Source organism: Schistocerca cancellata, unplaced genomic scaffold (assembly GCF_023864275.1).
Source record: "Schistocerca cancellata isolate TAMUIC-IGC-003103 unplaced genomic scaffold, iqSchCanc2.1 HiC_scaffold_1092, whole genome shotgun sequence".
NCBI lineage: Eukaryota > Metazoa > Arthropoda > Insecta > Orthoptera > Acrididae > Schistocerca > Schistocerca cancellata.
Genome location: NW_026047091.1, coordinates 290,406 through 362,494, shown reverse-complemented (window position 1 = coordinate 362,494; position 72,089 = coordinate 290,406).

Genomic DNA, 72,089 nt, shown 5'->3' with positions numbered 1-72,089 from the left:
CTGAGCACTATGGGACTTTACTGCTGAGGTCATCAGTCCCCTAGTACTTAGAACTACTTAAACCTATCTAACCTAAGGGCGTCACACACATCCATGCCCGAGGCAGGATTCTAACATGCGACAGTAGCAGCAGCGCGGTTCCATACTGTAGCGCCTAGAATCGCTCGGCCGCTCCGGCCGGCGATACAATAAAAGCAGTAGATGGGTTCTGTTATTTGGTTATGTCTGAAGTAGAGCGGATATAAAATATAGACCCAATGACAAGAAAAGCCTTTCTGGAGAAATTTTTTAACTTATAATGTAGATTTAAGTGTCAGGAAGCTCTTCTGGAAGGTATTTGTCTAGAGTGTAGCCTCGTGTGGAGGTGGAACGTGGACGTTAAACAGTTCAGAGGAGAAGAGAATAGAAACTCGTGAAATGTGACACTGCAGAGGAACGCTGAAGATTAGAAGGGTAGAAACCATAACTACATCTACATCTACATCCATACTCCGCAAGCCACCTGACGGTGTGAGGCGGAGGGTACCTTGAGTACCTCTATCGGTTCTCCCTTCTATTCCAGTCTCGTATTGTTAGTGGAAACAAGGATTGTCGGTATGCCTCTGTGTGGTCTCTAATCTCTTCGATTTTATCCTCATGGTCTCTTCGCGAGACATAGGTAGGAGGGAGCAATATACTGCTCGGTGAAGGTATGTTCTCGAAACTTGAACAAAAGGCCGTACCGAGCTATTGAGCGTCTCTCTTGAAGAGTCTTCCACTGAGTTTATCTATCTTCTCCGTAACGCTTTCGCGATTACTAAATGATCCTGTAACGAAGCGCGCTGCTCTCCGTTGGATCTTCTCTATCTCTTCTATCAACCCTATCTGGTACGGATCCCACACTGGTGAGCAGTATTCAAGCAGTGGGCGAACAAGCGTACTGTAACCTACTTCCTTTGTTTTCGGATGGCATTTCCTTGGGATTCTTCCAATGAATCTCAGTCTGGCATCTGATTTACCAACTTTCTATGATCATTCCATTTTAAATCACTCCTAATGCCTACTCGCAGATAATTTATGGAATTAAATGCTTCCAGTTGCTGACCTGCTATATTGTAGCTAAATGATAAGGGCTATTTCTTTCTATGTATTCGCAGCATATTACACTTGTCTACATTGAGATTCAGTTGCCATTCCCAGTACCACGCGTCAAATCGCTGCAGATCCTCCTGCATTTCAGTACAATTTTCCATTGTTACAACTGTAAGCAGGCTGTTTAGATTTTTATATTGGTAATGCCACGTAGCGCTCTGTATGAAAATCACTGGCTGTGCTGTGTGCAGTCTGTGGCTAGTTTGCATTGTTGTCTGCCATTGTAGTGTTGGGCAGCGGCAGCTGGATGTGAACAGCGCGTAGCGTTGCACAGTTGGAGGTGAGCCGCCAGCAGTGGTGGATGTGGGGAGAGAGATGGCGGAGTTTTGTAATTTGTCATGCTATATATATTATGACTGTTAAGGTAAATACATTGTTTGTTCTCTATTAACATCTTTCATTTGCTAACTATCCCTATCAGTAGTTAGTGCCTTCCGTAGTTTGAATCTTTTATTTAGCTGGCAGTAGTGGCGCTCGCTGTATTGCAGTAGTTCCAGTAACGAAGATTTTTGTGAGGTAAGTGATTTGTGAAAGGTATAGGTTAATGTTAGTCAGGGCCATTCTTTTGTAGGGATTTTTGAAAGTCAGATTGCGTTGCGCTAAATAATATTGTGTGGCAGGTTAAGCACAGTCTTGTATAATTGTTCAAAGGGGACGTTTCATATGGCGACCATGTTCACAACCTGTTTCACTGTCTGCACCATTATTTGCCGCCCGCACCTGACGGTGTGTGGCGGAGGGTACTTTGAGTACCTCTATCGGTTCTCCCTTCTATTCCAGTTTCGTATTGTTCGTGGAAAGAAGGATTGTCGGTATGCCTCTGTGTGGGCTCTAATCTCTCTGATTTTATCCTCGTGGTCTCTTCGCCAGATATACGTAGGAGGGAGCAATATACTGCTTGACTCTTCGGTGAAGGTATGTTCTCGAAGCTTCAACAAAAGCCCGTACCGAGCTACTGAGCGTCTCTCCTGCAGAGTCTTCCACTGCAGTTTATCTATCATCTCCGTAAAACTTTCGCGATTACTAAATGATTCTGTAACGAAGCACGCTGCTCTCCGTTGGATCTTCTTTATCTCTTCTATCAATCCAATCTGGTACGGATCCCACACTGGTGAGCAATATTCAAGCAGTGGGCGAACAAGCGTACTGTAACCTACTTCCTTTGTTTTCGGATTTCATTTCCTTAGGATTCTTCCAGTGAATCTCAGTCTGGCATCTGCTTTACCGACGATCAACTTTAAATGATCATTCCATTTTAAATCACTCCTAATGCGTACTCCCAGATAATTTATGGATTAACTGCTTCCAGTTGCTGACCTGCTATAATGATGAACGTCGCTCTTGACGGTACATGATTCACAATATTATCTGTTCAGAATACATTCTTGAAGTAATTATAGTAACTGAATATGGCGCCTTGCTAGGTCGTAGCAAATGACGTAGCTGAAGGCTATGCTAAACTGTCGTCTCTGCAAATGAGAGCGTATGTAGACAGTGAACCATCGCTAGCAAAGTCGGCTGTACAACTGGGGCGAGTGCTAGGAAGTCTCTCTAGACCTGCCGTGTGGCGGCGCTCGGTCTGCAGTCACCGATAGTGGTGACACGCGGGTCCGACGTATACTAACGGACCGCGACCGATTTAAAGGCTACCACCTAGCAAGTGTGGTGTCTGGCGGTGAGACCACACCGAGAATGTTGTCAGCTTCTACTTAACCCTACCATATTTTCCCCGTGAAAATGCCGGGACCCCTGAAAAGCTGTGCTAAACTAATCAGCAGTTTCTTAAATACTGTAACATTTGTGGGCCTCAGTACGTGAAACCCTACTCTACTTAAATATCTTGTAGACATTACGGGAAAGTATCAAATCAACCCTCCATCACTGTAATTAATGTAAAAGCTCTGTGGTCTTCAATGTCTGAGCTTTGATGTAATGACATCCGTTTAAAAAACATGTTTTACATTTTTAAACACATGTGTATGTGAAAAGAACACAAGCAGAATATCTAATAATGTGTGAAATATACTTCACAACAGTTTAACAATTTTATTTATTTGTTTGCTTAGTTACTTCTTTTGGCGAAAAAAGAAGAAGAAACCAACTTTCGTTTGTCTCATTTATTGTGCTGCAGCCTGCACGATATCAGTGTTCCCACTCTGTGCAATGGAATAGTACGTGGTAGTGCAAACTTTGTATTAAACTTCATAACTAAGCCTTTTTTTCTTCGAGGAGTGGTTATTTTTTTCTTATGTTGGAACAAGAGGTGCATTTGCGTGTAGACGTAACAGCGGTGTTCACACAAGTGACAGCACACCACATCAACTGCCAACAACAAGACTACTTAAACTTTGTAGTCTGTTTACTCCGCCCACAGAAACCGCTAAAATGTTATAAGAGTAAGTGAGATAAGAGTCGAGCCAGCACACCTCACTACAAGAAACTCCAAAAATTACTTGGTTGTTAAATTAGAAAGACTGTGTCGAGAATACTCAGAACATATTTGCGTCCCAGCTAAAATTCCGGCGACGTGGGAAACAGAAGTCGGGTAGAAGCCAATAAAGGTACTGTCCCGTTTTCTTTACGAGAGGAATTCCACCCAGCAGGTGTGCTTCTGCTGTTCACTGATTACAGAGGAACAGGCGACAACGAAATTAAATTATTCTGCATTGTCGTTCTTTCATAGCACAGTTACGTCGAGTAATCCGAGGGTCACTTCATCGCACCGCGTTTAAGGGAAAAATCTTTGTGCTCGTGTGACGTGTTTAAAGTAAAAAACTTTGTGCTCATGTGCGGTGTAGTACGATTGAAATTGGATACAGTCTTTCTTTCTTATCTTTTACAATTTTTTTCTTTCGTTTTGACTGTTGGTTGACAATTTTGTAAGTACCTTAACATGAATAAGAGTGAAAAATCAAACGTGCAGAAATAAGTGGGGTGGCATTTCGGAAATTATCGAAAGAAAGGCGAGAACGAGAAGCCACTGTTCTAAAGACGCCTGACAGAGTAGATAAATTTCTCGCAAAAAATTTTGTTGGTTTGATGTCGAGTTCAAGTAGTACGGATGATATTTCTGGCTTTGCAGCTGTTGGAGAAGAAGTAGATACAGACGAAACAAAAGTCAAAGATGAAGAAAAGCAAATTGTTCCTGATTTCGAGTTTCACGAAAAACTAATTATAATATCTTACAGAACAGCAGCCCAGATTTATGTTTTGGTTTTCGTTTCCCTAGGAAACAGCACTCGGGCTTTGCACCATTGTCGCAGCTCGTTCCTGTGTACGGGGCGGCTGTTTCCTCAGGCAAGCTACGTGCGCCTGTCCACCGACGCGACTTTGCACGGAAGTATCTCGGCCTTGCCCCTGTCAGCTATTGTCTGAAGCCTTTGTAACGCCGGAAATGCATATCCTCCTATTTCCATCTATTGCACTATAAATTTGTTTTCCTTATTTTTGTTACCTGAATATATGACATTTCTGTGTCATTGTATATTGTAATTGTTTTGCTATTTGTATATATATGCATTTATGTCGATGTATAATTGGTTTTTTTTTGTGAATATTATTTGTATTTATACGCTGGGTCTGGCCTAGGGAAAACTATACTATCGAACGAATACATCGATAGGTCGTGTGGAGAACGAAAGTGTTTAGGATCTTTGGTAGTTCATTGACAAGGAGTGGCACAAGTCTCCTCTCTTTGCCGGTGATCATCTTTTACTATCACTGGCCTTACGCCGTGTTTTGATAGTGGTAGGCAGTTTGCTGCAAACACTTTCGATACTCCTCGTTGATGCACCAACAAATTGGGTAACTGCATTTACAGTTTAGTCATGGGCACGTCCAAACATGATATCTCCTATCGTCAATTTGTAACACCGGAAATGCACATCCTCCTATTTCCATCTATTGTACTATAAATTTGGTTTCCTTATTTTTGTTACCTGAATATATGACATTTCTGTGTCTTTACATATTGTAATTGTTTTACTATTTGTACATATATATATTTATGCATTTATGTCGATGTATAATTGGTTGTTTTGTAAATATTATTTGTATTTTTACGCTGGGTCTTGCCTAGGGAAAACTGCTATCGAACGATTACATCGATAGGTCGTGTGAAGAATCAAAGTTTGTAGGATCTTTGGTAGTGTTAACTCTGCCGCGTGGAGCGCGGGCAGAGAGAGTCTGGCTGGGGTGGTGCAGTGGAGCAGGTGTGTTGTGTGAAGCTCCCGCGAGTTGTCGCGCTTTCGGGGTTGGGCACCATGTAATTGCGCTCGACTTGCTGTGATAGTTTCTGACACGGTGTCGCGGATGGGAAGCATTAGCTGGCGCACATCAAGAGCCCGTTTCGCCTGGTGACCGAGTCGAGAAGAAGGCGCGCCAACATCCAGCTTCTGCAACAGCGACGGCCTACAATGAGTGACTGTCGCCACCTCCTCGATCGACGGGTTCAAACCTTCAATCAACCAACAAGGAAGACTGAAAGCACGTAAAGTTTTAGAACTGTATGGCAGACCTCAGCTTTTCAAACTGTTCAAATCACAAAATTACAGCAACGTAGCATGAACCTTTGTTGCTCATTGTCCCAATTGGATTACCAAGCAGGGTCCCTTCCTTTTCCGGAATGAACTCGAGTGTCGTTGAAATTCAAACGGCAGCATCATTCGATTTCACTGCTTTAATTTCAAAGTTCAGTTAAGGTATTCATAGCTGGCTACAATATTTAGATTACACAAGCACAAATTAAGAGTGCGAGTTTTGCTTGCATATTTTAGCTTACCTGTGACTCCAGCTGAGCTTGGTACATACTAAATTTTACTATTGTTCATTGTTCAGAATCATTTAATTCAAGTTCGAAGTTAAATCTCTTATTTTTAAATTGCGTAGATTCAAGTAGCTTTTGAAATGATTGTTGAGGTAGTCCAAGACTAACCGTTTTTTACTGAATTTCAATGTGCTTCAGAAAGAAAGCTCACTATTGACTTCAGTCACTAAATTAACTTTCGATTTTCCTGTTTCATTAATTCTTTTGCTAAATTAAGTCAGAGTGTAGCGAAATTTATTACTTCTGACAAACTTTCAGTTTTCACACTGCACGTGTCAACCTTCAGTTGCCACACTTCTAGTGCTAATTATATTTGTAATAACCTTTCTTTTTCAGTTACTATAGTAATTGTCCTTAGGACTGGCGACCGTAATTTCCTCCAAATCTTAAATATCTAATTACCGATAGTTAATTGTTAACGTAACGGCCGCACATTTACTTTCTTTATTAACTTTACCCCTATTCAAAATTAATTTCCACCTGTTTCATTAGCATTTTTCCTTTCATTTAGATGTAACCCTTTCCTCCCTCTTTACCGACAGATTAACTTCGGTGACGATTGCTTTTCCCAAATTTCCATTAGGTACACGCCGTTTAATTTTTCACTGTCATTAAGGTCGATAAGTGAGGGGGAGGTTACACCTTCGACACACATCAGTGACAATACATTGACTGTCCTCTATTGGGTTACATCTTTCGATTCGGGTCGCTCCCTGGAATGTTTGTGCACACTTGTGACGACTTCCACTAAGCTCTGACTTTGCTTCTATCTAGTCGTCCACTTTGTGAACCCTGCTATCATCATCCACGGCAAGCGCCTGTATCTTCCACCGGTCCCTGTGGCACTGCCAGTGAGTCTTCTATGCTGAACAGGACAGAAATAAGTAGTGCAATAGTAAGTGCACGGCGTATCGTGGCTGCCCGCAGCTTGTTCTCCGCGACTTAACAGACACCGGCACAGTATTGTAGGCACGGTTGCATTTCCTAATATTTAGAAGTAGCCAAAGAAAATAGTTGGGGGAAAATGTTGGCATTCAGTAAATAATGCGACACATGCAACAAATTTGTTTTTCAACAGTTTCCTTTGAAGGAACTCGGAATTGTTATGGGACGTTGTGGAATATTCGCGCCTCAGCCCCTATAGTTTCATGGAGTTCCAGGAGGTGCCGGCACTGTATGTAGCCTTCAAAATGGCGTCTGTAACGGAGGAGTGCTCCAAGCAGAGAGCTCCGATTGAGATTCTTTTGGTGGAAAACCGGAGCATCGCGGATATTCGTGGGCGCTTGCAGAATGTCTCCGAGACCTGGCAGTGAACAAAAGCACGGTGAGTCGTTGGGCTAAGTGTCTGTCATCATCGCAACAAGGTCGCACGAACCTGTCCAGTGTGCCGTGCAGTTGTGACACCTGCAATGTTGGAACGTTTCTGTTAGTAGTGCTGACACACCCATTCACCAATTGGGGTACTCGAAGGTGTTTGCAGGCTAGTCACAGGCGATGAAAGATGGGTTCATAATTTCGAACCAGGAACAAAACGGCAATCCACGGAGTGGTCTTACACCACCTACTCTCCTAAGTAAAAGTTCAAGTCGCCCCGTCAACCGGTAAAGTCATGGCGGCTGACTTCTGCGACTCTGAACAGATTATTCTGTTTGATGTCCTCCCTCATAGTGCAACGACTAACTCTGAAGTAAAATGTGCTACCCCCAGGAAATTGAAGAAATGACTTCAGCGTGTTCCTTGTCCCGAAAAAGTAAACGAACTTCCTCTCCGTGCCAACGCACATAGGTCTAGGGACCCAAGACGAGCTCACGAAGTTCGATGGACTGTTCTTGTTCATCCACCCTAGAGTCCGGCTCTCACACCTTCCAAATCGCTTGTGTTTGGCCCAATGAAGGATACACTCAGCTGGAAACAGTATGTGAATGATAGGGAGGTTACTGATGCATCAAGACATTGGCTACAACCTCGACCTGTAGAGTGCTACCATATGAGCGTACAGGCCGGTAAGCTACAAGGTGTACAACTTTGCTTCCGCCATTTCCCGATAGGTGGTGAAAACGGTAAGTAGCGGTCGAAAGAAACAGACGTCAGACAGTTAGCTTGGACCTCGGTCAGCATAACCTCATTCAAACATTAGTCGATTTGTGTCTGCATTATAAAGTTGTTCTCGATTGAAAATGTCAGTTTACAAGCCTAATTCTCGTCATTTGCGGGACGTGTTACTGTTTTGTTTCAGTATGATGAAAACAGCAACTGAGTCTCATCGAATACTCCCAAGTACGCATGGTAATGACGCTATTAGTGAAAGAATGTGTTGTGAGTGGTTTCAATGCTTCAAGAACGGTGATTTCAACGTCGTAGACCGACACAGTGGTGCAAGAGATAATTTTTTCGGAGATGCAGAACTGGAGGCATTGCTGAGTGAAGACTCGCGTCAACCTCATTGGCACGATTAGTGGGAGTGACACAGCAAGCCATTTCAAAACGTCTCAAGGCTATGAGCACGATTCAGAGAGAAGGAACTTGGGTCCCGTGTGAGCTGAAACCAAGAGACGTGGAACGGCGTTTGTGTCTTTCTGAAAAGTTGCTTCAGAGGCCAAAACGGAAGGGATTTCAGCATCGCATTGTGACCGGGGACGAAAAATGGATTCATTACGATAACCCTAAACGTAAAAAAATCATGGGGATATCCCGGCCATGCTTGCACGTCGACGACCACACCCAATACTCGCGGCTCCAAGATCATGTTCTGCATTTGGTGGGACCAGCTCGGCGTCGTGTACTATGAGGTGTTAAAACCAAGTGAAACAATCACAGGTGCTCGTTATCGAACACAATTAATGCGTTTGAGCAGAGCATTAAAGGACAAACGGCCGCAATACAGCTAGAGGCACGATAAAGGGATGTAGCAGCACGACAAAGCTCGACCCCATGTTGCAAAAGCGATCAAAACGTACTCGGGAACGAAATGGGAAATCGTACCCCACCCGCCGTATTCTCCAGACATTGCTCCCTCTATCACCTGTTTAGATCAATGGTGCATAGCCTGGCTGACCAACACTTCCGATCTCTTGAAGAAGTCACGCCGGCCGTTGTGACCGAGCGGTTCTAGGCGCTATAGTCTGGAACCACGCGACGGCTACGGTCGCAGATTCGAATCCTGCCTCGGGCATGGATGTGAGTGATGTCCTTAGGTTAATTAGGTTTAAATAGCTCTAAGTTTTAGGGGACTGATGAGCTCAGAAGTTAAGTCCCATAGTGCTCAGAACCGTTCGAAGAAGTCACAAATTGGATCGATTCGTGCATCGCTTCAAAAGATGAACAGTTTTTTCGCCATGGGATTCGTACACCGCCCGAAACATGGGACAAAGTAGTGGCCAGCGATGCAAAATACTTTGAATGATACATGTGCAACTAATTTGTTTCATTGAAGCCTCAAATGTTGAGGAGAAAAACGGCGGAAGCAAAGTTGTACAGCTTGTAGGTGGCACAATATCGTCACATTGAACGGATATTAGGTTGATAAATACGGTATTGAAGCCAAAAAAGTGAGGAGCAATATAGTGTACTGGAATGATAAATAAACCAACATGCTTTCATAGCAAAATGTGTTACCGTACATATTTAACGCTCCTCGTATTATGTAACTTTCATTTCATTTGATACCATAAAACAGATTTTCCTTAAATGTGGGGTTACAATGTCGTGTAGCCCTCTACATGAGGCGCCTTATTGGAAACCACTGCAGTAAGCTGTCGATTGTCAAGAGCTGCTACAAGGATTACCGACACCACAACCATTAGAAAATACCGAATTTCTTTTAATGAACTGCTGGTCCGTCGACTTAGTTGATTTCCTCAGTAAACACTGTGCACCACCTACAGACGCAGAGTCAAAACTATTCTCGGCTGTCAAGATATTACAGAATGCTTGATCGGAAATCAAAACGAGCATGAAGGCAGTTTCTCACCCATTAGTCCGTAACTGTGCCAGGCGACAGATGTCCTCTGTGCTCCTCCCGTTTCTGAGCGCGGCGCCTTCGACGGCGGACAGCGGAACCGTCACGCCGGCGACCCATTCCGCCACCGCTCAGTTTCGCTGTGTCCTTTTGTCTCCCGGAACGGGGGTTCATATGGCCTCCCTGACTCTTTGTTACGTTGTGACTGAATGTGAGAGGGCGTGTTCTCAGCACTGGAGGCTGAGTTCCATCAGTGGTGGACCTGGGTCGATGACCTCTACAATAGAAGCGACGGCCGTTTGTACCAGGATGTGGAATGCTTCCATCTTTGTAACGGTACTGTACCGAAGGTGAACTTTACAGCATCCGAGCGCGGTCGTCGGCAGTTCGTGGTCGTGCGGTAGCGTTCTCGCTTCCCGCGCTCGGGTTCCCGGATTCGATTCCCGGCGGGGTCAGGGGTTTTCTCTGCCTCGTGATGACTGGGTGTTGTGTGATGTCCTTAGGTTAGTTAGGTTTAAGTAGTTCTACGTTCTAGGGGACTGATGACCGTAGATGTTAAGTCCCATAGTGCTCAGAGCCATTTTTTTTTTTCGAGCGAGGTCAGCTAGGATGGAACACGAGAGATGCCATTAACCTCTGCTGCCTATCTCTGGGTACGAAACAACGGCCCTGAATGAACTCTGAAGCGGCAAAGAAACTGGTACAGACATGCGTATTCAAATACAGAGACGAGTAGGCAGGCAGAATACGGCACTGCGGTCGGCAGCGCCTATATAAAAAAAAACAAGGGTCTGACGCAGTTGTTAGATGGGTTACTGCTGCTGCTATGGCAGGTTATGATCATTTAAGTGAGTTTGAACGAGCGATGGGACGCAGCATCTCCGAGGTAGCGATGAAGTGGGGATTTTGGCGTAAGACCATTTCACGAGTGTACCGTTAATATCAGGGATGCGGTAATACGTCAAATTTCCGACATCGCTGCGGCCGGAAAAAGATCCTGCAAGAACGGGACCAACGACGACTGAAGAGAATCGTTCAACGTGACAGTAGTGCAACCTTTCCGCAAATTCCTGTAGATTTCAGTGCTGGGCCATCAACAAGTTTCAGCGTGCGAACCATTCAACGAAACATAATCAATATGGACTTTCGCAGCCGAAGGCCCAATTATGTATCATTGATGACTGCACGACACAAAGCTTGACGTATCGCTTGGGCCCGACAAGACCGACATTGGACTTTTGATTATTGGAAACATGCCTGGTGGGACGACTCTCTTTTCAAATTGTATCGAGCCGATGGAAGTGTACAGGTATGGAGACAACCTCATGAATCCATTGACTGTGCACGTCAGCAGGGGACTGTCAAGCTGGTGGATGCTCTGTAATGGTGTGGGGGGGGGGGGGGGCGTGCAGTTGGAGTGATATCAGACCCCTGATACGTCTAGATACGACTCTGGCAGGTGACAAGTACCTAAGCATCCTGCCTGATCACGCACGGAGTTGGGCACTACCAACAGGACAATGTGACACCCTACACGTCCAGAATTCCTACAGAGTAACTCCAGAAACATTCTTCTGAGTTTAAACACTTCCGCTGGTCACCAAACTAGCAAGACATGAGCATTATTGAGCATATCTGAAATGCCTTACAACGCGCTGTGCAGAAACGATCTTCACCCCATCGTACTCTTAAGGATTTATGGGCAACTCTGAAGGATTTCTGGTGTCATTTCCCTCCAGCACTTCTTCAAACATATGGCGAGTCCATGCCACGTCGTGTTGCGGCTCTTCTGGGTGCTCGCGGGGGCCCTACACGATATCAGGCAGGTGTACCAGTTTCTGTGGCTCTCCAGTAAAATTTAATCGTTAATAAATAGAAGAAACTCTGAAGTTACTGGTCGTACGTCAGTTTAACAATGAAAATAGCAAACATTAAGAAAGTAGCAGTAGATAGCTTGCTGTGGAAAAAGAAGGCACCTGATCGGCCATTTACATCAGTTTTTTTGGGAGACGAAAGAAGATCCCTTTCGAACGGCAGAACCATGACCTGGCTTGCAGATATGGATAGAGAAGGACGACTTCACACTGACGACAAATGCTAAAGTATAGGCTCTGGCTTAGCCACTCTGGCAGTCAAAGCGTACTGTCAATAAGCCCCTTACTACACCCATAACTGTCACCTTTAGGCTGTTTAGTAGATCGAGTTGTCTGTCTAAGAGCGTCTTAACTCAGTTTATTCAATGAGCATCTCAATAAATGCATATTTTGCAAACACAGTTTTCATTCTGGGACGCATCTCAAAGGCGATGCTTGGTATGAGTCTAATGTGGTGGATGAAATTGATTCACAGCTTTTTCCCACAGCAACCTACCTGCCCTCTGGAACAAAAGTTTCACAGCCCAAGACGTTATGACGTTCTCATTCTTTTCTATTTCGTCATTTCGAATATGTAATAGCTGATTAAGGCTTCCACTAGTGGGGGTGACCTTTAGCATCCAAAGCAATATGTAGTTTTCTGTATCTAAAATGTCGTGATTAAGCGAAATAGATGACACTGTTTCGGGGCACTTATCTACAGCGCTCTGGATCTTACGAGCGAACAAAGCGAGCTAAGGTTCGCAAAATCTTCATTTGCGGAATTCATGTAGTTTTATAGAGAAGATTTTCGTTCTCCAAAAATTACACAATTCGTGAGCACAAAATGTGTTACATGATTTTACAACATCTTTACGTCAACGATATAAGCTTATAATTACGTGCATCTGTCCTACGGCCCTACCCATCTTAAAAACAGGAATGACCTCGCGTTCTTTCCCATGCTAGATACATTTCAACGCTCAAGCGACCACGATAGACTAGAATAGGGGCAGCTTCTTTTGCGTAATCTCTGTAGAATCTTACTGTTATCTCATCCGGTCCAGATACGTTTCGACTATTGATTATTACTACCCAACATTCCAGTCTCCAGTGACTTTCACTGTCTTCAGTACAACTGGAGTCTGCTAGCTAGATGTGTGTAATTCAACTTCGTACTAGAGAAACTTTGTCCTTGCCATTGCCGATGGGTGGACAGGCTGGTGGAACAGCGGCAGTGTTTGAGGTTTAGGTGCTGGCACTGACTGCGAGGTAATGTAATAGTTTACTGAAGGGTATGGTAATGGTTCCACCTTGGCTGTCGCTTTATTAACAAGTAACTCACCGGATGAAAAGTTAGTCAATCCAGTGCGCACGAACAGATGGCGCAGCGATCGAGTCACGTGTTCAACCACGCGCGCACTGCCTTTACTTGAGTATAAGGCAGTAGCGATCAGTGAGACGTTTATGTTTCTAGCGAAAACATGTGCATAAACATGGGTAAGTTGAAACATCCCCTTTGAAAAACTAATGAACTACTGTGCTGACAAACCTCTTACGTTATTTGATTTTCAAACAGCTGAGCAGAACTGAACCTACTCAAGCATTTCTCTCCTTAGTTATTCTGATCAACACTAAACTCACACACAATATTTTTTGCGCAACGCAGTCTGACTTTCAATAATCGCTACAAAAGAATGGCCCTGACTAACAGTAACCTATACCTTTCATTAATCACTTACCTCACAAAAATCTTCGTTACTCGAACTACTGCAATACAGCGAGCGCCAATACTGCCAGCTAAAGAAAAGATTCTGACTAATGAAGGCACTAACTACTGGTAGGCATAGTTAGCAAATGAATGATTTTGATAAAGGACAAACAACGTATTTACCTTAATACTGTTCAAAAGTCATTACATATACTTTGTCACTCTGTCATGTTCATACATTTTGTAAGTAGCCTTTTAGGTTTTTATGTTGGTAACGTCATGTAGCACTCTGTATGAAAATCACTGACTGTGCTGTGTAAAGTCTGTGGCTGGATTGCATTGTTGGAACATTTGCTATTGTAGTGTTGGACAGTTGGATGTGAACAGCACGTAGCGTTGCGGAGTTGGAGGTGAGTCGCCAGCAGTGGTGGATGTGGGGAGAGAGATGGCAGAATTTTGAGAGCGGACGATCTGGACTGTGTCCATCAGAAAAATTGGTAGTACTTGATATCATGAACTGATACACACACACACACACATATGGAAATTGAAATAAGAACACCGTGAATTCAAGGTCCCAGGAAGGGGAAACTTTATTGACACATTCCTGGGGTCAGATACATCACATGATCACGCTGACAGAACCACAGGCACATAGACACAGGCAACAGAGCATGCACAATGTCGGCACTAGTACAGTGTATATCCACCTCTCGCACCAATGCAGGCTGCTATTCTCCCATGGAGATGATCGTAGAGATGCTGGATGTAGTCCTGTGGAACGGCTTGCCATGCCATTTCCACCTGGCGCCTCAGTTGGACCAGCGTTCGTGCTGGACGTGCAGACCGCGTGAGACGACGCATCATCCAGTCCCAAACATGCTCAATGGGGGACAGATCCGGAGATCTTGCTGGCCAGGGTAGTTGACTTACACCTTCTAGACCACGTTGGGTGGCACGGGATACATGCGGACGTGCATTGTCCTGTTGGAACAGCAAGTTCCCTTGCCGGTCTAGGAATGGTAGAACGATGGGTTCGATGACGGTTTGGATGTACCGTGCACTATTCAGTGTCCCCTCGACGATCACCAGTGGTGTACGGCCAGTGTAGGAGATCGCTCCCCACACCATGATGCCGGGTGTTGGCCCTGTGTGCCTCGGTCGTATGCAGTCCTGATTGTGGCGCTCACCTGCACGGCGCCAAACACGCATACGACCATCATTGGCACCAAGGCAGAAGCGACTCTCATCGCTGAAGACGACACGTCTCCATTCGTCCCTCCATTGACGCCTGTCGCGACACCACTGGAGGCGGGCTGCACGATGTTGGGGCGTGAGCGGAAGACGGCCTAACGGTGTGCGGGACCGTAGCCCAGCTTCATGGAGACGGTTGCGAATGGTCCTCGCCGATACCCCAGGAGCAACAGTGTCCCTAATTTGCTGAGAAGTGGCGGTGCGGTCCCCTACGGCACTGCGTAGGATCCTACGGTCTTGGCGTGCATCCGTGCGTCGCTGCGGTCCGGTCCCAGGTCGACGGGCACGTGCACCTTCCGCCGACCACTGGCGACGACATCGATGTACTGTGGAGACCTCACGCCCCACGTGTTGAGCAATTCGGCGGTACGTCCACCCGGCCTCCCGCATGCCCACTATACGCCCTCGCTCAAAGTCCGTCAACTGCACATACGGTTCACGTCCACGCTGTCGCGGCATGCTACCAGTGTTAAAGACTGCGATGGAGCTCCGTATGCCACGGCAAACTGGCTGACACTGACGGTGGCGGTGCACAAATGCTGCGCAGCTAGCGCCATTCGACGGCCAACACCGCGGTTCCTGGTGTGTCCGCTGTGCCGTGCGTGTGATCATTGCTTGTACAGCCCTCTCGCAGTGTCCGGAGCAAGTATGGTGGGACTGACACACCGGTGTCAATGTGTTCTTTTTTCCATTTCCAGGAGTGTATATACACTCCTGGAAATTGAAATAAGAACACCGTGAATTCATTGTCCCAGGAAGGGGAAACTTTATTGACACATTCATGGGGTCAGATACATCACATGATCACACTGACAGAACCACAGGCACATAGACACAGGCAACAGAGCATGCACAATGTCGGCACTAGTACAGTGTATATCCACCTTTCGCAGCAATGCAGGCTGCTATTCTCCCATGGAGACGATCGTAGAGATGCTGGATGTAGTCCTGTGGAACGGCTTGCCATGCCATTTCCACCTGGCGCCTCAGTTGGACCAGCGTTCGTACTGGACGTGCAGACCGCGTGAGACGACGCTTCATCCAGTCCCAAACATGCTCAATGGGGGACAGATCCGGAGATCTTGCTGGCCAGGGTAGTTGACTTACACCTTCTAGAGCACGTTGGGTGGCACGGGATACATGCGGACGTGCATTGTCCTGTTGGAACAGCAAGTTCCCTTGCCGGTCTAGGGATGGTAGAACGATGGGTTCGATGACGGTTTGGATGTACCGTGCACTATTCAGTGTCCCCTCGACGATCACCAGTGGTGTACGGCCAGTGTAGGAGATCGCTCCCCACACCATGATGCCGGGTGTTGGCCCTGTGTGCCTCGGTCGTATGCAGTCCTGATTGTGGCGCTCACCTGCACGGCGCCAAACACGCATACGACCATCATTGGCACCAAGGCAGAAGCGACTCTCATCGCTGAAGACGACACGTCTCCATTCGTCCCTCCATTCACGCCTGTCGCGACACCACTGGAGGCGGGCTGCACGATGTTGGGGCGTGAGCGGAAGACGGCCTAACGGTGTGCGGGACCGTAGCCCAGCTTCATGGAGACGGTTGCGAATGGTCCTCGCCGATACCCCAGGAGGAACAGTGTCCCTAATTTGCTGGGAAGTGGCGGTGCGGTCCCCTACGGCACTGCGTAGGATCCTACGGTCTTGGCGTGCATCCGTGCGTCGCTGCGGTCCGGTCCCAGGTCGACGGGCACGTGCACCTTCCGCCGACCACTGGCGACAACATCGATGTACTGTGGAGACCTCACGCCCCACGTGTTGAGCAATTCGGCGGTACGTCCACCTGGCCTCCCGCATGCCCACTATACGCCCTCGCTCAAAGTCCGTCAACTGCACATACGGTTCACGTCCACGCTGTCGCGGCATGCTACCAGTGTTAAAGACTGCGATGGAGCTCCGTATGCCACGGCAAACTGACTGACACTGACGGCGGCGGTGCACAAATGCTGCGCAGCTAGCGCCATTCGACGGCCAACACCGCGGTTCCAGGTGTGTCCGCTGTGCCGTGTGTGTGATCATTGCTTGTACAGCCCTCTCGCAGTGTCCGGAGCAAGTATGGTGGGTCTGACACACCGGTGTCAATGTGTTCTTTTTTCCATTTCCAGGAGTGTATATATATATATATCGACTCACCTCCAACTCCGCAACGCTACGTGCTGTTCACATCCAACTGCCCAACACTACAATAGCAAATATTCCAACAATGCAATCCAGCCACAGACTTTACACAGCACAGTCAGTGATTTTCATACAGAGTGCTACATGACGTTACCAACATAAAAACCTAAAAGGCTACTTACAAAATGTATGAACATGACAGAGTGACAAAAAAAGGAGAAATCGTGTTTGGCTGTGTCCATGACCGTACGGCGTGTAAGGTTCCTGGACTTGCTGGTGCTTCGCAGCAGACTACTCAACGTGTCTACAAGCAGACGTAGCCACGAATCACGTCAGACTTGTGATCAGAAAAAGGTCCTTGCTGAGTAATACCAGAGAAGTATTTCACGGCTTGTGAAATCTAAATCGCTTCCAAGCCCGACAGAAATTACTGTAGGCAGTGAATGAAGATCTGTCCCTCGTGTTAGCAAGAGATCATTGCGACCGGAACTGCATACAGCGAACGTTTGGAGTGGGTCACCTCGCAAGAGAGCATTGCTCACAATTGATTGGCGACTCCATGGAGTGCTGTGCACACAACAACCATATATATGAGAAATTAAAAGGAAGGTCAGCGTTGGACGTAATATTGATGGTTTATTGATAGCAAAATAGATTTTCAATCACATAGTGATCATCTTCAGTGCTGTGGTGTACAAATTAAACTCGTAGGCACTGGTATCATGTTATTATCAGTAACCAAAGCTGAGAAACAATCACAATGGCACATTAAGCTACGCATCTTCAGTGGGCTAGAAACCATCGGACATGGACAGCATCCGACTAGTGGAACGTAATGTGATTTGACGAATCACGTTTTAGCCAATACTGAAAAGACGCGCGCAGTGAAGTGCACTGACGACCAAATGAATCACTGCATCCAGAACTTGTGCAGTGTCAGGTTCAAGCCACAGGTGGGTATGTCATGTTTTGGGGGTGTTTTTCTCATCAAGAACCGCGCACGCTCACTCAGTTGACCACTAACGTGGACCACATTGTTTATTTCAACATTCTGAATCATGAGTATGCTACTGCTACCCTTGTTTTTCAACGTGATATCGGCAGAGTTCATTGCGCTGGAAGAACATGTGATTGGTTTTCTGTACACTCTTCCACCCTACTACATCTCGACTGAGCTGCAAAATCACCCTACTCGAACCCAATAGAAAATCTGTGGAGTATGTAGGAACTGCAGGTGAATGTCGACATCAAAAATCCCCGCAGTTTGGTGGAACTGCGTAACGAAACCCTCAGCGTGTGACTTAACCTGGATGCGACGAACGCGCATAATGTTGTAGACTCACTGCCTAACCGAATCCAGGCGATTATCACGTCCAGGGGCCGAATTACGCGGAATTAAATGATCCTTGTAATGACTTTGTAAGTAGGCTGTTTATGTTTTCTTATTGGCAACGTTACGTAGCCCTCTGTATGAAAATCACTGGCTGTGCTGTGTGCAGTCTGTGGCTAGTTTGCATTGTTGTCTGCCATTGTAGTGTTGGGCAGCGGCAGCTAGATGTAAACAGCGCGTAGCGTTGCGCAGTTGGAGGTGAGCCGCCAGCAGTGGTGGATGTGCGGAGAGAGATGGCGGAGTTTTGCTAATTTGTAATACTGCATATTATGAACTATTATATATATTATGACTGTTAAGGTAAATACATTGTTCTCTATTATCATCTTTCAATTGCTAACTATGCCTATCAGTAGTTAGTGCGTTCTGTAGTTTGAATCTTTCATTTAGCTGGCAGTAGTGGCGCTCGCTGTACTGCAGTAGTTCGAGTAACGGAGATTTTTGGTGAGGTAAGTGATTTGTGAAAGGTACAGGTTAATGTTAGTCAGGGCCATTCCTTTGTAGGGATTTCTGAAAGTCAGATTGCGTTGCGCTAAAAAATATTGTGTGTCAGTTTAAGCACAGTCGTGTATAAATTGTTCTAAGGGGACGTTTCAACTTCTCTACGGGTGGCTAATTTTTGTCCGCTAAGGTATATCAACAGCCACTTAATTTTGTTCTTGTAGGCTACCACAGCCTTAAATTGGTTGAACATTGTAATGGTTTCACCTCAGCTATTTCTTAATTAATGAGATGAAGCCATTACAACGTCCATCAACAAATTTTTCGTTGGTGTATCCTAAAAGAACAAAATTAAGGGGTTTCGATTTTCCTGCTAGGATGTAATGACGTAACATCCGACATGTCTAATTCAGAAGTACTCTATCACTGCGCTTGCGGAGTGAGATGGTACCAGCTGTCAGGCAAGCAAGACGTCTGGCCCTTTGGAATCAACGGCTGGACTCGCATCTCCAGGGAGAGACTGTGTCTCGTTCATGCTTAGCGATACGCAGCATGTATAATCAAATGAAAATAGTAAAACATCAATATGTCCCCCAATGAAGGTAGAAAAAATGTATGTATGTCCAGTACTGGATAATACAGATACACACAGAGATGACAAAATTCTTGGCACACCTCCTAAAATCGTGTCGGACCTCCTTTTCCCACGCTTAGTGTAGCAACTCGACATACCATGGACTCAACAAGAGGTTGGAAGTTCCCTGCAGATACACTAAGTCATCAAAAGTATCCGAACACCCCCCAAAAACATACTTTTTCATATTACATGTATTGTGCTGACACCTACTACCAGATACTCCACATCAGCGACCTCAGTAGTCATTAGACATCGTGAGAGAGCGAACGTGGTCAGGTGATTGGGTGTCACTTGAGTCATACGTCTGTACGTGAGATTTCCACACTCCTAAACATCCCTACGTCCACTGTTTCCGATGTGATAGTGAAGTGGAAACATGAAGGGACAGGTACACCACAAAGTCGTACAGGCCGACCTCGTCTATTGACTGACAGAGACCGCCGACTGTTAAAAAGGGTCATAAAGTGTAATAGGTAGACATCTGTCCAGACCATCACAAAGGAATTCGAAACTGCATCAGCATCCACTGCAAGTACTATGACAGTTAGGCAGGAGGTGAGAAAACTTGGATTTCATGGTCGAGCGGCTGCTCATAAGCCACACATAACGCCGGTAAATGCCAAAAGACGCCTCGCTTGGTGTAACGAGCGTAAACATTGGACGATTGAACAGTGGAAAAACGTTGTGTTGAGTGAAGAATCACGGTACACAACGTGGAGATCCGATGGCAGAGTGTGGCGAATTCCCGGTCAACGTCATCTGTCAGCATGTGTAGTGTCCAACAGTAAAATTCCGAGGCGGTGGTGTTGTGGTGTGATCGTGCTTTAGGTGGAGCGGCCTTGCACCCCTTATTGTTTTGCGTTACACTATCACAACACAGGCCAACTTTCATGTTTTAAGCACCTTCTTGCTTCCCACTGTTGAAGAGCAATTCGGGCATGGCGATTGCGTCTTTCAACACGATCGAGCACTTGTTCATAACGCATTGCCTGTGGCGCAGTGGTTACAAGACAGTAACGTCCCTGTAAAGGACTGGCCTGCACAGAGTCCTGACCTGAATCCTATAGAACACCTTTGGATTGTTTTGGAATGCCGAATTCGTGCCGGGCCTCACCGACGGACATCGATACCACTCCTCAGTCCAGCACTCCGTGAAGAATGGGCTGCCGTTCCCCAAGAAACCTTCCAGCACCTGACTGAACGTATGCCTCTGAGATTGGAAGCTGTCATCAAGGCTAAGGTTGGGCCAACACCACACTGAATTCCAGCATTACCGATGGAGGCCGCCACGTACCTGTAAGTCATTTTCAGTCAGGTGTCCGGATACGTTTGAATGCATAGTGTATATTGAGCCTTGCTGGCTCTACAGCCCTACATAACTGCGGAAGCGTTGCCAGTGCACGAACTGACCTGTCGATTATGTCCCATAAATGTTCGATGGGATTCACGTCGGGCCATCCGGGTGGCCAAATCATACCCTCCAACTGTCCAGAATATCCTTCAAACCAGTCGCGAACAGTTGTGTCCTGGTGCCATGGCGTGTTGCCACCCATAAAAATTCCAACGTTCTTTGGGAACATGAAGTCCATGTTGTTGTTGTTGTTGTTGTTGTAGTCTTCAGTCCTGAGACTGGTTTGATGCAGCTCTCCATGCTACTCTATCCTGTGCAAGCTTCTTCATCTCCCAGTACCTACTGCAACCTACATCCTTCTGAATCTGCTTAGTGTATTCATCTCTTGGTCTTCCTCTACGATTTTTACCCTCCACGCTGCCCTCCAATACTAAATTGGTGATCCCTTGATGCCTCAGAACATGTCCTACCAACCGATCCCTTCTTCTGGTCAAGTTGTGCCACAAACTTCTCTTCTCCCCAATCCTATTCAATACTTCCTCATTAGTTATGTGATCTACCCATCTAATCTTCAGCATTATTCTGTAGCACCACTTTTCGAAAGCTTCTATTCTCTTCTTGTCCAAACTATTTATCGTCCACGTTTCACTTCCATACATGGCTACACTCCATACAAATACTTTCAGAAATGACTTCCTGACACTTAAATCTAGGCTCGATGTTAACAAATTTCTCTTCTTCAGAAACGCTTTCCTTGGCATTGCCAGTCTACATTTTATATCCTCTCTACTTCGACCATCATCGGTTATTTTGCTCCCCAGATAGCAAAACTCCTTTACTACTTTAAGTGTCTCATTTCCTAATCTAATACCCTCAACATCACCCGACTTAATTCGACTACATTCCATTATCCTCGTTTTGCTTTTGTTGATGTTCATCTTATATCCTCCCTTCAAGACACCATCCATTCCGTTCAACTGCTCTTCCAAGTCCTTTGCTGTCTCTGACAGAATTACAATGTCATCGGCGAACCTCAAAGTTTTTATTTCTTCTCCATGGATTTTAATACCTACTCCGAATTTTTCTTTTGCTTCCTTTACTGGTTGCTCAATATACACATTGAATAACATGGGGGAGAGGCTACAACCCTGTCTTACTCCCTTCCCAACCACTGCTTCCCTTTCATGTCCCTCGACTCTTATAACTGCCATCTGGTTTCTGTACAAATTGTAAAGAGCCTTTCGCTCCCTGTATTTTACCCCTGCCACCTTTAGTCCATGATTGGCTGAAAATGGTCACCAAGTATCCGAATATAACCATTTCCAGTCAGTGACAGTTTCAGTTCCATGTAAACACAGCGCACACCTTTGTGGAGTCACCACCAGCTCGCACAGTGTCTTGTTGACAACTTGAGTCCACGGCTTCATGGGGTTGCGTCACACTCGAACCCTACCTTCGGCTCTTACCATCTGAAATTGGGACTGAGCTGAAGTGGCACGGTTGTCCAGTCATCTAGGGTCCAGCCAAGGTGCTCACAAGGCCAAGAGGGGCGCTGCAGGCGATGTGATGCTGTTAGCAAAGGCACTCACATCGGTCGTATGCTCCCATACGACATCAACGCCACATGACGCGATATTGCCCTAACGGATATGTTCGTCGTATGGTTTTCTGTGGTTATATCAGGCAGTATTGCTGGTCTGTTAGCACTAATAACACTCCGCAAACGTCGCTGCTCTGGCTCGTTAAATGAAGCCCGTCGTTGGTGGTGATGGTGAGGGATGATGCCTGAAATTTTATATTCTCGGCTCACTCTTGACACTGTGGATCGAATACTGAATGCTCTAACGATTTCCGAAATGTAATGTCCCATTCGTCTACCTCCAACTAACACTCCGCGTTCAAAGTTTCTTAATTCACATCTTGCAGCCACAATCTTGTCGGAAACTTTTCACATGGACCACTTGAGCAGGAATAACACCCTTGCCAATCCACTGCTGTTTCACGGCTTGTGTATGCGTTACTGCCGCCCTCTGTATATACACTCCTGGAAATGGAAAAAAGAACACATTGACACCGGTGTGTCAGACCCACGATACTTGCTCCGGACACTGCGAGAGGGCTGTACAAGCAATGATCACACGCACGGCACAGCAGACACACCAGGAACCGCGGTGTTGGCCGTCGAATGGCGCTAGCTGCGCAGCATTTGTGCACCGCCGCCGTCAGTGTCAGGCAGTTTGCCGTGGCATACGGAGCTCCATCGCAGTCTTTAACACTGGTAGCATGCCGCGACAGCGTGGACGTGAACCGTATGTGCAGTTGACGGACTTTGAGCGAGGGCGTATAGTGGGCATGCGGGAGGCCGGGTGGACGTACCGCCGAATTGCTCAACACGTGGGGCGTGAGGTCTCCACAGTACATCGATGTTGTCGCTAGTGGTCGGCGGAAGGTGCACGTGCCCGTCGACCTGGGACCGGACCGCAGCGACGCACGGATGCACGCCAAGACTGTAGGATCCTACACAGTGCCGTAGGGGACTGCACCGCCACTTCCCAGCAAATTAGGGACACTGTTGCTCCTGGGGTATCGGCGAGGACCATTCGCAACCGTCTCCATGAAGCTGGGCTACGGTCCCGCACACCGTTAGGCCGTCTTCCGCTCACGCCCCAACATCGTGCAGCCCGCCTCCAGTGGTGTCGCGACATGCGTCAATGGAGGGACGAATGGAGACGTGTCGTCTTCAGCGATGAGAGTCGCTTCTGCCTTGGTGCCAATGATGGTCGTATGCGTGTTTGGCGCCGTGCAGGTGAGCGCCACAATCAGGACTGCATACGACCGAGGCACACAGGGCCAACACCCGGCATCATGGTGTGGGGAGCGATCTCCTACACTGGCCGTACACCACTGGTGATCGTCGAGGGGACACTGAATAGTGCACGGTACATCCAAACCGTCATCGAACCCATCGTTCTACCATTCCTAGACCGGCAAGGGAACTTGCTGTTCCAACAGGACAATGCACGTCCGCATGTATCCCGTGTCACCCAAAGTGCTCTAGAAGGTGTAAGTCAACTACCCTGGCCAGCAAGATCTCCGGATCTGTCCCCCATTGAGCATGTTTGGGACTGGATGAAGCGTCGTCTCACGCGGTCTGCACGTCCAGCACGAACGCTGGTCCAACTGAGGCGCCAGTTGGAAATGGCATGGCAAGCCGTTCCACAGGACTACATCCAGCATCTCTACGATCGTCTCCATGGGAGAATAGCAGCCTGCATTGGTGCGAAAGGTGGATATACACTGTACTAGTGCCGACATTGTGCATGTTCTGTTGCCTGTGTCTATGTGCCTGTGGTTCTGTCAGTGTGATCATGTGATGTATCTGACCCCAGGAATGTGTCAATAAAGTTTCCACTTCCTGGGACAATGAATTCACGGTGTTCTTATTTCAATTTCCAGGAGTGTATGTATCGCTTCCCCATGGCTTTGTAACCGCACTATAATACGTAAGAATCCCTCGGGAAAGAACATGCAGTGACCCGGTTGCTCACTCGTTTTCAGCTGCTTCAGTTATTTTTCGCCACCAGAGATGCTTCTTCCAGCGTTGTCAATTTGTGCCTTTGTAAGTAAGCTGTTTATGTTTTCTTATTGGCAACGTTACGTAGCACTCTGTATGAAAATCACTGGCTGTGCTGTGTGCAGTCTGTGGATAGTTTGCATTGTTGTCTGCCATTGTAGCATTGGGCAGTTGGCTGTTAACAGCGCGTAGCGTTGCGCTGTTGGAGGTGAGCCGCCAGCAGTGGTGGATGTGGGGAGACCATATGAAACGCCCCTTTTGAAAAATTATATACGACTGTGCTTAAACTGACACACAATATTTTTAGCGCAACGCAATCTGACTTTCAAAAATCCCTACAAAAGAATGGCCCTGACTAACATTAACCTATACGTTTCACAAATCACTTACCTCACAAAAAGCTTGGTTACTCGAACTACTGCAATACAGCGAGCGCCACTACTGCCAGCTAAATAAAAGATTCAAACTACGTAAGGCACTAACTACTGATAGGGATAGTTAGCAAATGAAAGATTTTAATAGAGAACAAACAATGTATTTACCTTAATAGTGTTGAAAAATCATAATATACATAGCAGTTCGTGACATCCACTCTTACAAATTTCAAAACTCCGCCATTTCTCTCCCCACATCCACCATTGCTGGCGGCTCACCTCCAACTGCGCAACGCTACGCGCTGTTCACATCCAGCTGCCGCTGCCAAACACTACAATGGCAGACAACAATGCAAACTATCCACAGACTGCACACAGCACAGCCAGTGATTTTCATACAGAGTGCTACGTAACGTTGCCGATAAGAAAACATAAACAGCTTACTGGCACCTTGTGACGTTAGTGCTTGAACGTAGTTGATATGGAGCTTAAGATTTAAGCCTTTGTTTTTTTTTCTTTGTCAGTCTAATTCACTGGCTACTTTTTCAGATACCTATGATCTCCTAAGCGCTTCTACTTGGGAGAGTGGCGGCATAGCCGGCACGGTAGCTCAGCGTGTTCGGTCAGAGCGCCGGTTGGCCTCTCTAATAAAAAACTGAGTGCAAGGATCAACCACCGAACTTGAAGAGTGTGTCTTGCGACGTCCTCAACGACCAAACACAACGATCAATAACGAACAAAAAAAGTGGCGGCATTTCTTGTAATTAGAGGGGAGTTACGAGGATGCCGTCGGAAACTGTGCCATTTACAGCCATGTCAGCGCCGTATCCATGTGTCATCCTCGACTGTATCGAAATCTTATCGACTAGCAACGCGCTAAGCGTCATCATGAACGATACGTGAAGGACAACACTATCAATCACTACACAGCGCGTACAGGACCTGACAAAGTAACGTGCCCGCAATCGTTGCTTTGCATAGTGGGTACTTGAAATGGAATCGGCTACGGATCAGACAACGGAGGTTCACTCTCTATATATCACCGTTTTCTGCAGGAGACACATATTATAGGCATAACAGCTGCATGAAACACGGTGTTGTAGTCAGCTAATCACAACATATATAGTGTGTGAAGTTACACACAACGCTCATCAAAGCTCGCGTTCCGGCGTGAAAGGTTATTCGGGCATCAGGAAACTTCTGACCAAACTACCTGGCTTCTACCGCTACTTTGGTAAAATTGCTCTTTCACTAGTTGAAAGCACAGATCATCGATCTCTCAGGATATCTTGGCGTGACTCATTAATTGTACGCTTTCAGGTGTTAAGCCGAGCGTTTATTCCACTTTTACGCAGAACTTTTCGTATGCAGATACCCAGGTGACGTAACACTCAGTGGTATCCCAGAACGAATTTTCACTCTGGAGAGAAATGTGCGCTGATTTGGAACTTTCTGGCACATTAAAAGTGTGTGTCGGACCGAGAATCGAATGTGGGACCTTTGTCTCTCGCAGGCAAGTGCTCTGCCAACTGAACTACCCAAGCACCACTCTGGACCCGTCCTCACAACTTCCGCCAGTATCTCATCTCCTACCTCCCAAACTTCACGGAAGCTCTCCTGGGAAGCTTACCGGTCTAGCACTCCTGGAAGAAAGTATACTACGGACTTACAGCTTAACCACAGATGGCCGTGAGTCGTCGCACAGTCAGTAGAGCAGTGCTCGCGAAAGGTAAAGGTCACAGGTTCGAGTCTCGGCCTGGCAACATTCATTATTATTATTATTTCTATTTTGCTCAGACCTTAGGTCTGGTTAAAAATGGAAAGCGACGCGGACCTTCATCAAGCGTGACTTCCTTTTAACTGTACGGTATATGTTACATTGTATTTAGGAACTTTCGGGTTATTGAACATGTATCAATAATTACAGATTTCTGTAATTGTATATATATGTTTGGCTGTAGCTGTATTGCGTTGATGTACTGGTGGATATTGTGTGGTATGACTCCTGTAGTTGATAGTATAATCGGTATAATGTCAACTTTATCCTGATGCCACATGTCCTTGACTTCCTCAGTCAGTTGGATGTACTCGTATTTTTCAATTTTTTCTCCTGTTTTCTTCTGTATGTTTGTTGTATTGGGTATGGATATTTCTATTAGTTGTGTTAATTTCTTCTTTTTATTGGTGAGTATGATGTCAGGTTTGTTATGTGGTGTTGTTTTATCTGTTATAATGGTTCTGCTCCAGTATAATTTGTATTCATCATTCTCCAGTACATTTTGTGGTGCATACTTGTATGTGGGAACGTGTTGTTTTATTAGTTTATGTTTTATGGCAAGTTGTTGGTGTATTATTTTTGCTCCATTGTCATGTCTTCTGGGGTACTCTGTATTTGCTAGTATTGTACATCCACTTGTGATGTGATCTACTGTTTCTATTTGTTGTTTGCAAAGTCTGCATTTATCTGTTGTAGTATTGGGATCTTTAATAATATGCTTGCTGTAATATCTGGTGTTTATTGTTTGATCCTGTATTGCAATCACGAATCCTTCCGTCTCACTGTATATATTGCCTTTTCTTAGCCATGTGTTGGATGCGTCTTGATCGATGTGTGGCTGTGTTAGATGATACGGGTGCTTGCCATCTAGTGCCTTCCCCTTCCAATTTACTTTCTTCGTATCTCTTGATGTTATGTGATCTAAAGGGTTGTAGAAGTGGTTATGAAATTACAGTGGTGTAGCTGATGTATTTATATGAGTGATTGCTTTTTGTATTTTGCTAGTTTCTGCTCGTTCTAGAAAGAATTTTCTTAAATTGTCTACCTGTCCATAATGTAGGTTTTTTATGTCGATAAATCCCCTTCCTCCTTCCTTTCTGTTTAATGTGAATCTTTCTGTTGCTGAATGTATGTGATGTATTCTATATTTGTGGCATTGTGAATGTGTAAGTGTATTGAGTGCTTCTAGGTCTGTGTTACTCCATTTCACTACTCCAAATGAGTAGGTCAATATTGGTATAGCATAAGTATTTATAGCTTTTGTCTTGTTTCTTGCTGTCAATTCTGTTTTCAGCATTTTTGTTAGTCTTTGTCTATATTTTCTTTTAGTTCTTCTTTAATATTTGTATTATCTATTCCTATTTTTTGTCTGTATCCTAGATATTTATAGACATCTGTTTTTTCCATCGCTTCTATGGAGTCACTGTGGTTATTCAATATGTAATCTTCTTGTTTCGTGTGTTTTCCCTTGACTATGCTATTTTTCTTACATTTGTCTGTTCCAAAAGCCATATTTATATCATTGCTGAATACTTCTGTTATCTTTAGTAACTGGTTGAGTTGTTGATTGGTTGCTGCTAGTAGTTTTAGATCATCCATGTATATCAACTGTGTGATTTTGTGTGGGTATGATCCAGTAATATTATATCCATAATTTGTATTATTTAGCATGTTGGATAGTGGGTTCAGAGCAAGACAGAACCAGAAAGGACTTAATGAGTCTCCTTGGTATATTCCACGCTTAATCTGTATTGGCTGTGATGTGATATTATCTGAATTTGTTTGGATATTAAGTGTGGTTTTCCAGTTTTTCATTAATATGTTTAGGAACTGTATCAATTTAGGATCTACTTTGTATGTTTCCAAACTCTGTAGTCACCATGAGTGGGGTACACTATCAAAGGCTTTTTGGTAATCAATGTATGCGTAGTGTAGCGATCTTTGTTTAGTTTTAGCTTGATATGTCACCTCTGTATCTATTATCAGTTGCTCTTTACATCCTCATGCTCCTTTGCAGAAGCCTTTTTGTTCTTCATTTATAATTTTGTTCTGTGTTGTACATGTCATTAATTTCTGTGTAATGACTGAAGTTAATATTTTGTAGATTGTTGGTAGGCATGTTATGGGGCGATATTTAGCTGGGTTTGCTGTGTCTGCTTGATCTTTAGGTTTCAGATAGGTTATGCCATGTGTAAGTGTATCATGGAATGTGTATGTCTCTGCAATGTAACTGTTAAATAATTTAGTTAGATGTGAATGTGTTGAGGTGAACTTCTTTAGCCAGAAATTTGCTATTTTATCATTTCCAGGGGCTTTCCAATTGTGCGTAGAATTAATTGCTCGGGTGACTTCATGTTGCAAAATTATCACTTGAAGCATTTGTGGTATCTTCTTGTATGTGTCTGTTTCTGCTTGTATCCACCGTGCATGCCTGTTATGTTGTACGGGGTTTGACCATATGTTGCTCCAGAAGTGTTCCATGTCTGTTATGTTTGGTGGATTGTCTATTTTTATGTGTGTGTTATCTATTGTTTGGTAAAACTTCTTTTGGTTTGTGTTGAATTTTTGGTTTTGTTTCCTTCTATTTTCACTTTTTTTGTATCTTCTAAGTCGTTTGGCCAATGCTTGTAATTTCTGCTTCTTTTCATCTAATTGCTCTATTGCTTCTTGTTGTGAGATTTTACCTAACCTTTTTCGTTTTCTGTCTGATATTTCATTTCTTATAAATGTTAGCTGTCCGATGTCTTTTCTCAGTTTTTCTATTCTGATCTGTAGCCTGTGTTCCCATGCTGCTTTTGTGGGTTTCTTCTGTGTGTTGGTTGGTTCTGATCTCTGCCTAGTGTGTATATTTAGTGTAGTGAGTGCTCCTGCATAAACCAGTAGTTGTAAGTCTTCCATAGTTGTATTTTCATTTATTTTGTTGTGTATGATTGTATTGATAGTTGTTATTGTTGTTTCGACTTGTGGTTTATTTGGTGGTCTATGCAAGAATGGTCTAATATCTGTATTTGTGTCTTTGTATTCTATATATGTCAACTGAAATTTTTCTTCTATATCTAACATGTGTGTCACTTCATGTTCTATTTGTGCTTGTGCTGGTGGCTGTCTTAAGATTTCGTTTTCCTCTGACTGTTTAATTGACGCTCTTTTTCTTTGTTTGTTTTCTCTGGGATATTTGAGTCCATTACTGTATTTTCTTCTTCTTCTAATTGCACATTATTTTGTTCCAGTATTTGTTGTACTTGTTGTTTGATGTTTTCTAATTCTGACTGGGGTATCCTGTTATTTTTTATTGTTACACGGATCTGATCAGCTAGTTGTTGTTCTGTAAAAAATTTTAATTCCGGGTATCTGGTAATAAATGTAGTGTATACTTGTGATCTGTATCCAGTTGTGTTAGTTCCTAGGTTTGTTGCTTGGTAATAACAGAACGTGAGGTGTCGATTAACTTCATCTGACCATCTCATACTCTGTCTTTGTTTTCCTTCTAGGGTGGTTGCAGGAAGCATATCCTGCAAAACACCTCTATTTGGATTTAAATCATTTTTCAGTTGGCTAGCAGTGTCGTTACCATTGTGGGCGGGCATAGGGTTCAAGCGTCGTCCCCGACCATGACGGCGTTTGTCCGAGGCTTCTTTAGTTCTGTCCTGAACCAAGTAATCACACTAAAAGGGGGGTTAGCCCTATTAGTGGTTTGTTCTTTTCGTCGCCTTTTACGGCTGGCGGAACATACCGGAGGCCTATTCTTTTCCCGGGCCTCCACGGGGACTTATTATTATTATTATTGTTGTTGTTTTGCTGTAATGCAGTATTAATCAGTGTTATCCCTTTCACAAGACTGACGATGATAATGTATCTAAACGGTTAAAGCAATCGGTCTCTAAAATTCGTGTACTGACATAGCATCGTATTAAGAACAGAGGATAGAAAAGCAAATGTGATTCGAAACTAGAGTCCACAAGCAATAGTGGCAGTGACCTAATAAACAATAACGGCCGCCAGTCCAAATCGGACAAGTTTAAGGGGTAGTCAAATGAAAACGAGTCAGATGGGAAAAAAGTAAATAAACTGTTTATTATTCCAAAAATAGTCACCCACTATGGGAAAATGACAGTCAAAACCTTCATGGATAATATTAGCGGTTGCCTGTGGAACAATGACCACCCAGGCAAGCACATCTTCGTCTGAAACAAATCTACGGCCAGGCGTCCATACTTCCCCATGTCATTTCCATATTTTTGGAGCCCTGAAGAAAGACTTCGTGGCCGTCGATTTGCTTCGGACGAAGAGGCGCACGCCTCGGTACAATCATGTTCCGTAGACAAGCGCAAACATTTGTCCATGAAGGCAATGGACGGCTTGTATCGCAGTGGGATAAATGTATTAACAATTTTGGGGATTCATTTTGAAATAGTAATCAGTTTACATACTTTGTTCCATCTGTCTCGTTTTTATGTAACTCCCACTTACATACTGGAGTGACAACCAGCAAAGGTAACGAACATTCCAATTAAAAACGTTAACTCATGCATATTACATAGCCGACAGTTGAAAACTCATAAATGCGTGACCACATTTTGCTGGGGCACAGTCTGCCTAAAGTTATTCATCCATTGCAATTACTACAACCGCCAATAAAAAAAACTAAGAGAAAATATGAAGACATTGTGAGAAACACTAATGTCAGTAAACCGTTTACCTAGTTACATGACAAGCACAGCATCCACGATCACCACCTGATCACAGGAACCCATAGCCATAATTCAACCAAGCCGGACGGTGTGGCCGAGCGGTTCTAGGCGCTACATTCTGGACCCGCACGACCGGTACGGTCGCAGGTTCCATTCCTGCCTCGGGCATGGATGTGTGTGATGTCCTTAGGTTAGCTAGGTTTAAGTAGTTCTAAGTCTAGGGGACTGATGACCTCAGCAGTTAAGCCCCATAGTGTTCAGAGCCGTAATTCAACCAAACTGTGACTTGGTTTCTCTCAATAATTATCAAGAACAGTAAGGGTAGCTGTGATTGATACTGGACCCTTGAACATCGACGTCCTAGCTCTACAACATGGCCCTACGTGATTACTGTTAAGCGGCTAGAATAAATATTTAGTGTTCATATCACGTAAGGGAATGCAACTGGATGACATCGTCGACGAGCGTCGATATTTCGACAGGTACAAACCCTATCATTTTCAAGGCTGAACTGCGGCAATTAAGGGCGGCGAAAGATAATGTAAAACCTTGGTTTGCGGAGAAATTCCAAAGATAACAGGCACACATTGTAAACGCTAGCGTCATCACGTAACCAAAGATGCCAGACGTCGGAAGCTATCGATAGAGAAAATTAATAACCAACGGCTATGCTACCATTAACTTTGTTCCTTTTATTTTTGACAAAGTCGAGCGCAAGATCCCACGCAGAATTTAAACAAAAACCTCTCTCTCTATTTATAAGGTTATTTGCTAATTTAATTTCAGTTGCTTCCTTATGCAAAACAAGATCATCCTTTACGGAATCTAAACGACCTAGTCTCAGATGGTGGTCAAAAACTACATTTGACGTCATATTTCCGCAAAATACGACCAATCCTATAGGAAATGTTCGCTGAGTAGGGCAAAAAGGCCGTAGACTTTGGTTCCACCTCGGTGTTGTCCTCATTCGCCCGGTGCGCGGTTGGTCGATAGCGCAAACTACGTTTGATCTGTCTTTTCTAAACTGACGAAAGGTGACATCAAGATGGGCTAACTCAGGTGACAAACACTCAGGGGCCAAAATGATGTGAGCCCTGTGAACCAAGGTACTAAGTACCCCTTCACGATGTACTGGGTAGTGACAACTATCAGCCAATAGATACTAGTCAGTGTGAATGTGCATCCTATAAAAGGCATGCCTCAACGTGATGTCAACCTTTCTTCACCCTGTAACAAATATTCGGGTGAATGAATTCAGCTGTTCTAAAAAACCTTACAATTCTTATTGCCATGAGGCTAGACAAGGGTGGGCTCTGCTGTATTCCTTGTGGTTGTGTCATATCATTTATCGGTCAAGCTATCAGGACCGTGAAGGACCGGTTTACTGAGCATAAGAGTCACACGCTTACAAAAGCCGAGCAAATCTTCTGTTGCAGAGTATTGTATTGGCACCGGTCATCCTACTGAATGTAACAACATGAAGGTCCTGGCATACATTGTAACCTCCCCCTCACTTATCGACCTTAATGACAGTGAAAAATTAAACCGTGTGTACCTAATGGAAATTTGGGAAAAGCTATCGTCACCGAAGTTAATTTGTCGGTAAAGAGGGAGGAAAGGATTACATCTAACTGAAAGGAAAAATGCAAATGAAACTGGTGGAAATTAATATTGAAAAGGGGTAAAGTTAACAAAGAAAGTAAATGTGCGGTCAATACGTTAACAATTAATTAGCAGTAATTAAATATTTGAGATTTGGGGAAATTACGGTCCCCAGTCCTAAGGACAATTACTATAGCAACTGAAAAAGAAAGGTTATTACACATATAATTAGCACTAGAAGCGTGGCAACTGAAGGTTGACACATCTAGTGTGGAAACTGAAAGTTTGTCAGAAGTAATAAATTTCGCTACACTCTGACTTAATTTAGCAAAAGAATTAATAAAACCGGAAAATTGAAAGTTAATTTAGTGACTGAAATTAATAGTGAGCTTTGTTTCTGAAGCACATCGAAATTCAGTAAAATACGGCTAGTCTTGGGCTACCTCAACAATCATTTCACAAGCTACTTGAATCTACGCAATTTAGAAATAAGAGATTTAACTTTGAACTTGAATTAAATGATTCTGAACAATTAACAATAGCAAAATTTAGTACATACCAAGCTGAGCTGCAGTCACAGGTAAGCTAAAATATGGTAACAAAACTCGCACTCTTAATTTGTGCTTGTATAATCTAAATATTGTAGCCAGTTATGAATACTTTAACTGAACTTTGAAATTATAGCAGTGAAATCGAATGATACTGGCGTTTGAATTTCAACGACACTCGGTTTCATTCCGGAAAAGTAAGGGACCCTGCTTGGTAATGCAATTGGGACAATGAGGAACAAAGGTTCATGCTACGTTGCTGTAATTTAGTTATGAAAATGGAACAGTTTGAAAAGCTGAGGTCTGCCATACAGCTCTAAAACTTGGCGTGCTTCCAGTCTTCCTTCTTGGTTCAGTGAAGGTTTGAAGCCGTCGATCGAGGAGGTGGCGACAGTCACTCATTGTCAGCCGTCGCTGTTGCAGGAGCTGGATGTTGGCGCGCCTTCTTCTCGACACGATCACCAGACGAAACGGGCACATGATGTGCGCCAGCTGATGCTTCCCGTCCGCGACACCGTGTCAGAAACTATCATACCAAGTCGAGGGCAATTACATGCTGCCCAACCCCGAAAGCGCGGCAACTCATGGGAGCGTCACACAACACCCTGCTCCACTGCACTACCCCAGCCAGACTCCGTCATCTCAGCCCGCGCTCCATGCGACAGAGTTCACACTACCAAAGATCCTAAACACTTTGGTTCTCCACACGACCTACCGATGTATTCGTTCGATAGCATAGTTTTGCCTGGGCCAGACCCAGTGTATAAATACAAATAATATTCAAGAAACAAACCAATTATACATCGACATAAATGCATATATATACAAATAGTAAAACAATTACAATATACAAAGACACAGAAATGTTATATCTTCAGGTAACAAAATAAGGAAACATTCATAGTACAATAGATGGAAATAGGATGATATGCATTTCCGGCATTACACGTGCCCCACATTGTCTAAGGATGTTCGTGTAACCTAAACAGACTCAGAAAATGTCCCAAAAAAGAAACAGCGGAAATGCATATGCTCAAAACATCAACAAAATTTAGCATTCGTCTAATTAAACATAAATCAATTTTTAGACCATAATAATTGAGTGGAGACACTACTAATCTTATTCCACTCTGTCATCTTACACAAAAGAAAACATGTTGACAACATATTAAAATCCATAGAAAACATAAAAAATGGTTTAGCTATTAAAAAAATCAAAATTCTTAACAGTATCAAGAAATGTACTACTATTTACAAAATTAATGAGAATACATGGTCATAAAAAACAGGTATATCAAAATACGCAAATTAATAATTAATTACATAGAATACAGATTTTATATAACCTTTTCATAATTAATATTCTCGTCATGAAAGTTCACTTAACGCTAAACAAGAAAATCATATACAGCAGATCGACAAAAACATAAATATTGACAGTAGAATTCTTTCAGCTGTTCAGGAAGAAAAACAATTCCGCCTTCCGTACCCGCAAGTACAAAGAATGCCGACAGCGGCACCAGAGCCGACAGCGGCTCCGCCTCGCCTGTATTGTTGCGCCCGCCCGTGCGGCGCGATTGATCTCACTCGCCTGTGTAACGGCATTTCCAGAACGTCCGTTTCACTGAATTCTTTAGGAAAGACTCACTCCCGAGTAATCTCAAGGAGTCCATTAACACTATCACAGTGGATAACTCAACACTGTCCATCATCATACGCATGTACTAGCCTGAAACTTAAAACAGCGTCTAAGTACATCGGCAATGACTAGTAAATCACATATTTATGAAATCTTACAGCTAATTACAAAATCATATTTACATTCCTTAATCTACTGTGACTCAGCTGAAAACTCAAACTAGCAGCTTGGATTTTTCGATTAATTAATAATCACTCTCTCTTAAATCATTTAGTAAAACTTAATTACTTATTAATTACAACTTCTTTCATGTCCTCTTGGTCACTCAAAAGCATGGCAATCTAGCAAATCGTTTAAATCTTACACTCTATATTTACATACTGTACAAATTACCCATTCTGTGCTATTAATCAATCCTAGGTTGGTACAATTTCAAGTCTACAATATTCCGTATACCTAATAGTTTTCCAGAGCTTGGATACTCTAAGCAATAAGCATTTGTGTGAGGTATACCAATGACTTTATATGGTCCATTATAAACAAACTTAAATCTAGAGATTTCATTGTCTATCTCGCTCGATTTCTCATGAGCTTTTACAAGTACTAGGTCTCCGATTGCAAACTTAGCAAAACGCTCTTTAACGTCATGACGACGTATGCGAGCATCGGCTTTTAGCTTCATTACTTCCCGCAAACGATCTTTTTTCACACCAATACTAATATCAATCCGTGGAGGGAATTTGATTATCTCTTCCACTAAACTTTTACTTCTGTCATCCAACAGGATTTCCTCTGGAGAAAATCCCGTCGATTCATGTCTCAAGGTGTTCATAATTCTCTCAAATACTGCTACATATTTGCCCCATGCCCTATGGTTGTGATGGGAATAGGTGTGGCAAAGTCGGCCTAGCTCGCGCAGACCTCGTCTATGTTCGTGTATTACGTTTGACACGCCGTCTACAGTACTTTACAATTCACTTTCTACACTATTGTGAATGCCGTGATTCCTCACGTTACAGTAGTTCAAATTCATACCTAAGCCAATGGCATCTGGCCACTTAACAATCTGTATAGGCTGGTATTGCCTATGCACATCGTCTCCTGCCTCCTCAAAACTAAGTACTATTGTTTTATCTTGTGACGTACATGTCAAAGTTTTGTTTTCGCAATTAATCCACACACGGTACTTTAGTAGCCAATCTAACCCGATAATTACTTCCGTAGTTACGTCTGGCACGACGACAAACTCTTGTTCAAATCGTGCCCCACATATCCCGAAGTTGACAAAAATCTGTTTTGTGACCGGTTTACTGGCCTTCCCAGTAGCACCGATAATTTTCACTCCTTTTACTGGCATAACTACGATGCCAGGTCTCTCTTTCAGTAACTAAATATTTTCCCAGATACAGCACTCAATTCTGCACCGGTGTCAATCAACACGTTTAGTTGTAGGTCGTGCATATTAACAGACACTACTATCTGTCTACACTTGTCCTCGACTGTTTCTTTATTTTCCCACAGCAAATCCTCGTCTATATCCAGGTCATTCCAGAAAAAAACCATCCGGCTTTGATCCTAAATCCGGCTTATCTGGCGGCCTTTTCAGCCTCTCCTCACATGCAGTTTTAATTTCAACACGTTTGTCCTGAGGCATAGTTTGTAGCTTCGCCTCCAACACCGAAACCTTTTCCTGTAACTCGTCAACTAGTGAGTGTTGCTTTGCTATCACTGCACTAATTTTCACCTTCGTTGGTTCTTCTTTGGCCAGATTGATCTCATCTGCCAATCTACCTGGAGGAATGTGCCCAGTAGTATCTGCAATTACTTCCTCTGGATCTGCGCAAACCGCACTGCTACCGTCTGACCGTATAACGTCAGCTCTAACCTCATACACGCTGTAATCTACGTGCTTTTCTATCAATCGTGTCCGGCTATCACTAAAATTTTCGTAATCTTTCTCCTTAATACTCTTGCAATGCTTAAACTGGAGGTTTGCGTCGGATGGGTCGGCTACTTCTACCACTATAACTTTCGGTAAGGTCTGCCGGTTAGAGCCAGAACTTTCCGTTACTACTTCAACAACCAACTCTTGCGGGACGAAACACGACGAAACTTGCTCGTGCTCCCCATTAACACCAACTATTTCTGGTAAAGTATGCCGGTTAGGGTCAGAACTTTCTATCACTTCACAAACACTACCTTCCTGCGGGACGAAACGCGGCAAATCCTGCCCGCGCTCCCCATAAACACTTCTCCCGTACAGGCCCCTATAATCTCTTAGTTCGTATAAGCGACCGAACTGCCTTAACCAGACCTCATCCCTCTCTGCATCCCCTCGCTCGATGACGGACGTGTTATCTAACATCTGATCTTCTCTCAACAATTGCGAATCATTCTTAAACTCAATCTCCAGTTCCGCTGTGGGTGTTACAGCTGCCACTTTATAATCGTTTTCCGGAACACTACTTAAATTGTTCTCACTGACAGTGCATGTATCTTCTACTGCCGTGTCTACAGCTGATCTGCTACTTGTGGGCGCACTCCTTTCTCCTAACAGTGGCACACTCTCCCACCGTTGATTATTCCACACGGAATTTTCATAACGACGACACCTGGGTTTTCTCCTGTTATTGGGCCGCCAAAATTTCTCCACGCCCGGTCGGCCCCTCACCGGCGCGGCTAATGGTTTCCCTGTCTCGTCCCAGCAGTACAACTCCCCAGATGCTGCTGAGGCGGCTCATCACACCCTCTGGCGTTATTACTATTCTGCGAAGCCCGTATCACGCTAGTATGATACTGGTTTCCGTCATTCCTGTTATTATTTGCATTGTACCGATTGTCAGTACGGTCCCAACCACTATTGTTATTGCTGCCAAGATTGCGATATGCATTATTCCCATAGTTATCATTGCTGTAGTTGCTGAGGTACCAGTTGTTGTTACCAAGGCCTCTACCAGTATCGCGATTATTGCGCCAATTATCCTCGTCCTCAACTCTTTCTAGGAAATCATTGATTGTCTTGTAATTGCTTCCTACGTAGCGTTTTGTATCATCTGGAAGCTTCTTGTAGAGTTCCCAGACTATTTCGGATTCCGTGCGGCGATCACGCAAATATTCCAACTTGCGGATCCAGCCCTCACAAAACTCCTTCATCGAGCGGCGCGAATTCGCTTCGAAAGGCCTCGATACGACAAATTTACGCCAGACACTTTGCTGTTTTTGCTCTGACCAGTATTCAGCCAGAAACAAATTGTTAAACTCGTCAAAAGTGAGGTTCGTAATGTTAAGGTTTAAGCCCCAACGCTTGGCATCACCAGCCAACATATCGATAACCGCATTAATTTTTCTCTCATTAGTCCATGATCTGGGTAAAACTCTTTCACAATTTTTAATGAAATCCGTCGGGTTATACCGCCTTTTTTAAAGGGGTCGAACCGCTCCTCTTTCGTCAACAATTCCGAACTACGTGCACAGATTGGCACATAGCTCTGTTTTTCGTCAAGTTTCTTTTCTAATTCCGACACTCTCGTAATTACTTGGCAAGTGGTTGTCGCAAGCGTTTCTACTTCCCTTTTTTTTTTTTTTTTTTTGTTCGCAGGTATTAGCCTGCTTCGTCACTTTGGTATCTACTTCGGATACTAAAGCCTTTATAGTTTCCACCTTCTTTTGATCCTCTCTTTTCACTAATTGAATTTGTTCCGTCACCTTATTCTCGATAATCGGAGCAACTGCTTCTCCTACACTTATCTCGATTCTGCTAATTTCGGAATAAAAACGAGTATTTATGCTCGCAATTTCCGCCTGAACGCCTATCATTTCCTGTTTAAGATTACCGATTTCGGTATTAATCACAACAATATCTTCTTTGATTTTATCAACTTTTGTGTTAAGAACTCCAACATTGTTGTTAACAACATTAATAGCTTTGTTCTGATTGTCTAGCTTCCGTTCAATTTTTTCAGACTGAGCTTCTTGCTTGGCAGCCTGAGCTTCTTGCTTGGCAGCGTGAGCGTTTTGCTTGGCAGCCTGAGCTTTAATTTCTGTCGATTGACTCTTGATTTCGTTAATCAAAACATTCAATAAATCAGGTAAATTCCCGGAAACCAGCGGTTTTACTTCCGTAGCGGGTGCCTCTTTAATTGTCCCTACGTATTCGTCATCAAGGGGTTCAAATATGATTATCACTTCCGATTCCGAAACATATTCTAAAGTTTGGAATTCCATTTCTGCTCTCTGTTGCGTTTCGGCGGTCGCGTCTTTCATGCTAGCCGCCTGCCCCTGAACAATGGGTACAGCGGTGCGCGTTTCCCACTGTTCGATCGATTGTTCCTTATCCAAGTCTACCAAATTTTGGTAATTGTTGCCTTCACTCATTTTAATAATTTTCAATATAAATGCCAAATCTCAAATCTAATTAGGATTCCTCACACTAATATTCTCGCTGACGTATCGACCATTTCGTAACCAGTACTTTGTTACGAGATTTGCACAATGCAAAATACGTGTCCAGAACAACCTCAAATCTGAAGATTGTCCTGTCACCAGGTCGCCACGTGTGGCCTCCCCCTCACTTATCGAGCTTAATGACAGTGAAAAATTAAACCGCGTGTACCTAATGGAAATTTGGGAAAAGCAATTGTCAGCAAAGTTAATTTGTCAGTAAAGAGGGAGGAAAGGGTTACATCTAAATGAACGGAAAAATGCTAATGAAACTGGTGGAAATTAATTTTGAAATAGGGGTAAAGATAATAAAGAAAGTAAATGTGCGGCCGTTACGTTAACAATTAACTAGCGATAATTAGATATTCGATATTTGGGGAAATTACGGTCGCCAGTCCTAAGGACAATTACTATAGCAACTGAAAAAGAAAGATTATTACACATATAATTAACACTAGAAGCGTGGCAACTGAAGGTTGACACGTGTAGTGTGGAAACTGAAAGTTTGTCAGAAGTAATAAATTTCGCTACACTCTGACTTAATTTAGCAAAAGAATTAATAAAACCGGAAAATCGAAAGTTAATTTAGTGACTGAAATTAATAGTGAGCTTTGTTTCTGAAGCACATCGAAATTCAGTAAAATACGGCTAGTCTTGGGCTACCTCAACAATCATTTCACAAGCTACTTGAATCTACGCAATTTAGAAATAAGAGATTTAACTTTGAACTTGAATTAAATGATTCTGAGCAAATAACAATAGTAAAATTTAGTACGTACCAAGGTGAGCTGCAGTCACAGGTAAGCTAAAATATGGTAACAAAACTCGCACTCTTAATTTGTGATTGTGTAATCTAAATATTGCAGCCAGTTATGAATACCTTAACTGAACTTTGAAATTAAAGCAGTGAAATCGAATGATGCTGGCGTTTGAATTTCAACGACACTCGGGTTCATTCCGGAAAAGGAGGGGACCCTGCTTGGTAATGCAATTGGGACAATGAGCAACAAAGGTTCATGCTACGTTGCTGTAATTTTGTGAGACAAATTGAACAGTTTGAAAAGATGAGGTCTGCCACACAGTTCTAAAACTTGGCGTGCTTCCAGTCTTCCTTCTTGGTTGATTGAAGGTTTGAAGCCGTCGATCGAGGAGGTGGCGATAGTCACTCATTATCGGCCGTCGCTGTTGCAGAAGCTGGATGTTGGCGCGCCTTCTTCTCGACACGGTCACCAGGCGAAACGGGCTCTTGATGTGCGCCAGCAATGCTTCCTGTCCGCGACACCGTGTCAGAAACTATCATAGCAAGTCGAGCGCAATTACATGCTGCCAAACCCCGAAAGCGCGGCAACTCGTGGGAGCTTCACACAACAGTCCCCGACTGGTAGCTCGTCTCCGACTGCTGGCTCGTCCCCGACTGCCAAGTAACCGATGCATATTGTGATGATTCCGAGGGAGGCTTTTTCTGCTGCTTTCCAATGCCTCAGATGGGTGGATAAATAGCTGACTATTATGGAATTTGCATTTATCATCGCCACCAAGAAATGACAGAGGCCAGCAATTCTACCTGCAATTCCACCTACCAACATGCAGTTGCCACCACATTGCGCAATCATTGTATCGGAATACTACATTGATGTACAGTGAAGGATCAGCCTAATGGATGTGCTAATGTGCTCAAATATAAGGTAATTTATACCGGAATTTATGTACCTACCTAGATTTTTTCCTTATCATAACACCTCTCAGGTTCCTCTCCTTTTGAGCTAAAGTGATACCCGAGTGTCCCTAATGAAAGAACATTTATGACCAATGTTATGCTAATTAATGCCTCTTGAACTTAGTAAAAAGAAAGTTAAAGTTAATGTGGCAATAGAGTGAGTTAAAGTAAAGGTTGTTTGTTGAAAATATTCCTATTAAAACTGCTTACTAAAGTGCTGTTGCCAACTTCAAACTTAAAAGTTCTTAAGACTGAGGCTTATAAAGTAAATGATCACATTGTTGTCTGTGGTAAATTCTAAAAGGTGAGTCAGTTTCTTGCAATTTTTTCAACATTGTGTTTCGCTGTAGTAAAAAGTGGGAAACTGCAATAGTAGAAAATTATACACTCATGTTTGCTAAGTGTTTGTCTCTCTTGTGTATTAGAAGTGCATATTAATAATAATGTTATAAAGACCATTCACTTTGTGTAAACCCTGAAAGTAATAGTGTGTTTCGGTATCTCTTATAATTTAGCAAATAGTTTGTGCTGCTCCAGTTGTTAGCTTCAATATTAAAACATATGTGTGTCAGAGTTCATTGCACTCGCGTGTGGCTAAGTCTAGGTTGTGTTTATCCACTAAAATTACTAATAAATATTTTCTTGAACGAGAATGTTAATCATTCTCTTGCCTAGTTAGGCTGTCGACCATTTTCTTTATCCATTAAACAGTGCACATAAGCAAAATTCCATTTGTTACTGTTCAAATATTAACGTAATTCTGACTTTCATTTCCGATAAGCCACCTCCGTTAGGAACAACACGGTCAACATAACAAAATTCCTCTCAGAGGGTAACACTACTCTGTTGCTTTATACCATTATTAATCCAACTAAATAATTCTGTTTTGCAAACTGCCTCCAGTTTCGAGGTTATGGTATAGTAATAGCAGTTAGGGAGTGTTATACGTGGCGCTGCGTGACATGACGTTGTTCAGTTTGCACCTACGTTTTTTTTTTTTTGTTTTTTTTTTTACTTTATTGTCATTTTAAAACCTGTACAACTCAGGTAGGCTGGCAGCGGCACACTACGCCGCTCTTCAGCCATAGCGTTTTACAAGAGTATAAAAACATGGTGAATGACAGTAAACAAAGTGACGGGCAAAAGAGAGAGGTCACAGAGACATAAAAACACGGAGTCGTTCACATGGGACGATAACAACACTGAGAACACGTTGGCACGGCGCACAAAACACTGATGAGTCCGACGACACAAGTGAACGTAGGAGTGGGACGGCGGACACCAAAAACACTATACGACGTCACACACACGAGACACAAAAGGCGACGATCTCCGGCGCGCGAATGTTCACTATACGTGTGCGAGTCCGGGGACCTGCCAAGAGAGGAGGAGGAGGAAGGGGAGTGGGAGAGCGAGAGGGGAGAGCAGAGATGCCACGGGCAGGGGAGATAGGGGGGAGGGAGGAAGGGGGAGAGGAAGCCCGGGGGAAGAGGGGGAAGGGAGGGGACAGGGAGACGGAAAAAGAAGGGAAGAGAAGAGAAGGGAGGGAGGGTTTGCACCTACGAACGGAAAAAATTATAAGTAGTTAGCATTTTACAAACATAGAGTGAACATAAAACGTCCAGCGGCACGAACCTGTACATTAGTTGACAGAACTAGTAGTGAAAGTTCAGTTTAAATTATAAATAAAAGGTATCAGTACTTAATAATAGCTAAAATGGACAGGAAACTAGAAATAAATCTAGACACGCGAGAGCAGAATGCAACCGAGAGCAGTTCAGGCAGCACACCAACAGATGGCATGACGCGCGAGTTAAATTACGTACGTTATCACGCAGACGTTAATAAACAGATCGAAGCTGTGTGTGTAGCGCGTACTAAGCAAGACAATGTAGGCGATGTTGTCGAAGACAGTGGCTATGCTGATGAATCGAGGGATATGTTTGAATCATCAAAAACTGAAAGGAAAGTAGAACTTGAACACGAAAATGTAGCAGAACATAAAAGTGAAAAGAATTCAGATATGATAGAATTGTTAAAAATGTTGTCTGCACAAATTGCAGCACAGGGGCAACAAAATGCATCAGAAAATGACAATATTAAGGCACAAATCGCAGCATTGGGGCAACAAAGTAAACAAATCGAAATGCAGGGTACCAGACTTAGTAAACAAATTGAAGAAGTCAACTCAAGGGTAGGAACAGTGAGTAATGAAATCAAAAGTATTAAAAGCGAAATTACTGTCATCAATGGCAATATTGCCAATGTACAAGGACAAATTGATGACATTAACGAAAGATTTGACTCTGAAGTAATTAAAATTCAAGATCAAATAGAACCCTTAGTCTGTACTAAGGTTGACGAAAAGGTATTCGGTATTAAATCCGAAATACAAACCGAATGTAATGCGGAATTTGCACAGATTAAACAATCTGTAACAGAAACAAGCAGAGCTCTAACCAAACAGATTCTTACTTGCGAAAAGAAGTGTGAACATAACACTTCACAAATCCAAGGCAAAATGTATGACTTGGAAAGAAAAATACAAACCGGACCTACACATTTTACTGAAAAAATGCCTTTCAGTAAAATATTAGAGGGCGAGGAAAAATTCGACCCAGCGAAGAGACATAACGGCTGGCACCCCGTAGACTTTGTGAAGAATTGCGAAAGAAATTTTCCTGAATATTTGACTGACCAGGAAAAAATTAATGTTGTAATCAGTGCATTAACGGGAGAAGCAAAAAGGTGGGGGTTGAATCTTGATACTAGCCAAATGTCTTTTGAAACCTTTAAACAAAAGTTTATTGACGAGTACTGGTCAGAACAAAAACAAGACCAGTTGTGGCGTGAGTTTTTAATGGCCAGGTTGTATGACATCAGGGGTAGGCAAACCATGAAAGAATTTTGCGAATCATGGTATAGAAAACTGATACACCTAAAAGCAAGAAGAACTGAAGCCGAGATCGTTTGGGTTCTTTGGCAGAAATAGCCTGAGGATTCTAAACGATATGTTGGGAGTACACACAGAAGTTTTTCTGCATTTTTGGAAAGGGTAGAGGATGAAGATCACTGGCGAAGAAATCGCAAATCTCGTCCCCACAATAACAACAATTATTTGCGAGAAAGTAATGAGCAAAACGAACGACCTGAAAATGATAGATTTCGTGTAAACGCGATTCAAAGAGGTCGTGCGAGAGGCAGGGGAAATTATACTGTTCGGTAGAGGATACATGGCACGGAATTCTCAAACTAGAGACGAAATGGAAAACTGAAAACCGCGTGTGTTACGGGCCGGATTCACGCGGAGACCGATTTTGGGCCCAAAGAAAAGATGTCAAATAATAAATTTGAGAAGGAAAGATATAAAGCCCAGGGCAGGAAGGTTAAAGACGCGCCTATGAAAGACGGGTGCGGAGTGATACATAGTGGCGTTCCCAGTGCGAAGTCACGTGGCAGTTTGTGCTCGGGGCAGCGCTTGCGGGGGCACCGTACATTGCACTTGGCAGCACATACAAATGGCAGACGTCAGAACAAGATGGCTGCCATAGAGAGAAACAGGAGAGGCGGGATCGGACACTTCCGTTGGCCGGTTTCAGTAGTAGATGAATGTAGAAATGAAAATAAAGTTAATATGTCATATGATAAAGATAACTCAGTATCGGAATCGTGTGAAAAGACTTTATTAAAGAATGAAAGGGAGACAGAAAAGGCGAGTGAAAAGGAGAATATTGGCACTGTTAATGATGTGTATGATGTAAAAGACGTAGATGTGGGGGAGGTTATGATGAATAAAGAGGAAAGGGAGATAGAATATGCCACGCAAAAGACGTGTGCACAATTAATAATAGGTGAAAATGACGTAGAGGAGGACGTTAGTGAGCATTGCATTATAAACAGTGCAGACAAAATTGTTGTTGATGGAAAGGTGTTTTATGATTCTAATGCAGAAGGGCCTAGTAGGAATTTCGCACGATTACCTGAGAATGATAACAAAGGGGAAAATGAAATGAAAGTTATCGAAGTATATGAAGATTATATTAAGTATGAAGTTAAGGCTGAAATCGTTCAAAGTGATGCAACAGAAGTGCCTTAGTCTCCAAACGATATATATTGTGTAGAAAATGAGTCGAATAACGAAGTGGCTGATACATCTAGTGATAATCTGCCTCACTGTTTAAAAGTTGCCTTCCTGCTCGAATCTGATAACGAAATAGAACCTAGCGATAGCTCAGACGAAGGAGAGACGACAGATTCAGATACAGATGAGTTTTCGGAGGTCGACAAACACAATTATACCTTTACAGAAAGAGGTTACGAAAATGTTAATGACATATTTTCTAAACAAAATCCGGAATGCGTAACCGAAACAAAACCGAATGAGCCGCCAGATGACCCTATATTTTAAGGGAAGCTTTGCTTGATGTAATGAATGAAATAGATTTACAGAAACCTAAAGAACCTCCAGATATATATCTAGTAGTACATGAATTGTTGCAAATCTGTAAAGATGTAGAAGTCAACAAACCCAAAAAGCCACCTGATATACAACAGAAGTCAGTAGGTAATATTTCCTGGAAAGACATTATGGTTGAGCAGGATCAGTTATGGGAAGAACAGGAGGAAAAGGAACACAGAATTATTAAACAAACTACAATACCTGTAAATGTTTATAACACTGAACTGCAAGTGCTTTTAGACACAGGATCCCAAATCAGTGCCATATCAGAATATTTCTTTGGTCATATTTCATGTAAACCAGGACTAGTAATAATGTCTGTGAGTGGGGTAAAAATTATAGGAGCTACTGGTAGGTCCAGCAAGCCCATTCAAAAACAAGTATTGATGGATTTTGAAATAGGAAGTCAAATATTTGAACATGATTTTTTAGTGATCCCTGAACTAAGTACGGAAATGATTCTAGGTATTGATTGACTAGACAAGGAAAAAGTAATTTTAGATTGTGGTAGTGGAACTGTTAAGATTAATAGAGGAACCAAAACAATAGAAATTAAATTTGAAGGTGACAACCAGGGCCAAGATGTTAATGTAGAACCTATATTGTTAAAAATTGATTCTGAAAATGATGGTTTATCTCAACTATACGAAAAATATACCATGTAAAAGATTTATTGCAGTATGATCAAAAAACTGACAGCTTTAGGGAAATTGTTGACGTTATCCAACAAATCTCATATGATCAGAAAGAGGATTTATTTACTATCTTGAATAATAACAAGGAAATGTTCTCTGATAAACCACATGTTGTAAACAACTTTGAATACCGTATGGATGTCATAGAACATGAACCATTCTTTGTCAGGCCATATCCAATACCTATAGCTAAGAAAGAAGCAGTACAAGCTGAAATTGATAAAATGTTGGAATGGGGGGGTGATAGAGAGAAGCAATAGTGAGTACAATAGTCCACTTATTATAGTCAATAAGAAGGATGGAGGCGTGAGAGTAGTCATTGATGCACGGACACTGAATAAAATTGTCAGGAGAGAAGTAGACAGACCTGAAAATTTAGACGATTTATTACAAAAATTCCATAATGTAAAATATCTAACTAGTTTAGACCTCACTGCTGGATACTGGCAAATCCCATTACACAAAGATTCTAGGAAATATACAGCTTTTTTGTTTGCAGGAAAGTGTTACCAATACAAAGTTGTACCATTTGGTTTAAATACCTCTGTTTCTGTTTTCATTAGGGCTTTGGATTCTGTGTTGGGAAAAGAACTTTGTGCCAGATTGACTGTATATGTGGATGACCTATTGATTGCTACTGATAACTGGGAAGAACATTGTGACCTGTTAAACAAAACCCTTATTGCTCTTCAAGCAGGGGGCATGACTTTAAAGTTAAAGAAGTGTGAATTTGTGAGACAAGAAATTAAATTTTTAGGACACATAATATCCACATCTGGGATTGGCAAAGACCCAGAAAAGCTTAATGCTATTGAAAAGTGCCCTCCTCCAAAGAACAGGAAACAGTTGAAAGCGTTTTTAGGTCTTTGTGGGTTTTACCGCAAATTTGCGAAGGGGCAAGCTTTCAACAGCCCACATTTGAATAGCTTGTTGAAGAAAAATAGTGTATATGTTTGGACATCTGAATGTCAGAAAGATTTTGAAAATTTAAAAACTGAGTTAGTAAGGGAAAATATTTTACATCATCCAGTTTTAAGTGAGCCATTCCACATGATTACAGATAGTACTGCTTATGGTATTGGTGTTGAAATATTTCAGGAAAACACAGAATCTGGGGAAACAGCACATAAGACCATTGCTTTTGCTAGTAGAACTTTAACTAAATATGAGAAAAACTATACTATTTCAGAGGAAGAGGCCTTAGCAATCATTTGGGGATTAAAGAAATTTAGGAATTATTTATGGGGACATAAAACTATAATTCATACAGACCACAAGGCATTAACCTTTTTAAAAAACTGTCGACTGTTTACCGGCAGGTTGAGTCGATGGGCCCTGTACTTACAACAGTTTGATTATGAGATATTATATATTAAAGGTAGTGACAATTATGTAGCTGACGCTTTATCACGATTGCCTGAGGGTATGAACAACTTACCAAGGGAATGTAATGAAGATGGCAAATTTCATATAAGGTATATTAAGGAGGTCTCAGGTAGGAAAAGAATAGAGCAAATTTGTAAAAGCATGAGGTTCCACCAGAATGAGGATGAAATATGGAAGTCAGTGAAGGTTAATTTTAGTAACCCTAATTACCCACAAATCTGCAGATTTTACAAGATATTTAATGGAATTTTATATAGGAGAAAGAATACCAGCACTGAAGAATGGAAGGTGTGTTGGTCTAGGCAATTTGAGACTGAAGTGATTGATTATTTTCATCTTGCCTTAGGGCATTGTGGTCCCAAGAAGTGTATTGAAAAGTTAACTGATGTCGTTGCAATTAATGTAGGTGCTATTAGGAAAATTACTGAGAGAATAAGATCTTGTGATGTATGTCAGAGGGCAAAAGTAACAAATAGAGTAAATCAAGGTTTTATGCAGAATACAGTACCAGAGGACACATTAGAATTACTGTCAGTGGATTTGTATGGTCCTTTACCTAAAATCTCAGGTAATTGGTCTTACATTGTTGTAGTGTTGGAAGTGTTCTCCAAATTTATTAAATTATATCCAATCAGGAAAGCCACTGCTAAAGCAGTCTTTAGCAAGATGATTGAGTATTTTAACACCATTGGTAAACCTAAAGCAGTTTTGTCTGATAATGGACCACAGTTTATCTCAAGAATCTGGAAAGAAGGCATGAAGCAACATGATGTTCAAGTTAAATATATTTCAGCTTACCACCCGGCTAGTAACCCTGTCGAAAGATATATGTGTGAATTAGGAAGGTTAGGTAGAACCTACTGTCACCATAACCATAAGGCTTGGGGGAGATTTGTAAGTGACTTTGAAAAGACCATGAACACCTTATACCATGAAACCACTGGTTTTACCCCTGAGGAAATTCTGTTGGAACGTAAAAGTAAAAGTATTATTGAAGAAATCTTGCAATTCCCACCTATTGTAGGAATTAACCTGCATGAGAAAAAATAGTTAAGAAAAGAATGAAAGAGAAAGCGGCCGCTAGATCTAAAAGGCATGACAATAACCTCAAAACAACTAAATTTAAGCTTGGAGATTATGTTTTAGTGAAGACCCATGAAAAATCTAGAGAAATTAATAATGAAATTTCTAAATTCAAATATATTTACAATGGGCCTTTTGAAGTGCAAGGAACTCCACATGCAAATGCCTATTTTATTGTGTACCCTAGGTCAAGGAAGCCTTTAGGAGTTAGAAATATAGTTGACCTGAAAATGTATGTCCACAGAAACCAATGATAAATGAAATGTATAAGCCTCAGGGGACATGCACTCTTTACATTGTCAAGTGTCTGACGAGCACTAGGTACCCGAGTTGTTGCCAGCACTACTTCCGTTTCTTTTCGTGCTGCCAACCTTCCTCTTCATCATTCAGAACTTTTACTATCTTCTTTCCTTCTTCTCTGTCAGAGTACGCTGAAAAGGCTGGAAATAATGTATGACACTGTGTGTTGTTTGAGGACAAATAAATGAATAATTAAATTGGGTACATAAGAAAATGACCAAGAATAATGAATGTATAGTGGGTATTGTACAGGAAAAATATAATGGAAAAGTAATTGGAAAGAGAAATATGGATGAGAAAAGAATAGCTTACTGAAAAGAAAAGGTAAATGAATGCCATAATATGACTGAATGTAATTTTTTTTCTGAAAATAGGATAATTATGATATTGAAAAACTGTATATGTGTTTAAAACTGAGGAGATGAACCTGACTAATGTGTGTGAAGTAGATGTGAAAGGTATGTGTGTTTCTAGTGAAACAAAGAGTAGGCAGAAATCACTTACAGTAGAATGTAAAATTATTGTCCTGATCTTGATGTATGTAATGACCTAACAGTGTGTGAAAAAGCAATGACAAATGAGTAGTAAAAAATACTTTATCCTAACTTGATCCTGAATATGACATTTAACATTTTCTTGATTAATGTATATGTTACCTGATGTTGTCATTTGAAAAGAAATGGTTTTGTTGCCAGTGTCTAATTGCTGTTTCAAAGTTGCAGGTTTTATGTTTTATACCATTAATGCAAATTTTACCAAAGATGTGACAGAATGATGAAAAACTTGGAAATGATGACAATAAACTGCTGAAAAATATGTTGATGGGCAGCAAAACAAGACAAAAGAATAAAATTTTGTGGTCCTGGAGTTGAGGGCTACCAAATATGCTATGTGAGCAGTAACCAAAGGACTTGCCATTGTGGGGCACGAAGTTGATAATTGGTCACGAACTGCCAAACCTAGAGGATGGGGCAGTGTGTCAATTTAAAAATGTGTCTTTTAGTGTTCTTTATCTGAATTGTGTTTTTGTGTCTAAATGTGTATGTACAAAGACTGCTAAACCAATAACGGGCAGAATGAGTAACATGAACTGATTATGCTGAGGCAAGCAGGGAACTAAGTTAGGTTTTTTGAGCAATATGTTATGAACTGACTATTCTTATTGAAGTCAGTGAAAAGTTATTAAAAAATATGTATGCATTCTTGTTCAAATAGTTATCGATGTTTTGAGACTAGGTTTTCTGGTGTAAATTAAAGTTTTGGACTGCCTTGTTTTAAACCACAGCAGTGATGATTAAAGATAGGTTCTGAATAGGTTAGTGTGTTTATGTGTAACAAATATTTTGGACTGCTATTAATGAAGAGCAGCTTTAAAGTTAATTATTTTGAAAAAAAACCTTGCAAAGTTACTTTGTTATTTAAAGAGTCAGTTGGAAAAAGGTTCACTTAGGTGTTTTGTGTAGATATTTGTACATATGTGGATGCAAACTAATATTTTCAATATTTCATTAATTGTTGGATCTTGTAAAACATACTGTGACCATGAGTATGCTTGGGTTTCTGTGAATATTTACTTTCTTTGAAAGTATTGAAAGACTAATTTCTGCTTTGTTAAGTTAAAATGTTCTGTGCTATTGTATATGTGTTTATTATTTTATTTTATTTTGAAGTCTATACCTTTTCTACTAATATGCAGATTTATTTTGTGTACTGATTGCCTATTAATTGAACTGTGTGTGTATGAAATGAACATGCTTACAGATATTTTGTGTAATGATGAAAATTAGTTTCCTTAAACCAGTGTGAAATTGAAAATTGTTTTAGATGTCTTATTTTGAAAATCTTTTGGAAGAAATGTATGAAAATTCTTAGTATTTATAGTGTATGTTTGTAATATGTATTTTTTTTTATCCCAATTAAAGTTGGATGGAATAAATTATTTTTTTGCAGCCAACACCACTTAGGTGTTATTGATGTTTCCTTGAAGTATCCCTTACAGGAAACTTCAACGAAACATGGGGCATGTGTAACACCACAGCTCTTATGCTGTATGGATGTATTTTTTTTTCTTTTGCTTTATTTAATGTCACATTGTTGATCTTCTGTAAATGTGTTTGAATCGATAACATAAAATTGTATACTCTTTTCTTTGTTAAAAGTTTGATGTCGTTGTTTGTTTCAATGCAAAGTAGTGTATCTGTACTGTAAATGCTTTGTCCCATTTGGAGGGAACAAAACTTACTGTATATGATTGTAATTTTGTGTGAATAATTTTTTGTAGAGATGTCAATATGTGTAAATGTTTTGTTTTATTTAATGTATTTGGTTGCTGTTATGTAAATTGCTGATCCTCACTTAGGGTTGTTAGTTAATTTGTATGTAAAAGTTGTTGTGGTTCCCCTCGGGAACGGAACTTTGTAGCGCGCGCAAATTGTGGTTGGCTAGGTGGAAAAGGTGGAACTGATAGTCAGTCGGGGACGAGCCAGCAGTCGGAGACGAGCTACGAGTCCGTGCACTGCAATTATAAAGGTGCATATTGTGCTGATTCAGAGAGAGAGGCTTTTCCTGCTTCTTTCCAAGGCCTCGGATGGATGGATAAATAGCTGGAACTATTCTGGAGTTTGTATCTATCATCGCCACCAAGAAATGACAGAGTCCAGCAATTCTGCCTACAATTCCACCTACCAACAGGCAGTTGCCACCACATTGCGCAATCATTGCAACGTAATACTATAATGATGTACAGTGAAGGATCAGCTTAATGGACGTGCTAATGTGCTGAAATATAAGGTAATTTGTATCTGAACTTATGTACCTACCTTGATTTTCCTCCTCATCATAACACCTCTCAGGTTCCTCTCCGTTTGAGCTAAAGTGACATTCGAGTGTCCTTACTAAAAGAAATTAAAGCCTAGAGTTTTGCTAATTAATGCCTCTTGAATTTAGTAAAAAGAAAGTTAAAGTTAATGTGGCAATAGAGTGAGTTAAAGTAAAGGTTGTTTGTTGAAAATATTCCTATTAAAACTGCTTACTAAAGTGCTGTTGCCAACTTCAAACTTAAAAGTTCTTAAGACTGAGGCTTATAAAGTAAATGATCACATTGTTGTCTGTGGTAAATTCTAAAAGGTGAGTCAGTTTCTTGCAATTTTTTCAACATTGTGTTTCGCTGTAGTAAAAAGTGGGAAACTGCAATAGTAGAAAATTATACACTCATGTTTGCTAAGTGTTTGTCTCTCTTGTGTATTAGAAGTGCATATTAATAATAATGTTATAAAGACCATTCACTTTGTGTAAACCCTGAAAGTAATAGTGTGTTTCGGTATCTCTTATAATTTAGCAAATAGTTTGTGCTGCTCCAGTTGTTAGCTTCAATATTAAAACATATGTGTGTCAGAGTTCATTGCACTCGCGTGTGGCTAAGTCCAGGTTGTGTTTATCCACTAAAATTACTAATAAATATTTTCTTGAACGAGAATGTTAATCATTCTCTTGTCTAGTTAGGCTGTCGACCATTTTCTTTATCCATTAAACAGTGCACATAAGCAAAATTCCATTTGTTACTGTTCAAATATTAACGTAATTCTGACTTTCATTTCCGATAAGCCACCTCCGTTAGGAACAACACGGTCAACATAACAAAATTCCTCTCAGAGGATAACACTGCTCTGTTGCTTTATACCATAACTGCTATAACAAAATAATTCTGTTTTACAAATTGCCTTCAGTTTTGTGGTTATGGTATAACAGTAGCAGGTGGGAGTGTTATAACACGAAAAGCAACATTTGAACTGTCACGTGAAAACGAGAGATGAGCTGAAAGCCCTTCGCGTTGTGCGCAATAATAATGAAAGTTTTCGTTGCCAACTCCACTACGTGAAACCCTGCGCAACGAGGAACCACCTAACAAGCCGAATATGCCCCTCCTCCACCTGATGTGCCGTTCTCAGAAAATCGTTTACCAGAGTTTCAGTCAGTGCAAGTTGACCTCACTTTATCAGCTTACAGAGAAAGTGAAGTGTGTAAACTCAGGACTCAAATACGTCCGAATTCTGTAGAAATCCTCTGTGAGAGAAGCAAAGATGTAATTATTGTCTACATGTCGATAGGTTAAAAGTGACCTGTTACTAGTGTGGAAAGTTTGCGAACGCAATGCAAATTTGTCATTTTGCTTTTCGGCAAGCTGACGAAAACTCAACATAACCTAAAAGAGCATAATGCAATCCCATACATACCAGAGGAAAATGTTTCTATTGCACCACAAAAAATGCAAGTATGTTACTCTTTATTTGAAAGACTGACTGAAAAGTTGGGTATCAGTTGCTTCATTCTACTTTCTTCAGCACATTTAAAAACTTTGGCATGTGAACATATTCGCGCTTTTTTAAAACATGCAACACATTTCAAACTCCCACAAACTTCCCTAATTGTAACTCACTCACACCTACCAATTCATCACTGTAAGTCGCCCATACCCAACCACTCTTAGTTACGCTTTCTCACTGACTCATTCAACCCATCTAGTTGTCCCTTTTTGTCTCTCTTTTATTTTCTCCTTTGTCACAGTCACTGTCCCCTTCGTCCTGTCCTGCTACTACACTCTCCACTCTCTGCAACTGTCTCCCTCTTGCACTCTCTTACTACTAATATCTCACTCCTTCCTACAGCTGCTGTTCCTTCTTGCTGTCTCTATCTCCTTCTTCCTCATTGTCGTTGTCACGCACTTTGTCTCATTATCATTGACTCTCACAAAAAAGAACCTTTTTTAAATGCAGTTATATGAGTAGGAATAAAATGATAATGTGTTCATCAACGTTAATATAGAAAATACATATTCTGTAAACTGACTCGTTCCACATCATTTCCATAAAAGAGTCGTTGAAATGAGCTGTAGAACACGTAACTAACTAACTTTCTCATTATTCCTCTTCTGCCCCCCCCTCCCCATGCACTGCCTCCGTTATTCTTTTCCTAGCACTGTTCTGTCACTGACAATTATGTTCTGCTCCCCTCTCTTTCCCTCACACTGCCATTGGTCTCCTTGGCTGTTCTACACTACCAGACATTAAAATTGCTACACCAAGAAGAAATACAGATGATAAACGGGTATTCATTGGACAAATATATTATACTAGAACCGATATGTAATTACATTTTCACGCAATTTAGTTGCATAGATCCTGACAAATCAGTACCGGAACCCAGAACAACCACCTCTGGCCGTTATAACGGCCTTGATACGCCTGGGCATTGAGTCAAACAGAACTTGGATGGCGTGTACAGGTACAGCTGCCCATGCAGTTTCATCACGATACCACAGTTCATCAAGAATAGTGACTGGCGTATTGTGACGAGCCGGTTGCTCGGCCGCCATTGACCAGACGTATTCAGTTGGTGAGAGATCTGGAGAATGTGCTGGCCAGGGCAGCAGTCGAACTTTTTCTGTATCCAGAAAGGCCCGTACAGGACCTGCAACATGCGGTCGTGCATTATCCTGCTGAAAGTAGCGTTTCGCAGGGATCGAATGAAGGGTAGAACCACGGGTCGTAACACATCTGAAATGTAACGTCCACTGTTCAAAGTGCCTCAATGCGAACAAGAGGTGACCGAGACGTGTAACCAATGGCACCCCATACCATCACGCCGGGTGATACGCCAGTATGGCGATGACGAATACACGCTTCCAGTGTGCGTTCACCGCCATGTCGCCAAACACGTATGCGACCATCATGAAGCTGTAAACAGAACCTGGATTCATCCGAAAAAAGTTTTGCCATTCGTGAACCCAGGTTCGTCGTTGAGTACACCATCGCAGGCGCTCCTGTCTGGGATGCAGCGTCAAGGGTAACCGCAGCCATGGTCTCCGAGCTGATAGTCCATGCTGCTGCAAACGTCGTCGAACTGTTCGTGCAGATGGTTCTTGTCATGCAAACGTCTCCATCTGTTGACTCAGGGATCGAGACGTGGCTGCACGATCCGTTACAGCCATTCGGTTAAGATGCCTGTCATCTCGACTGCTTGTGATACGAAGGCCGTTGGGATCCAGCACGGCGTTCCGTATTACCCTCCTGAACCCACCGATTCCATATTCTGCTAACAGTCATTGTATCTCGACCAACGCGAGGAGCAATATCGCGATACGATAAACCGCAATCGCGATAGGCTACAATCCGACTCGGAAACGTGGTGGTACGCATTTCTCCTCCTTAGACGAGGCATCACAACAACGTTTCACCAGGCAACGCCGGTCAACTGCTGTTTGTGTATGAGAAATCGGTTGGAAACTTTCCTCATGTCAACACGTTGGAGGTGTCGCCACCGGCGCCAACCTTGTGTGAATGCTCTGAAAAGCAAATCATTTGCATATCACAGCATCTTCTTCCTGTCGGTTAAATTTCGCGTCTGTAGCACGTCATCTTCGTGGTGTAGCAATTTTAATGGCCAGTAGTGTATAACATAACCGCTGACTACTTCCAGTACTTATTACTTCTCCAGCTCTCTGCCACTCCGATTGTCTTCTCCTCTCTCAACATAAAAAAGCACGAATGTGTTCGCAGGCGAAAAATTTTAAAGGTACTTCGGAAGGTAGAACTAGGTGGCTAGAATTCCATTTTTCACTTAGAGTCTTTGAACTACACAGGAACATATTCGCACTTTTTGTGCTCTGACAGGAGCATTTCTTTTGCTGGTTCCCTTCTTTTCCCATCTGTGGCATGGCTTGTAACTCATTATTGAAAAGAAATTTATTGGTCAGTAAAATTTAGATAGTTCACTTATGTGAAATTGAAATAACGCAAAATTAATTTTACATCTCAGACCTAATATTACGTGCGAAAATTTCTGCTTGTGCTTCAGTACAACATGGGGTTACCAAATGACAAAGGAGACACTTAGTACCACATTTCTAAGTGTTATGTTACTTTATTAATTACGTTTTGGCCTCACATAGTATTTTACGTGCTTGTTTTACGTGTGCAAGTAGCGTAAGTTTGAACCTCTGTATTTCGGAAACAGATAAAGATTTGAAGAAAATTTTCAAGGTTGTTTGAGATCGGGATCTTAGGAATACATCACAAAAATTGCACCCATTTGTTGTGCACTACCGTCTTGGAATTCTCGTCTCTGTTTTGTTCCGCTGGAGACGGCGAAAATGTAATAAGAAACCGTTTTTCTGGGGTTTTCTGCGGAAACGCCTAAGAACTAATTGGTGCCTCCATAAGTCCCATCAAGCATACCGCAGACCACATCATATGCAAAAAGAACCAACCGCTTTGCTCCATTTGCTCTAAGTAGGTGGAAGTGCGGAATATTCATAATGTGATCCGGTAATGTACTAAAGTGACAATAAGACGATCCTTCTGTTGGGTATACAAATGGTCCCTGGCCCAAGGACTATCCGAAACAGTTGACCCTACCTTTTTATAGCGAAATAACCACGAGCTATGAGCACCAGAAAATCCTCTCTTGACGTGTGGCGTTTTCAAATATATTAGGTACGCGTGGTGTCCCCTGCATACCGATCATAAATGTTAAAGTTTGTGTGTGAGTGTGTTTGTTACTCTTTTACGCTGAAACGGTTTGACAGATTTGGAAGAAATTTGGAATGGAATTAGCTTATACCTTGAATCAATACAAAAGCTACTTTTAAAAGTGTGTAGTACAAGATATTTATTGATTTGAAGAATACAACACGAAATGTAGAACAACAGTTACTTTTGAAAAAAGTTACAGGGTGACAGATATTGAACTGTATGAAATAAAATCAGCATAGCTTCTGAACGGTTTGCGTTAGGACGTAAAAATTGCACGGTTGGCTGCGGGGTACGATGGGAGTTAGAATGCGCTGTATGGTTTGGTTTAGCGACGAAGCCCACTTTAATTTGGATGGGTTCGTCAATGAGCAAAATTGGCGCATTTCAGGGACTGAGACCCCGCATTTCGCGATCGAGAATCCTCTCATTCCTTGATGACACGGTGACTACCGAACGGTAAGTGAAGGTTCTGGAATATGATTTCATCCCCATTTTCCAAAGTGACCCTAATTTCGACAAAATGTGGTTCACGCAAGCTTGACCCCATCGACGCAGGAGAGTGTTTGATGTTCTAGAGGAGCACTCTGGGGACAGCATTTTGGCTCTGGGGTACCCAGAGGCCAATGGCAGGGGCCTCGATTGACCGCCATATTCTCCGGATCTGAACACATGCGACTCCTTTTTGTGGGACTGTATTAAAGACAAGTTGTACAAAAATAACCACAAAACCGTTGCTGAGCTGAAAGCAGCCATTCTGGAGGTCATCGACAGCACAGATGCTCCGACACTCCAGCGGGTCATGCAGAATTTGGCTGCTCGTCTGCGCCAGATCATCGCCCATCATGCCATAACCTAAATATGAATATCTGTAGTGACGTTTACATGTTGAAGAAAGTGTGTGCACGCCATCGTGTGTAACTAATTTACGCTTTGTTTCCTGTAGTTCAATAATTGTCACCTTGTATTTACCCTTTGTATTTTTAACTGCATCGCATTTGTGAAAATAAATTTATTATTTAATATGTCCTCCATAATACGATTCAGCGTTATTAATACAATGTTTGTAAATGGTTCAAATGCCTCGGTGCACTATGGGACTTGCAACATCTGAGGTAATCAGTCCCCTAAAGCTTAGAACTACTTAAACCTAACTAACCTAAGGACATCACACACATCCATGCCCGAGGCAGGATTCGAACCTGCGACCGTAGCAGTCGCGCGGTTCCGGACTGAAGCGCCTAGAACCACTCGGCCACCGCGGCCAGCTGTAAATCTCTTGTAATGTTTAATCCATACTTTGATATAAGTCCATTGCCTTTTAGCCGCTGAGCATCGGCCGTATTTTATGGCTGCTGAGACCCTTGGAGACACACAACGGCGGTGTCATGTAAGTATTGTACGACACAGAGACATCATGCGTTTACATGTAGAACGTGGTAGGCTTTTACTCGAGCTGGATTTAATTACGATAAGCAAGCGTATCAGCTGGTAACAGACACACACGTGAGGGTAGATGACGTTCTTGTAAGTACAAATATTATAAAATTTGCGCTGCACCGAACTATAAATTACTTATTTTCTTTCTTCGTCGAGTCAGTATGTTTGTTATTCTTTCACGCTGAAACGGCTAGATGTACGTATTTGGATGAATTCTGGAACGGAGGTTGCCTGTAACATGAATTAACACGTAGGCTACCTTTTATTCCGAAAAAAATCATTGTTCCTGTGGAATAATCAACGTGACTACTGTTCCCATGGGATGGGTGTCGTTGGTAATAAGTTATCCATGACAGTTAACTACCAACGTAATGCATTACGTTTAGTGTAGAGATTTGGTAAATGAAATACATACATTCATAAATAAAAGAAGGCAGAAATATTCCTGTAGGATAAAATGGACACTAACCTTTGTAACAATGTGATATATTGTAAGTAGGCTGTTTATGTTTTCTTATTGGCAACGTTATGTAGCGCTCTGTATGAAAATCACTGGGTGTGCTGTGTGCAGTCTGTGGCTAGTTTGCATTGTTGTCTGCCATTGTAGTGTTGAGCAGCTGGATGTGAACAGCGCGTAGCGTTGCGCAGTTGGAGGTGAGCCGCCAGCAGTGGTGGATGTGGGGAGAGAAATGGAGGAAATTTGAAATTTGTAGGACTGGATGGCATATATATTATGATTATTAAGGTAAATATATTGTTTGTTCTCTATTAAAATCTTTCATTTGCTAACTATGCCTATCAGTAGTTAGTGCCTTCTGTAGTTTGAATCTTTTATTTAGCTGGCAGTAGTGGCGCTCGCTGTATTGCAGTAGTTCGAATAATGAAGATTTTTGTGAGGTAAGTGATTTGTGAAAGGTATAGATTAATGTTAGCCAGGGCCATTCTTTTGTAGGGATTTTTGAAAGTCAGATTGCGTTGCGCTAAAAATATTGTGTGTCAGTTTAAGCACAGTCATGTATAATTTTTCTAAGGGGATACCTCACTGGAATCTTCTGATTTTTTTCTTGTAGTTTGTGTAATTAGTGTAGATTTTGTTTATTGCTAGCGCGAAATTGTAGAGAGAATCTCCTTTGTAGTTGCAGCCTTTCATTGTTGTACAGTAAAACAGTTGTGGCATGCATGTAGATTTGCACCAAGTATTTCGCAGCTGCGCTTGCAATTAACTACATATTATTTTCAGTGCTATGTTAATGCGTTCTCTTATTGTTGCTCTTCAAATTGTGCTTTTCTGTGTTGTCGTGTGAAATATTGTGACAATAATGGCGAGTGAAAAACGTAATACTAGGCTCCAAAGTAAACTGAGAAATGACAGTGAAGACGAAAGCTGTGTGTTAGCGCCACCATGTAATGAATTAACTAATATTCAAAGTAGTAATTTGGTAACCGTGCATAGGGAAATAGAGTGGGCGTCAAATAATGGTGTAGACAGTGAAACAGGTACCGAACAGGGAAGTATTATCGATCGATCGGTCGGCAACAGCTCGCCTCAGGAATCGGGAATGACAGAACACAATATTGCAAATACTGTAGACTCAGGTTTTGGGTTCACACCGTTTTCTCAAATGAGTCAAGGCATATTTTCCGCTTGTCAAAATGTGAATGTTGCCGGTGCAAATTCACTGCTGAAAAGCACTGAGGAACATGTTTCAGACACCAGTGCATTGTTATTACAATTAATGCAACAAATGGGAAAAAAGCTTCCAAAGTTAGACACAATGGAACAAAAGCTTCAAAAGTTAGACACAATGGAACAAAATCAGAGACAAACACAGCAAAAGCTTCAAAAGTTAGACACAGTGGAACAACACCAGAGACAAACACAGCAACAGTTAGACACAATGGAATAAAATCTTCGGAAGTTAGACACCACACTTGAACAAACACGTGAAGATTTAACTACTGAGTTACATAACATTGAATCGAAATGTCAGAAAGTCTGTAATGACGTAAAAACACAAATTTGTGAGCATTTTCAACCTATTTTTTCGCGGCATGAAAATGCATTACAGAATCACTAAGCAGCCATAAAAGAACTGCAAACCATTGTTCATGAAAATCATGAGACCTTGTGGGCTAAAATTGACTCAGTTGCATCTACCGATTCGGTTAAGCAACTTGCAAAAATTCTGGAAAACTTAAAGGACACAGTAGATTCGATTTCAACACAAATGGACACTCTGAAACTTGGTTCAGAAAAACACACTGAGGAAATGTGTTCACTATCGGAGAAAGTAGCCAAACTTTCGGATCAGGTCACTAACTTATCTACAAAGGTAGATGATGATCTGAATGACACAAGACCCGTAGCCTTCACTGACACAGAATCAAAATCAAATCAATACACAGTACAAAAGAGAAATCCGGGAAGTACAAGATCAGTTGACGCAGGTAATACAAGAATTACGTATTTCAGAGGACACTCACGCTCCAGTACGCGAAGAGGGACATAGAAATACGGAACAACCACAAAATAAGAACACAAGACACTTCCGAAATTATGAAAGAAATTGGCAAGGTGCATTGGATTTTGAGATGGAACCGCCGAAACGAAGTAACAATGAGCGATGTGCGACTCACCGACATGATGATTTCGACTATAAGCTGTTCATTACTGCACATAAATTCAAAACATTTAAGAATTCTGACAACGACATTCATCCACAAGCATGGCTTCATCAATTTTCTCATTGTTTTCCTCCCAACTGGTCATTGGAGCACAGGTTAGAGTTTATGTGTGGCTACTTGGAGAATGAACCAGCTGTAAGAATGCGATCGGTCATTCACGATTGTCACAGTGAAGGAGAATTTTATCATGCCTTCCTCTCAGCGTATTGGTCTCAAGCTACAGAAGACTGAGTAAAACATAGCATCATAATGATGAAACGTTTCGAACAATCTGAATTTTCCAGTCTTATGAAATATTTTGAAGACATGTTGCATAAGAATCAGTATCTTTCAAACCCATACAGCCCCTCAGAACTCATCCGCATTTGCTTAATCAAACTGCCTGAACATTTACGACATATTATTTTAGCAGGACGTTGCAAAGACGACATTGAAGCTTTTTAGGGACTGTTACAAGAACTGGAAATTGACACTGACAATCGCGGAACGCGAAAACAGGAGCACAAAAATTACAGGTCACATCCGTCACAATTCCGGTATGACAGAAATAATAACTGGACGCGACAAGGCTATTCTCACAACACAAATCGTGACGAAAACAGACACCACCCGTATGACAACCGTTGGCAGAGTAGTAATAATTACAGGGAAAGATCAACTCTCCGCAGTAATGACTATCACAGAGACAGTCAGAGAAACAGGCAATATGGGAACGAAAACAATTATTATTATGGGAGACAGAATAACTATAGACGCAACGGTCCAGCGTGCAGTTACGATTCAGGGAGAAATTCTCCACCACTTAACCGACAAGAAAGAAACTACAGGAACTACCGATATGACGACAGACGATGTGATCGTAACGACAGACCTGAATTGCATCAGAACTGGCAGGATTTAAACATTGCAGGGCCCTCTCGGCAAGGTGAATTGGTAGAAGTTAGGTCTCCTAATCCCAGGAATGACGCGCGCCAACAAAGAAACAGACAATGGCTCGCACCGCAGGCAGCCACGTGCGCCGGCTGGCTCAGAGAAAAATAACATAGACGCTAACCTTGAGCAAATTTTAGCATTCCTTACCAACACATACAACATGATAATTGCTTTGAAGTTGAAACTCTGCGTACTAGGAAGAGCAAAGGTTTACACCACATTTCACATGTAAAACCGTTTATTGAAAGATAATCTGCTTTTTAACTTTGTCTTTGCCATATAACTTTTCACTTTACATTACCAGTATGCTTTGTCAGACTTAGTATTTGTTAACATGCAACAGTGTTTGAAGTTAAATATCCAGTCAAGAACCAAGAGAACTTATTTAAACAGAAATTACGAATGCATGTTATAGTGAACTGACGATGCAGTGTTGTTGTTTGTACATTCTTGCTTGTTAGTTGCACGATCGCGTAATGACTATGAGGCTCACATACTTGGAACATATACTGGCACTGCTAATGAGATTTTCATGCAACATTTTGGTTTGCTTGAGAGTGGATTCTGGATTTGAGGTGCTTTCTGTGAAATGCTAGATGACACAGTGGTTGGTCTGTGTGACAGCTACACGATTTTATCACGATGCTGCTAATGAGTGACAATTTACAATGTTGCTTTTGCGGTGTATCTATTATATATCTGCACAGTTTTTTCTGAATTCTTCTGTAAAGTAAATCATGTTTTAGTAGTAACTTTTGTGCTATAGCTACAAGGAGACAGCCTTTTCTGTAGGACAACAATACGTTACAGCACAGTACTTTCTTCGTCACGGCAATAAGCGTAATAACTAAGATATCTATACGCAAAGCATTTCACTTTTGTGTATCATGAGGTAAGTACATTGGCTTCTGCAGAACTTAGCTTTCAGAGGACGATAACTACGACACTTCCACAGAGACTATCTTACAACAAGACGCATATTTAGCGCTACAGGACACGTATTAGAGTGATTAATTTTGTACTTAAATCATTTATTTTTAAAGATATTTGAAGTACAATGATACAAAGGTTTTCTGTAATACATTTCATTCCATTGCTGTAATCTGTAACACCTGAGGGTATAATTACATTAATCCTCAGGGGGCTACACACTTACTTTGGGTACCATGTGTTTGGCAAGTACAAGGAGCCCTAGCTAATATGGTATTTGCTTATACAACTTTACACATCGGTACCATATTCCTCTAACACATAAATTACATAGCTATCTGATCATTTAACTGAGAGATAAACTTTTTTTTACATCAGTGACACATGTTCACACAATTACACAGTTGGATAACTTCACACTTATGAAACTGTATTTTGTCTGTACTGTGTGAATTGTTCCTATTTTTTCGGAACCATTGTGATACTATGAGAGCTTTGAATGATGTATTTGGTATGAGATCATGATTTTTAAAGTACGTTTGAGGTAGATGACACTACTGAAATGAGCAGAGAATTTTCTTTAGGTTTTGAAGTTATTGCAGAAAGCTACGACGTTTTTGAGATTTGACTGAGGTGTTATGATGTTATTATTATGATGACTATGTGTATTATGCTGTTGCGGTATGTTTATGACCAATAAGCTGATGCTATATGAGTTATTTGATTATGCTACGTATCTGTTATGATGAAACATTGAAGAAGTGTCGACAAATAAGGTAAGGAATAATGAGTACTGGTTAGGGACTCTGGTTTGTGAAAAAGGTTGTTGGAAATCAAGAATCGTACTTTAAGAGTTATGAAATGTGTGTAAATGCGTGAATGTATCACAATGTCGGCGAAAATTTTTTTGACACTTTTATATTCATAAGATTTTGTTTCTACACATTTGCAACGCAAATTCTCGACCCGTGAAATTTTGTATATGAGACTGTCACTGTAGCGGAAACTGCTGTCGTAAATATTTCCGTAGGAAAGTTAAGTGACCACCTGCACGTAATGCGTCGTGGGCACCCAGCTGCGTCAGATGCCTGGAGAAAAAGCCATTTGTGTGTGCGTTTTACAGAGGCACAGGTAGAAAAAAAAGGGAGGCCCTTATCCTCCCTATTGACATTCCTTTGCAGAAAGCATCCCAAATACGACACGCTCAAACTTGAAAACATGTGATTACACTGTGGAGCTCTTAATTTATGATTTACTGAAATGCCTAATGAAATGACGAGAAATATTTTATGTCTATACACCTGATTATGACTACTGTCTTTATAGTTGAGAGATTTTTTTACTACCTTATGAAATTCCATATGGCTAATGAATGATGTTTCATGCTTTCCTTTGTACATATTTTCATTTTTTTTAATATCTAGTTTCTAGCTGCACTGCAGCATTGGTTAAAATAGAATTTTATAGATGTACTAATATAAATATTTTCTGTCTACAGATCCAGTAACTACTAATTTTGTAATACACTTCCCAAAAAAATGAGGGAGCACAAACACATTTCCCCTCACAGGAACTGCATACATAATTTACTTTTCAAGTACTTGGTAATTTTTATGGTAGAATAAGTTGTGGTGCACCACTTTAATTACATAGACATTAAGATGTGAATATACATTTCCCTTGTCTGCATTATTGTCTTTAGTGTAATGTTTTGTTCTGCTTGAGCTATGTCATGTTTAGATATAAGTTACTTCATTTGCTGCTGCTGTTTGCCAGGCATAGCGTTACTGAATTTGACTTTGTGTTACTCTTCTAAGCCAGTTTACTACTGATTTATTTTTCTTGTTTGCTGTACATTGCCTTATATTAGTTGTAATATTGCAATTACTTTGCTAATTTCTATAATGCTGCTTGTTTCGCAAATCTGCATTTTTTATTGCTGTTTGCGTTAATTGTTTTGTGCTGCTGCATTGCCTCGTCCCTTAGTTTAGCATCTGACAAGGGAATGGTCAGACTTGTCATGTCGAAACCTGTGTTGCTTTTTTTACCACTGTGAGTTAACATTGTAAGAAGTCTGTAAGCAGAATTTTAGCTGCTGACATGAACTGGAAGTCTGTAAACAATTTGATGAAGTAAGACATTATTGTCGCATGGTTTCCGCGCTTATAACTGCCTCTTGTACAACCCTGACCTCTCTCGCTACGTTATACCAACGCCATCTAGGGACAAGGTGGCGTTAGCTACGCGCCGCTCTCTTGCCACAGCAGTGAGAGAGCTGATTCCCCCAGTGAAAGGGATCGTATGATAATTAAACATTCGTTGACAAATATGGCTGATATGTTATCTACAACATTCTTTCCAAATAGTTATGAAATAGACACAAATAAATATACGGTTTAGAGCATGTCCAAATTTTATTTCTTGTAATTACCTCAAAAATGCGAAATATTGATACGATGTTCAAAACATAGGTGTTTTGTGCACCAAGAACATACAAGCAAAGATGACATATGACAGCCCTGCCAATCACAGACGTTGTTAGGTGTCCGTAGACAAAACTGGGCTGGCGTTAGGAATGAATCAGGCCTAGTATCAGTATATTTTGAGGAGTGCCACACATATTTAATCAAATTCTGAAACCGTGGGGAGGAAAATTGATAATGTACTACTGATTGCAGCTTGAGAATATTGTCATGGTGATACACAGGAAATTGCAGTGTTCTGCACACAATAATTTCCTCTGTTAGTTTTCTATAAAATGCCTTCCACTGACAGAAAAATTCTCTGTCCAAAGGTTGAATTACGTTCGTCGTGCCGGGTAGAATCTGAAGTATCTCTACTTCTTTGTCAAAGCGGGCTCGAAATACAGCTTTTAATGAATCAGACCTTTTACGACCTGACCACGAATCTAGAACGCAGAACGGAAGAAAAGCATGATGCATGAAAAGTGTAACGTTTTCATTTCCGATTTTTCCAGACTTCGATGCGTCTACCACAAGATTGTTTGCGTAGAACATTGTTCTTTTGACACGTGGTCCAAAACGTCCAGTTGGTTCTTGAAGACACACATATAGGCTAGTTTAGGCAGCAATGAACCATCCAGACTAATTATGGGCATTATAGTGTATGAATAGGTGAGTGCAGTCGTGGACTGCGCAATCGCCTCAATATGTTTTTCCCCTTTGAATGTCAATGTTCTTTTCGCACGCATTTCTTTTTGAAAACCTGACTGATCTGCATTGTACACGTACGATTCACTAAAACTAGCGATCTTATTTTTTGCCTTCGTAAGAAAAGCTTCTATCATTTCGATTTGTGTCACTTCATTTTCCGACCTGTTTCTCGATACAAATTTTATTATTTTTATTGCCACAATTTTATGTGATCTTTTGAAGCGACTAATCCAACTTTGAGAAGCTGTAAATTCTTTAGCGCCTATCGCCTTGGCAGTCTCTAACGCCCAATCACGCGAAGTTGTATCGCTGACATTAAATGACTGTTGTCTGGCATCGGTAAATAGCTCAAAAAGTTGCGCATTTATCTCCGTCGCAATTTCCAGTCGACTCTTACGTCGTTCACCGACTTCCTTTTTCCATCTATACAATTCACGTTCAGAACGGCCAAACCGATACTTATTTTGAACAGTACTTACACATAGGCGTTTCTTACCACTTTCGCTCAACCAATACGTCACCGCCTTTTCTTTGTCTGATAGGTAATTGTAGTTGCTAGTGTTACTTTCGGATGGTACGTGGCACTATCACTCGAAGAGTCTTCATGAGTGCAACTTTCGTCGGTGTCTTCGTCGTCTGTAGATTCACAGTCTGCAATATCGAGTGTTTCAGTTGTTTCTAGCCACATGTCTGCGCCATTTACACGCTCGTCTAGAAGTTTAACAACCATGTCGCACAACACATAGTCTTCATGCGTGTTCTCTGTTGATTGCTTCATTTGGCGTCTGTGGCATAGCTCCATGGCAAGAAGCAAAACATTTACAGGGTTCACCATCACCTGGGAGGGGAGACTGAATGTTCACCGTAAAGTGGCTTGCGGAGTATAGATGAACATGTACAGAACATCTTTCACATCTCTAACCAGTTTTAGGACGGTATGTTTGGAAATACGTACCAGAAATTAAAAGGACGTGCATGCCACAGAAACGAATATTCGTTTCCCCTTCCCACCTAAACCGTGCAGCGATATTCCTCTTTAGTGAACGCCGCGATAAGACGGCCGCACTTCCCGACCATGCGCACAACGCTCGCGACTCGCCATTTCCAGGGGTGGCCAGCCGTCACTGCAAGCGCCAAGCAGGAAACACAGCCATGTTCGTGATTTTTTTTTTAGGTGACTTCCAGTTCATGTCAGCAGCTACAATTCTGCATACGGACCTTTTGCACAGTTAAATAACAGTGCTAAAAAAAGCAATACATGTTTCGGCATGACAAGTCTGACCATTCCCTTGTGAGCTCAGTAGATTTAAGTTAGCTTAAGAGGGGTAGACTATATAGGAAACTGACTATGGAGAATAGGTAAAGAATGCATTGCGAAGTTATATGAAAAAGATTTGGGCCAAAATGAGTATTGTATAATCAGAAATAATTATTTTGAAAGAAATATGAATAGAATACGGGAAGGAGGTATAGATAGGACTTGTTGGGAATAATGATGAATGAAGGGAGATCTCCCAAGAAGCAAAGAAAGTTTTGTTTGCAAAATACTGCAATAAAACAAAACCTGTCCTTTCCTTGAGTTATCCCACTATGTGTTTATGTACCCTTGTTTATTTGTCTTTTTCCTGTCTTTATGTGTTTAGCTGATAATGGAAATGGAAATGTCGTGTGGCTAGGACCTCCCGTCGGGTAGACCGTTCGCCTGGTGCAGGTCTTTCGATTTGACGCCACTTCGGCGACCTGCGCGTCAATGGGGATGAAATGATGATGATTAGGACAACACAACACCCAGTCCCTGAGCGGAGAAAATCTCCGACCCAGCCGGGAATCGAACCCGGGCCCTTAGGATTGACAGTCTGTCACGCTGACCACTCAGCTACCGGGGCGGACTGTTTAGCTGATGAGAGCTATATTGTAGAATTTTTCTGATAATATGTTATTTTCTTTGTAAAGATGTTTAGACATTATTTATTCTGTTCTGTTTTAATGCTCATGTGTGAAGTTGATGTTTCGAAAGTTATTCTGATCTTTTATGTATGTACTCATGTCATAATTCCTGTAACATTGATGTATATGTTTATTTCTATTCTGTTGTAAAGCCTGTACTACAAATGTTATCTGTATTGTTATGTTGTTTAATGATGTATTTTGTACCTTTGTTATTGTATTCTCATGTTATAAAATTGTAATTAACACCAGTTCATCAAATTAAGTAACTTGTAAGCATTCATTTCACTGCACACATTTCTGTTGGTCATAGTAATGAACAATATGTGAGAAGTTGGGACTGTTAGTGTTTGCACGTGTGTTACTAATTCGGCAAGGGACTGGATAACAGCAATGCTGGTTCTAAGGACAATTCCAAAAAACTTTGTGAGTGCACAAGTGGTGGTTCATGGACTTGCTATATTCTCCGCAAGACTCTTCGATGGTGAATGTGCACCTGCACAGTCGCAACAGATGGCTGCTGGCCGTCTCTACATGGACTACAGTGGGTCTGCATCTTTGATGGCCCACCAATACCATTATTTCTACAAGGACTGCAGTGGGTCTGCACCTCTGGTGGCCCACCAATACCGTAATCTCTACCAGGACTACTGTGGGTCTGCTCTGTGATGACCTACCTACCAATATTCTTCAAAACGTCGAATGACTCTGCTGTGGGTTTGCTCTGTTGTGGCCCATTACCTGTCTGCATGTCAAGAGTCAGCACTGTCTTTCCGTTAGAAGGACAACACTACTTCTTCAAGACTGCATGGAAATCCACTACTTCTGTGTGCAATTTCTTTTACTAATGAGACTTTGTGAAAAAAAACTGTAATTACTATTATGATGAATGATCAGGACTGTCTTTATGGACTGTGAGAAAATTTTAGCTTTTGACCAACACTGTATTAATAAGTGTGTCCATTTGATATCTTTGTTATTGTAATTATGAAAAATTTTATCAAATCATTATTGGCCACTGCCCAAAACAATTTTTAAAATTTTTTGTGGGGAGCATGGGGGCTATGTAAGTAGGCTGTTTATGATTTCTTATTGGCAACGTTACGTAGCGCTCTGTACGAAAACCACTGGCTGTGCTGTGTGCAGTCTGTGGCTAGTTTGTATTGTTGTCTGCCATTGTAGTGTTGAGCAGCTGGATGAGAACAGCGCATAGCGTTGCGCAGTAGGAGGTGAGCCGCTAGCAGTGGTGGATGTGGGGAGAGAAATGGAGGAGATTTGAAATTTGTAAGACTGGATGGCATATATATTATGAGTATTAAGGTAAATACATTGTTTGTTCTCTATTAAAATCTCTCATTTGCTAACTATGCCTATCAGTAGTTAGTGCCTTCCATAGTTTGAATCTTTTATTTAGCTGGCACTAGTGGCGCTCCCTGTATTGCAGTAGTTCGAGTAATGCAGATTTTTGTGAGGTAAGTGATTTGTAAAAGGTATAGGTTAATGTTAGTCAGGGCCATTCTTTTGTAGGGATTTTTGAAAGTCAGATTGCGTTGCGCTAAAATATTGTGTGTCAGTTTCAACACAGTCATGTATAATTTTTCAAAGGGGACGTTTCAATATGTACATGAAATATTTCGAAACAAGAAGAACGCTTCGGAAGTGTACTGAATTTTGTTATTATATGGATTCTTAAACAATTATTTGGATTTTATTTGTTGCAAAAAACCTTTCCTGACACATTTTGAAATTCATTACTTAGTTGCTTAAAAATTTTGTCGCCAAGTAAACAATCGCGTTGTCAGAGACATATATTCTGCCATTCTGTCAGCTTTTTTCATAGTCTCAGAATTTGATGATATTCCCCCCCCCCCCCCCCCCCCCCTATGTTGCGCAGTTTGTCCCCCAAAAGGTAATTTTTGTCATTTGTCATGTTATTTATTTGTGGATAGTCAGTTTTGGCATTAAAATTTCTTCATAAATAACTTTTTAACCGTAAGTAGCACCACGAAGTGCAGATAATGCATACATACGTGCTTACACCGAACACAAGCTTTCACATACAGTTACTATACATTTCATCACTAAATCACAAAATGATTCAGAATCAAACAAAACATATGTCTCCTATGTATACCCCTATAATCACAATCTCAGAGAGGAACTTTTCCTAATATTCAGCAAAAAAAATTATCACGATTTATCGAACACCAATGAATAATTCATAATGTTATCGACGATAGTGTTGAAGACGAAAAGTGGCAAGCCATCTTTTCTTTAATATGTGAATTACTACTTACTAGGGAACCTCCCCATCGCGCCCTCCTCAGATTTAGTTATAAGTTGGCACAGTGGATAGGCCTTGAAAAACTGAACACAGATCAGTCGAGAAAACCGGAATAAGTTGTGTGGAACTATGAAAAAAATTAGTAAAATATACAAACTGAGTAGTCCATGCGAAGATAGGCAACATCAAGGACAATGGGGGTCACGGAGCGCCGTGGTCAGCGAGAGCAGCTACCAAACGAGAGGTCCTAGGTTCAAGTCTTCCCTCGAGTGAAAAGTTTAAATTTTTATTTTCAGTTTATGTGACAAAGTCTTATGTTTTCATCACGTTTTTGGGAGTGATTATCACATCCACAAGAAAACCTAAATCGGGCAAGGTAGAAGAATCCTTTTACCCATTCGCTAAGTGTACAAGTTAGGTGGGTCGACAACATATTCCTGTCATGTGACGCACATGCAGTCACCAGTGTCGTATAGAATATATCAGATGTTTTCCTGTGGAAGAATCGGTTGAACTATGACCTTGCGATCAAATGTTTTCGGTTCCCATTGGAGAGGCACGTTCTTTCGTCTACTAATCGCACGGTTTTGCGGTGCGGTCGCAAAACACAGGCACTGAACTTCTTACAGTGAACAGAGACGTCAATGAACGAACGGACAGATCATAACTCTGCGAAAATAAAATTTTCAGTCGAGGCAACACTTGAACCAAGGACCTCTCGATCCGCAGCTACTCACGCTAACCACGGGACCACGGCACTCCTTTTGCTACAGTCTCCTTGATGTGGCATATGTTGGACATGGACTACTCAATTTGTATATTTTACTAATTTTTTTCATAGTTCCACACAACTTCTTCCAGTTTTCTCGATTGATATGTGTCCAGTTTTTCCAAGGCCTATCCACTGTGCCAACTTATAACTACATCTGAGGGGGGTGCGATGGGTAGGTTCCCTTGTTAGAGGAAAATTAGGGGGTGGAATTTGATGATAATGTTTAGAAAAGAGAATTGGATTGCATCAGCTGTATGTACTGCCTTCTAACTAACTTCAGATCTTAACTACGTTTAAGATAGTGCTGGTCTTTTCTTTTTACTTTTGAGAACACGTGGGAACAGGACAGGGCGCTGGATCTGGGACAGGCACAGCTTGTGTAATAACGAAAAAAGAGGCCTCTTGTGTTCTGTATCGACGGAAGCAATGACACTCGACCTGCACTGCAGAGATGTAGAGAAAACGACATCTCTTGCACATCTCATGCTGAATATTCACAGTGGGCATTATTAGTAAAACTGGCAACTTAGGTCAATTTTCGGTCTGCCTTTGCTCATATCATTGCGGTTATCTGTCTCAAGTCCACTATTGTTTTAGTGTTCGTATGCATTGCCAATCTGTCAAGCCAACAGTCACTGTACTCCTTGGAATAAAACCTCGTAGTAACTTTAGAACGTCAGCTATGCCTAAAGAACAAGCTTTCACTCACCTTCAAGTAACGCTGAAAACCAGCAGGTTTACTTGATATAACTCACGTAGTGCACATTCTGCAATATCAGATGAAGTCCTTTCATATTCAGATGCATTTAATATGTGTTTATAATTGAATAAATAAATATGTTCATCTATTAATGTCAAATTTAATACTGCGCAGTTCTCCAGTTTACCAGGACTATTTGCGTTAGTCATTCTGTTGTGTACAATAATTTCAGCTTGGGTGTTAAAGGCACGTCCGGCTCTTGATTGACTTCCTGGGTAAGGGCTGGTAAGGTATAGGATCGGTAATCAGCACACATGGGCTGCTGGAGTGGAATGTTGACGCCGTTTGAGGATACAAAAATTTATTTTCACCACGTTAATTAAAACAGAGGACTGGTAACAACATAATGTTTAATTAGCATTTGCAAATTGCTGTGATCTACATCGATTAGTCAATTGTATAAAATCAATGAGAATAATTGAAAAAATTTAAAAGGAAAACAGCCTTATGGCCCCACCTTTAGTTAAAAAAATTGCTTTACACAAATATAATTTTAACGTAACTGCAGATCTGACCTCACTAGTTATGAAATTAAGTCAAACGTCAGGCCGTGTGTATATGAAAAATAACACTTTGTAAAAGCTATTTGGTTTGAAAAAACACTCAAATAGCAAGATATCATGGATACGTGAATTAACTATTGTGGAAAACATTCGGCAATGTG